This window comes from Dasypus novemcinctus, chromosome 12, assembly GCF_030445035.2.
Source record: "Dasypus novemcinctus isolate mDasNov1 chromosome 12, mDasNov1.1.hap2, whole genome shotgun sequence".
Lineage (NCBI taxonomy): Eukaryota > Metazoa > Chordata > Mammalia > Cingulata > Dasypodidae > Dasypus > Dasypus novemcinctus.
In genome coordinates, this window is record NC_080684.1 from 29,764,722 (window position 1) to 29,836,810 (window position 72,089).

The 72,089-nt window shown below is 36.4% G+C and overlaps 1 protein-coding gene and 1 long non-coding RNA gene across 2 annotated transcripts; one reads left to right on the forward strand and one right to left on the reverse strand.

Moving 5' to 3' along the window:
* Window positions 1–21,920: 21,920 nt before the first annotated feature.
* On the forward strand, window positions 21,921–24,374 carry LOC131280741 (uncharacterized). Its single transcript, XR_009188435.1, has 2 exons — window positions 21,921–23,046; window positions 23,919–24,374. It is a non-coding gene; the product is annotated as an uncharacterized lncRNA (long non-coding RNA).
* An 11,344-nt stretch (window positions 24,375–35,718) lies between these two features.
* LOC101420500 (olfactory receptor 6C65-like) lies at window positions 35,719–36,666 on the reverse strand. The gene has a single exon (XM_004459168.2). It carries the CDS (start codon window positions 36,664–36,666, stop codon window positions 35,719–35,721), a length of 948 nt encoding a protein of 315 aa, XP_004459225.2.
* Between the last annotated feature and the right edge of the window lie 35,423 nt (window positions 36,667–72,089).

Sequence of the window (72,089 nt, forward strand, 5' to 3'; positions counted from 1 at the left end):
TCTCTGTTCTTAAGACCCGCTTTCCCACATTGGGCAAAATCTTTAAACCACTTTTCTGGAAATGAGGGTAGGGAGAATGATCTACTTCTATTGGAGTGAGGCTGGTGCTTTCTAAGCAGTGTTGGGCTAGGATGGTGAACCCTGTTTCTCTAAGCTTTCCTTTGCAGCCTGGAAACTCCCCTCAAAAAGTGAGCAAGAGTGAAGGATTCTAATAAACCTGGGGTCATACCTGTGACCTACTAGTGAAGATTTGGTGGAGGTAGCAAGCCATTGACCTCTTGCGCTCATGTGTATTCAACATTTGCAACAAAGAGCTGATGGATTATGAGACCTGTTAGTGGCCTGCATTTCCTGTGGATATATCATAGCTATTAACTGAGGGCTGGGAAAGGAGGCAACCCTATCTTCTTCGTCATATCTGCAGTGAGCTTCAATCATGATGATGGGGGAGGAGGAAACTCTGAAAAAAAAAAGGATCAAGTGCCAGGGGCTCCCACTTCTTATAGAGGCTTAGTACATTTTTTGGAATAATATTTTCCCCTGTGCTATATATTTTAAGGCAAATATCAGGGAACTTACATGGCTTTTTTAAATTTCATCAGTTATAGTAGTTTTCCTGAGGAGTAGTTACATGGAGCTCCTTTCACTGTCATTCTACAACTGAAAGCCCCTGTCATTTGCATTTGATAATTTCGTATAGTTTCCATCACTCTGCTAAAATTACCCACCTAATCTTGTATGTACTCTACCTTTTCAGTTAGAGCCTTTAATATATTAAGCGTGATAACTTTAAATTCCTACTCTGCTAAATCCAAGATTCTTATCTGAATCTTATTCTGATTTTTGTTTTTCTCTTCAGACTGTGTTTTTCTTCCCATTTTTTTGGCTTATAATTTTTTGATGAATGTCAGGCCTGTTTTCAGCACAGTGCCTATACAGATAAATATTTTTATGCTTGGAGATAAGTGCGACTTTCTTTCCAATTGATCATTAGTGTGGTTGTTTTGTTTAACAGGTAGCCATTAAAAGGGTTTTGAAATTTCCTGTTGCTATGGTTGCCATCAGTTCCTCATAAACATCAAATTAGTCTAATGACAACTTTTATTTAAGGTGTTGGCTAATTTTATATTTTTAATATTTTGCTCTGTAGAGAGACTCTGTCTCTTCCATCTTTCCTGTTGTTAGTTTTCCTTACCACTTCTAAGAAGGATGGTGGGAGGTAGGAAGGGGAAATTCTCAGATGCTTAAGCCTCAATTTCAGGACTTTGACCTTGAGGATGTGACCTTCCAAAGTTCACCTTTTCCTCTCAGATCTAGCACTAGGCAGAGAATATATCCCAATTGCTCTCCCCTCTCACAGCTTAAATTTATTTCCACCAGTGTCCTAAGACTACACATTTTCCCATGAAAATAATCATTTTGTTTCATACAGGAGTTACAGTAGATGGGTCTAGAAAGAATTTGGAAGGTAGCTGCACTTTTGCTCTCCCAGCCAACATTCCATAAGAAGTTTAATTTCTCAGGTTTATTCCCTAATTTCCCTATGAGCTCCTGATGGAGTTTCTTGTGGAAAAGACTGGAAGTGTGTGTGAAATCCCTCATGTATATAACCCCAGGGGATTTACATTCTTAAATTCTATCCTTGCATCTCTCTGCCTCCTTAACATTGTGTTTTGTAATACAGAATGTTTCCATCAACCTAAAATATCCCTTGTGCTTCATCTATGTAACTATCCCCCCTCCCTATCCCCACTTCCCTATCCCCCTTCACCTATTCTCCCTATCCTCACTCTCTTGGAACCATTGTTTCAAAGAAACATTCTTTCTCCATTGAAATGCATGTGCTTCTTTAGCAAAGATCAGTTGGCTATGTGGAACAAAACCTGAATGAGTGCAGGAAGTATAGAAGGTACATGAAAAAGGAATTTTTGTAGTCAAAGTTTGATAAGATTTAATGGGTCTAGCTTCAAAGTTTTAAAAGACTCAATACTAAAAAGTATACTGGTGCCAAACTAAAATTTAGTTCTCTCTGTTAAAGTAACAATGTTCCTTAAATCATTAGTCTGTTTTCATAAAAGTTTATAAAAGTTTTCTACTAAATAACTACTATACAAAGCAGAAGATTGTTTTATCAAAATAGTTTCTTGTCCTTTAACCTTATTGTGTCCTTGGCTGTATAAGGAAAACAAGTCTTCTCACTCTTAAATAACATAACATTCAAACCTAGCAACTTCTAATATTTTGCTTTCTTAAAGTCAAATCTTGAAAGTATCTTTGTATTTCAAACTATTTCAAAAGATTAGTTCTTTCATCTCAAAAAAAAAAAGTCAAGTACTAAAAATAGTTAAGTTCATTTAACATGTTATAAGCTAAATGGAAAACTTTTAGAAAGTATATAAAAATTAAAAGGGTTTTCAAACCTTCTGTTATTCAAAGTTATGTAGGTCAAATGTTCATATAAATACAAAAAGACTTAAATTTCTAAGGATTTAAAAATGTTTCTGCATAATACTAAATAACAGTATAATGTTGTTAATCATAGTTTTAATTAATTTAAGGATGTTATCTATCACAGAAATAAGCTCCCCACTGAGAAATCAAGAGGCAGATGCTTTGATGTGGATCTAAATGGTTTATCTCATACCCTCTGAAGAAGCAGCCTTGTGGCCCTCAAAGGGCTTCTATGTGGTGATGCATAACTAGGACATTGGGTTCTTCTATAAAGTATTCTAACCCAGTTTATATGTTTATGCCATACAAAATTGTAAGGCCTCTTCTCATCTCTAGCCACAAATGGTGCTTACAGCAGTGAACATATTCATAAGGCTGTACAACAAGGGGATACATGTCTCTTGTCAGATTCTGTTGTGCATTTCAACCAAATTCCTAGTACCAGGCATGGTGCCGCTTCATTTGAGTTATTGACTAGAAGGGTCACTATGACCCTTAAAATGATAAAAGTATCTGCCCCATCTTCTGGGCATGCTCCAGAAGTAAATGAAAACATGCTTCTTCAGACTCCTACAACTCTGTCAGATGGTGATGGCTCTATATCCCTAGATCTACGATGAAAATTGCTGTCAGTCTGGCTTGGTCTTACATGCTAGAGGGTGCTACTATACATCAGGTTGGTGAAACATTAGAGCTTCCTTCCAAGGGCCAACAGCACTGCAGCATGCTGGCTGTGTGAAGGACATACTGAATGGAACAATAATTACCAGAGTGATGTGTAAACGTAAACAAACACAATTGGGATCATAGCCTGCTCCCAGGGAGAGACAACATGTATGGTATTGCAAACTTAGAGCTTGCCCACTTTGGTCCATTTCTTAAAACCTATAGGTCATTTTGCTTCCTGGAGAAAATCTCCCTCTCTGGGTACCCACTAAACATTTATGTTTACATCTTTAGACTAATCTTTCTGCTTCACATAAGCTCATCCAATGTCTCCCTCAACTGGGTTGCCACCTGACAGCTGCGCACAACCAAAGGGATTTTTGGTTATACAGATATGTTCCACCTCCAGTAGCTCCAGGGTTCCTTAGACTATTCTTCCCTTTTCTTTATCAAAAAATGGAATAATTTGTTAATAACTGTAAATTGTAACCATCCTTCTATGTGACAATTCCTAAAACCCTCGAAGTCCTGTAGTTACTCTGCTTCTGTTAAATATGTCTCTTCTATTGTCAGGAAACATGTCAATGAAACATACCCACCCCTTATATCAGTTTGGGATGGACTCATCTGGATGGTGGCAAAACATGGTGTCTTAGATGCACACGTAGGCTTTTGCAATAAAACAATTACTGTAGCCCTTGCCCACCAGAAGCAGTTGCTGAGGCATTCAAATGCCAGCCACTGGATGGCCTGAGATATCTTTTCAAGAAACAAAAGCTAAGTACCTAATGATACCACCTTCATGGCCTTTACCTGGTGGAACACCATTTTTCTGTTGCATCCTTCTTATATCCTGTATTATCATAATTGCTCTAACAACTCCCCCTTAGGTGGTTACAATTTGTTTAGTTACTAACATGACAATCCGGAAAACTCTTCTTTTAATTAATCTTCTTGCTACAAATCAGAACAAACCATTCCAAAACACCCTTTATTCCACCTTGCCCAGAGGGCTGCCACCCTGTTTAAACTAACCTTTTGCTGGGCCTGTACTCAGATGTCTATATCTCCACATATATGATGTTCTTTATCTTCAATTTATTTTAAAACAAAACATGACACTCTAGCTTAAAAATAAATAAATATTAAACCATTACTTTGACTGTGCCTGATTGATATGAATGTATACCAACATAATGCTAAAAGAAGCCACCTGCTTCATAATGATTAAAATATCCCTTCTTTAGAATAGCAGAAGAGAAAGGGAAACATTCTTTGCGTTATATTTTACAAAAAGAATGAAATCTGCAAATTCAAAGCAAGTATTATTCTTAAAAATTGCATTATTTTAAGAATAAGAGAAACATGAAATGAATAATTTGCAATCAACAGTATACAAGATGGTTTCTGAATCTATGAAATTAAAGCAAAGAGTAGTAAAAGTAAAACCATTCATTTTGAAAAGATACTGAAGAAAGGAAAAGCACAATTTCTTAAGTAAAAACAGTGGAGTCGGTGAACAATACAACATATGTTGCAGAAGGATAAATACATTATATTGCAGGAAGATTAAAGTATTAGGAAAATATTTGGGAAACCAGATTAAAAATTCAAATTTGGAGAAAAAAGAAAGGAAATAGTTGTATTGATATAATGTGGATAAAATATAGTCTCCAGAAACAGAAATTGTTCTAACACAGGGAAAAAAAGCACAAATAAATGAAGGAATGCACTCCAAAGATAAAAAACTTGAGTCTACTAATTAAAAGGCATTATCACATAGAAAGAGAAAATACTTTTCTAAATAAAAAGAAGTCTAAATCTTTCAGATATACTTTAAGAAAAACAAAAATTCCTTAAATTTGAAGTATACTTTATCTTTCAAAATGAGCTAACAACCCCAAGAGTGACGTAAAGTTCTGGAAAAATAGTTGTTTCAAGTAATGAAACCTGTATTTCCCACAAACCATAATTTATTTCCAAAATAACATGCATATCTGCAGTCAGGCCAGGACTCACTATATATCCACGCTTCTGTAAAAAACAACCAACAAAACAGAACAAATGTTCTTAACACTGAAAACATTCATATACAATCAATATAAGGACTTTAAAAGTGGAAAAACCATGATATAATTAATGTGTACCAAAAATGAGTAATAAACAAAGTAAATTTTTTTCAAAAAACTTATTTAATCTTATTGGAAAGATAAAAATTTGTATGACTTATTAATATGCATCAATAAAATTGTGATTTGTTAAAATGTTTTAAAAAATTAAAGGCAAATAGGCCTAAAACCGATTAAAGGACAGAATATTTCCAATTGAATTATAAAAGAAAAAGACCAAATCATATACTGTGTTCAAAAAGCATACTTTCAACCATAAAGACATAGATAAATTGAAAGTGGAATTTTAGAAAAATACATATGTCATGCAATCACTAAAGCTGTTATGGCTATATTATTATCAAACAGAGAAAAACTTGGAGAGGAAACATTACAAGACATAAAATGAAACATATCAAAAATATTGGATGTGTCAACTGTACAAGAATATTTTAAAATCCTGAATTTGTTTGCACCAAAAACCATAATTTCTAAACATGTAAAGTAAAAGTTGAAATAATTAAAATGTTCGTAGACATATTGACAACTTCAGAAGATTGAAGTAATCAAATGTGCCATGTGTCAGGTGAGCTCTGAATTTCAGCAGACTTGCAGCACCTACCCTCCAGTTCATTGTACTCACCTAGGACAGCTAACAAGTGGATGAAAATAGACAATGCCCATCCCATGAAATAGAGAGTGCTGCAACTGCAAGCAAGATAGTTCCATCCATCTACCCCATGGGATTTAAGCCTCCTCTCAATTAGAAGGAGAGTAGACATCACAATCCACAAATCCTTAAGACTGGATAATGAACAAAGAACTAAAGTAGACTTAGTATTATTCTACTATAGCCTTACTATTATTCTAGCAATGGAAGAATTCTTATCATTCATGTAAAGGCAGTGGCCACTAGAAGTTCTGAGCGATGGGAAAGGGAATAATAGATGTAATATGGGGGCATATCTGGGACATTGGTTTTGTCCTGAAGGACATTTCAGTGACAAATGGATATAGGTCAGTGTGCATTTTATCATAACCTACAAAAATGTGTGGGACAAAGTGTTAACTATTATGTAAACTGTAGTCTATGGTTAGAAGCAAAGCTTCATAATGGATTCATTAATAGTAACTGCAGTACCACATTAATGAAGAATGTTGTTTTGGTGGGAAAATGTGAGAAGGGAAGGGTGTGAAGCATATGGGAATCCATTATTTATGTAACATTTATGTAATCTAAAGTTCCTTTAAAAATAAAAAAAAATTCTTAAAAAATGAACAAATGATCAAATCATTAAGGAGATAGACTATTTGAACAACAAGATTAATCAACTGCTCAAACAATATTTTTAGAGGATACCAAATACAACTCTTGATTTACTATATCTTTCAAGTGGAGTATTTAATATATCAGATTTTATTCCAATTTTTAAATTAAATTTTAATAAACTTTAAATTGAAATCATATTGTATTTGTTTTTTGGACTATACATGAATTAAATTAGAACTCAATCACAGAAAAGATAAAAAAATCTCCAAGAATTTCAAAATTTAGTGAAGCACAAAAATAATACATCAGCTTTTAAAAAAAAGTAACATCATATTTTTGAGCAATGACAGATTTGTTGTAATGAGTGCACAAACTTCTGAAGGCATACTTATAAACTGGTCCACAGATAGCTCAAAACATGTTTATTGTCTGAATAGCTATTCACCAAACACCTTAAAGACTTGAATCATTTCACTGTTATTGAAAACAATTTTCCAATTATTTTTTCAAGGCTAGGTCATACATGGGAAGCAGACACTCAACCCATTGAGCTACATCCACTCTTTTCAATTTATACTATAATCAAAAGTTCTCCCATGAACATTTTTGTGCATACATTTTTCATTGCCATTTCTGATAGTATGTGTCAGAATTTAGGACCAAACTTTTACAAAATGATTGAGTCAAAAGAGCTGTACTTTTTGATACATTTAATGTATTTTGCAAAATTTCTATCATGAAATTTTGTTTAAATTTTCTCTCCATCAGTGTATGTGAATGCCTCTACCCACATCTTTCATACCACTAAGTATTCTTATGTTAATAACTTTGCTAATTTGACAATTTAAATATTATCAGGCTTAAGTTAAAGATGACATCCAAAAATAAAATTTTTAGTGTCTCCTAGTATATCAGGGGCCTGGTATATCAGCGTAATATGTTAGAGTCCCTAAAATCATAGTAATAGGGTGATTATGGGATAGATTGCCTCACTTGCATATTTCCATAAAATGATGGTCATGTAGATTGCCTACCATCTCCAGCCCTGAGCTCAGAGCATGTAGCTATTGTGCAATGTTTCCACATGCAAATATATCCTGTTTCAGGCAGGTTTTTGTAGACTAGGAAAGGCATCAGCACTCAACAAGTCCAGGTAGAAAATGCTTGAGCCAGTAGTTGATCTCTACTTTATCATAATACTTACGTGTACATACAGAGCTTAAAATGTTTAAGTTCTGAACAGCTATAATGCAAAGCTCATTTTGAACACAGATGCATTCTGTGATAATTCCAAAGAATCCATGCATTAGTAATATGAGGCTGAATGGAATCTCATATAAAGGCTACTCTAAACTGCCTAAAAAAACTTAAAGAAATCAGGTTGATTTCTTTAATCAAGTAGCTGGTCTGCCTACCAAAAATAACTCAAATCTTTCCAACAAGATAACTAAATCCAGGTACTCCACAATGTAAAACCATAATTTCTTGCAACCTATTGAAAATTACTAAATGTGGAAAAAAAAGAAAGGCAGGAAAATGTGAGCCATAACCAGGATAAAATCTAAAAGAAACTAAAAAATGACAAAGATAGTAGAATTAGAAAATCAGGACTTTAAATAGCCATAATAAATATTCAAATATAATTGAAGATTTAAGAGAAAACAGAAACCAAATTGAGAAAGAAACAAGGCAGAGTGGACATCACCATCCCAGAATCCTCAGGATTGGGGAATGAACATGGACTTGAGTAGACTTACAATTATTCTATTACAGACTTATTGTGATTCTAACAATGGAAGGAATTTTATCACTGATGTGGAGGAAAGGTCATTGGAGGTTCTGAGGGAAAGAGAGGGAAAATTGGAATAATTTAAGGGTATTTTGGAGGACTTAAAAAATTGTCCTCAATGACATTGCCATGACAGATACTGTCCATTATATATCTTGTAGTAACTTTCAAAAAGTGTGGGAGAGATTTTAAACTACAATGTAATCCATAATCCATAGTTAGTGGCAATGCTGCAATAAGTGCTCATCATTTGTAACAAATGAACCACACTAATGAAGGATGTTATTAATGTGGGAAAACATGGAAGTGCTAGGGAGCAGTACATATGGAAATCCCCTATACTTATTATGTAACATTTATTTAATCTAAGTTTCTCCAGTAGGTTACAGATGACTTCCTCAAAATTAAAGCCTTTTGCTCCTCAAAGGAGTTTGTCAGAAAAGTGAAAAGATAGCCTACACAATGGGTGAAAATATTTGGTAGCCATATATCTGATATGAGACATATCCTGCATATATAAAGAATACCTATATCTCAAAAATAAAAAGACAAACAACTCACTTAAGAAATGGGAAAAATATTTGAACAGACACTTCTCCAAGGAAGAAACACAAATGACTAAAAAGTACATGAAAAAATGCTCAAAATCACTAGTTATTAGGGAAATGCAAATCAAAACTACAATGAGATACCATCTTACTCCCATAAAACTGGCTGCTATCAAAAACACAGAATACTACAAGTGCTGGTGAGGATGTGGAGAAATGGGAACACTCATCTATTTCTGGTGGAAAGCAGAAGAATCCAGCCATTCTGGAGGACAGTTTGGCACTTTCTCAAAAACTAGCTATATATTTGCAATATGACCCAGCAACTCCACTGCTGGGTATATACCCAACAGAACCTAAAACAAGGGCACAAACTGATATAGCATACCAAAGTTCATAGCAGCACTTTTCACTATTGCCCAAAGCTGGAATCAACCCAAATGTCCATCAACAGATGAATGGATAAATAAAAGGTGGTGTATAAACATAATAGACTACTTCTCAGCTATAAGAACAAATACAATACAAATGTGTGATTACATGGATGAATCTTGAGAACCTTATGTTGAGTGAAGCAACACAGGCATTGAAGGACAAATACTACATGACCTCTCTGATATGAAATAAGTAAACCAAGCTGTCTCAGAGAGCTAGAGACCAGATGATAGGCTTAAAGGAATTTGGGAAGTAGAGGAAGGTTGCAAGCTGACACCTACATGGGTGAAATCTATGATAAGCAGGAGGTAAGTATTTGTACAGGGATGGGATAAAATGGGGCATAGGGATACTTTTGGGTGGGGTTTTGCAGGCTTGAAGGGGGCTAGGGATGGAAGGATGGGTCAGATGGCCCAAGAAATTGTGGGGAAGGGTGGGGGGAACATTTGAACATAGGAGATAGTCAGTTATATGGCTGAAACTGTAATGTTGAGAAAACATTTTAGAAAATATAACAAGGAAGGGTACCTGTTTAAGATGCTTAAGGGGGGGGCATCTGACACAAGGTAGGTTACTAGGGAGTGTGTGAGAACTCATTTTGTCATAGTGGGGTATATTATTGGGTGGAGATCCATAAAATGATAATGAAGATATACCTACAACCTGGGGAGGACTGAGGTTCTCTAATAGAGGGAATTGTATCTCTAGAGAGAATTGCCAGCTCCCAATGGGTTAGGGCAGTCAAGCATGTCAAGCCCTCAACATTGTTGCAAGTAGCTCTGAATATGTTCCTATAAGTAATGAAGAGAGATTGTCACTTTGGGCCCTGAGTGGGGGAAGAGGTATTGAATAAATGGAATCAGTGTAACTCTGGGGCAATGGAAGTGTTCCACAAGATCATGCAAAGATGGATATAGGGCATGCTAAATTACACCAAAAATCTATAGAAGTCTATAGGCTAAAATGTAAACCAAAATGTAAAACATGAGATAACTAAAAATTTAGAAAATTTCATAGTCTAAAATATAAACCATAATGTAAACCCAAATGGAACCATCTTTGAAAGCTATTGCTTCAATATGTGCACATCAGCTGCAGCAAATATAATATGAACATGTAAAATGATCATTGCTGGGGAAGGGACAAAGCGTTTGCTGTTGGATATGTGGGAGTACTATATATTGTATATATGAAGTAGTGAAACCTAAAACTTTTGTGAAGACAAATTTAATAATTAGAAAAAGAGAAAAAGAAAAAGGATGTAGACCCTGAGGAAGAGATGGAAGAAATTGCCTTGCCACTGTACATGCTGGGCAACACTTATTGCAGTGATGAAAGGCAAAACATCAAAGACAAAGCTTTTCCATTTTTTCATTTTTTGATGCCCCAGTTTATTTTTTACTTTATTTAATTTTTCTAAATTTGTATGTATTCTGTACCTTACCTTTAAACCCATCACTATATTACATTTTACTATTAATGGGACCTGGCAATATATTAGGCTTCATTTTTTAAGAAGTTTTGGACCACAGAGAGGTTCAACTATGGCAGGGGAGGAACACTGGTGTGGGGTGTTATTGATAGGGGGCACACGGTTGAGAGGATGTTCTCCAGGGCATGTATATAAGGTACAAAAAAATATTTTGATATTTTCATAGTGGTTACAGTTAAAAATGACTAGTGAGGGAGGGCAGAGTTACTAGATAGGGGGGCTCTATCACATTCCTCAATGGAACAGCAACAATCCCCCAAGTGCAACGGCAAAGACCAATGAAGAAGGATGGTCCAACAGTGAGGCCTTGACACTGATGACTATGTTTATGAGCCTGTGTGTGTGAAATATGAACTAGGCCTAGAGCCGCAGGGTGCCTAAGAGTTACCTCCTGAGAGCCTCCATGTTGCTCAAATGTGGGCACTCTCTAAGCCAAACTCAGCGTGTAAACGCATTACCTTCCCCCCAGAATGGGACATGACTCCCATGGATGTGCCTCCCTGGCACCAAGGGATTGCTACAAAGAACCAGCTGATGATGTAACTAGAAAAGATCTTGAATAAAAGGGTCAACTCAGACCAGCAGAATATCTCAGTCTACATTAATATCAGGTGTTAAAAACTGCTTTTGGCCTTGAATAAAAGGGGGAAATGGAAAGGACAAATGAGTTTACATGACTATGAGTCTCCAAAAAAGTGTCAGGAGGTCATCAGAGGGGTCTTGCTTACATATGACTCAGCAGGGTCCCAGAGACAGCCAAAGTAAATACAAGCTCAGGTACTGGTCCCCTGAGGACTACAGAGACCCATAGGTTCTATGGTCATAGCAGAAGGCTCTGGAGTTCAGTGCCATGCCAGTTGGCCCTACTTTGGGATTTGTTTCCCTGAGTGTGATGGAGTTGGACTCAGATGTGACCTTTCTACACATGTCTCTTCTGTTACTTTCACAGGACCTGTAGTTGGCACTGGGGTTGGTGTATACTCAGGTGCGGTCACCCCTCGGGCTGAAGTGTGGTTTGCTGGCCTGGCGGGGGAGCAGCCGTGGTAGGCCTAATTCCGCTGCCCCCATAATAGGGTGGTTGGTCGGGCCCACCGCCACCCCTGAAGGAAGCTCGGCATGGGTGCAGAGTGCCCTCGGGTCTCCCCTTCTTGGCAGCCATGCTTCCGCGGCCGCCCCTCCTCCCGGATGGCGCCACACGATGCCTGTGGGGCGGCACCCTTCTTCTTCTTTCTCCCTGCGCAGGCGCAGGGCGGAAAATTCCAGTCTGCCCTTTTCCCTCCCCCGACAGCAGCAACAGCCAGGCGTGGGCGGAAAAATCCAGTCTGCTCTCCACCCCAGCAACAGCAGCCACCAATCCCTAAACCCTGCCCCTTCCCCCAGCAACAGCGACAGCCAATCCCTAACCACCACCCCTCCCCCATCCAGTACCGCCCACTGACCTTTCTCAGGCAACCAATCAGAACAGGGCGTGGCTTTGACCAATCAGCCTTCCCCAGCCCCTATAAAACTGTTGCCTCTCCCTCAATAAAGTGGACTTGCGTGTTTACCTTGTCTCCACGGTAGTTCTTCTGCCGTGCGCCCTCCAGTCCTGAGAGCCCCCGACAAGGGCCTGGCCTCCCTTGTCCCCAGTTCGTCGCCTGCTTCTCCGGGCGACCCCTTCGTCGCCTGCTTCTCCGGGCGACCCCTTCGTCGCCGGCTTCGCCGGGCGACCCCGTCAGCCGAACCGCGCAACCCCTGTGAGACCGACCCCTCGTCTGCTGCCGGACCGAACGCTCATCCCAAGTGGGACCGACCCCTCATCCCAAGTGGGACCGACCCCTCGTCCTAAGCTGGACCGACACCTCATCCGCAGCCAGACCCCACCTCTACCGACCGAGCAAACCGCCGCAGCTGGCGCCCAACGTGGGGCAAAGCAACCCCACCTCAGCACAACGTGGCCAAGGCAACTCCACCACAGCCTCACTCCATAACCTGGCGCCCCCCCCCTCTCTTCTCACCTTGGGACTTCTCTCGTGCAACATTGCTGCTACCTGAGCCTTGGCTACCTCATATGATCCACGGCAGTCTGGGAGAATCACTGGATGGCTTTCTCCTTCCATGTCGCGGGGTTATACCGACCCGCTATGATTAAGAGGAGCCTTGGATTTCTCGGGAGCGCACGCTTGCACGTCTGAAGTAACCCTACCATAGCCCTACGCTCTCCTCTCTTCTCACCCCTATCTTTTCGCTCTGCATTGCTGCTCCTGAACCTTGGTGACCTCATACGATCCACGGCGGTCTGGGAGAATCGCTGGATGGCTTTCTCCTTCCATGTCGGGGGCTTATACTGACCTGCTATGATTAAGAGGCGCCAATAAAACTCTCAGGAGCGCGTGCCTGAGCACCTCCACCCCTGCCTTCACCTCTGCCTCCTCCCCTCCACGCTTGCTCCCCTTTGCCTTGTTCCACTGCTCGTTGTTCCGCCCTCCCCTTGTCGGGGCCTTCTCTCGGCCCGCGACCACCGTCGGAGCCCCACCGACTTTGACCCCTTGTCTCACTGCGCACCTCGGCTCCAATCGCCGCGCTCTCAAGGTAAGAGCCCCTTTTCTTATCGGCTCCAAAAGGCCATTAGCAATGGGTAACATCCTATCTGCTAAGCAAGCCCCGCAAGTTCGGGCCCTCGCCGGTCTCCTAGACACTCACCAGTGTAAGATCTCTTTGAAACAGCCCCAAGTCTTCTGTAACCACGGCCCCCCATGCCGCCATCACTCTCAAGCACCTCCAGCCCCACTAAATGGCCCGCAACCCGCTTTCCCCGGCCCACGGCCTGCTTTCTAGCATCTAATAACGTTTCTGCTTTTGCCTCCCCATACTTCTGCGGAGCTTCCTCCTGTCTCGACCTCACTCCTCTTCTCAGCCATCCAAAGCGTCCTTTCTCGTCCCCCGCCCCCCTCCTTTTTTCGCTTGAACCCCCATTGCATTGCAGATTAGGCCGCCTCATGTCGGCCTGCCCCATTAACATCGGCCTCTCTCGCGCCCGTGGAGACTTTGGCCTTCCTGTTGTCCTCGCCTACGTCTCCACCACTCCCGACGCTGCCGCCACCACCGTCGCTGGTGCCCTGACGCGACTTGTCCTCACCGCTGCGATCCTCCAGACGATCACACAGTCTGCCTCTGCCGCTCTTCGCCACCAAGAAGAGATCAACTACCTGTAACGCGCTGTCATCCTGGACTTTTAACAGCAGATGGACCTTATAGCTGCCGAGATCAACAAGAATTGGACATTGGCCACCCTTGCTTGCAACGGCAAGATACCGCCCCCTAAATTGTACATTTATATCCCCGTCATACTCACTTCCCTCTTCAGCCCCACTTCCCTCATTGCTTACTGCCTCTTGGGCCTCGGCTACTTGTTACTGCTGCCATCCTTGACCTTATTTGAAAAGAAGGGGGAAATGCGGTCACCCCTCGGGCTGAAGTGTGGTTTGCTGGCCTGGCGGGGGAGCAGCCGTGGTAGGCCTAATTCCACTGCCCCCATAATAGGGTGGTTGGTCAGGCCCACCGCCACCCCTGAAGGAAGCTTGGCATGGGTGCAGAGTGCCCTCGGGTCTCCCCTTCTCGGCAGCCATGCTTCCGCGGCCGCCCCTCCTCCCAGATGGCACCACACAATGCCTGTGGGGCGGCACCCTTCTTCTTCTTTCTCCCTGTGCAGGCACAGGGTGGAAAATTCCAGTCTGCCCTTTTCCCCTCCCCCGACAGCAGCAACAGCCAGGCGTGGGCGGAAAAATCCAGTCTGCCCTTTTCCCTCCCCCCGACAGCAGCAACAGCCAGGCGTGGGCGGGAAACTCAAGTCTGCCCTCCACCCCAGCAACAGTAGCCACCAATCCCTAAACCCTGCCCCTTCCCCCAGCAACAGCGACAGCCAATCCCTAACCACCACCCCTCCCCCATCCAGTACCGCCCACTGACCTTTCTCAGGCAACCAATCAGAACAGGGTGTGGCTTTGACCAATCAGCCTTCCCCAGCCCCTATAAAACTGTTGCCTCTCCCTCAATAAAGTGGACTTGCGTGTTTACCTTGTTTCCGTGGTAGTTCTTCTGCCGTGCCCCCTCCAGTCCTGAGAGCCCCCGACAAGGGCCTGGCCTCCCTTGTCCCCAGTTCATCGTCTGCTTCTCCGGGCGACCCCTTCATTGCCGGCTTCGCTGGGCGACCCCGTCAGCCGAACCGCGCAACCCCTGTGAGACCGACCCCTCGTCTGCTGCCGTACCGACCGCTCGTCCCAAGTGGGACCGACCCCTCGTCCCAAGTGGGACCGACCCCTCGTCCTAAGCTGGACCGACCCCTCGTCCGCAGCCAGACCCCACCTCTACCGACCGAGCAAACCGCCGCACTCAGGAGACCTTAATCTCTGGACTGTCCATGTGATATCCAGCCCCTAAGCCTCAGCAGACTTGCAACTCCTACCCTCTACTTTATTGGACTTACCCCGACCAGCTAGCAGGGAGGTGAAGAAGGTCACCCACCACACCAGGGAGACAGGAGTGCCTAAAACTGGAAGTGGGAGAATTGCATCATCAATGTGGAATCTAAGCCCCCTCTTGATATAGCCATCTCAGGGTCCACAGGGTGAAGGAATGAAGTATGGATTAGAGTGGACTTAATGATATTCTACTACAGAACTATGTGATGAGTAATGGAAGAAATTGTATCATTGATATGAAGAAAGTGACCATGGTACCTGCTGATGGTAGGGAGAGGGAAGAAGAGATATGATGTGGGGGCATTTTCAGGACGTGCAGTTGTCCTGGTTGGTGCAGGGACAGATGCTGGACGTTGTACGTCCTACCATGGTCCACTGTATGGACTGGGGGAGGGTGTAAACTACTGTGTAAACCATTGTCCATGTGGTGTAGCAGTGCTCCAAAATGTATTCACCAAATACAGTGGATGTCCCACAATGATGAAGGAGGTTGTTGATGTAGGAGAAGTGCGGTGAGAGGGTTGGGGGTATATGGAGACCTCATATTTTTTATGTGTAACATTTAATAAAAAAGAAAGAAAGAAAAAGAAAATAAAACAAAGCAAAGAACTCGAATAGGCATTTCTCCACAAAATATAGACAAATAGCTAAGAAGTACACGAAGAGATATATAACACCTTTGGGGAGAATCAAATCAAAACCACAGTGAGATAGCTCATTGTACCTACCATGATGGCTATAATTTTAAGAAAATGGAAATTAGCAAGTGTTGCATGAATGTACAGAAATTAGAACATTCGTGTTTTGCTGATGGGGATGTAAAATTACTCTGCTGCTTTGGGAAATAGTCTAGAATTTCATCACAATGTTATACATAGGATTACCATAGAACCCAGTAATTCTACTTGTAGTTGTATACACAAAATAATTTAATACAGTGACTCAAACAAATATATATACATGAATGACGACAGCAACACTATTTACAGTAGCTATATATACATACAATGGAATATTATTCACACTTAAAAAATACTGCTTCATGTTGCAACATGGATGAACTTCTAAAACCTTATGCTAAATGAATGATGTCAGACACAAAAGACCATGTATCATATGATATCATTTGATGAAATATCCAGTATAGGTAAACCCGTACATATAAAGGAAGACTGGTATTAGTCATGGACTGAGGATGGGTAAATGAGGAATAACTGCTTAATCAGTGCAGGTTTTCCTTTTGGGGTGGTGAAAATATTTCAGAACTGCATAGGTTTGATGGTTGTACAACATTAGAATATACTGCTTTGAAGAAGTGTATGTTCAAATCCCTTACCCATTTTTTAGATGGGTTGTTTGCTTTTTTATTTTTGAGATATAAGAGTACAGAGAGAGACTTGAATGAAAGGGTCAACTCAGATCGGCAGAATATCTCAGCCTACGTGTAGTATCATGTGTTAAAAACTGCCTTTTAGCCTTGAATAAAAGGGGGAATGACAAATGCGTTTATATGGTTAAGAGTCTTCAAAAAAGAGTTAGGAGGTCATCAGAAGGGTAGCACTTATTCACACCTCAGCAGGATCCCAGAGACATCCAAAGTAGATACAGCCACAGGTACTGGTACTCCTGAGGGCTACAGAGACAAACAGGTTCTATGGTCATGGCAAATGGCTCTGGAGTTCAGTGCCATGTCAGTGGCCCCTACTTTGGAATTTGTGTTCCTGAGTATGATGGAGTTGATCTCAGATGTGACCTTTCTACACATGCCTCTTCTGTCACTTTTACTGAACCTGTGGTTGGTGCTAGGGTTGGTGTATATTCAGAAGACTTTGATCTCTGGACTGGCCATGTGCCAGCTGGGCCCTGAACCTCAGCAGAGTTACAACTCCTACTCTCTGGTTCATTGGACTTACCCAGGTCAGCTAACAGGGAGATGAAGATGATCAACCACCACACCAGGAAATGGAGAGTGTCTACAACTACAAGCAGGAGAATTACATCCATCATCCATGTGGGATCTAAGCTCCCTTTTGATATAGAGGTGGAGTGGACATCACCATTCCAGGGTCCACAGGATGGAGGACTAGATTATGGATTAGAGTGGACTCCCTGATATTCTACTATAGAACTATGATGACTAGTAATGGAAGAAATTGTAGCACTGAAGTGGAAGATATGCCCATGGTAGTTGCTGAGGGCAGGGAGAGGGAAGAGGAGATGGGGGCATTTTCAGGACTTGGAGTTGTCCTAAATGATATTGCAGGAACAGATGTTGGACACTATATATCCTGTCATAACCCACTGAATGTACTGGGGAGAGTGTAAACTACAATGTAAACTATAGTCCATGTGGGGCAGCAGTGCTCCAAAGTATTCATCAAATGCAGTGAATGTGCCACAATGATGAAAGAGGTTGTTGATTCAGGAGGATGGGGGTGGGGGTGGGGGTGGGGGTATATTAGAATCTCATGTTTTTTAATGTAACATTTTTTGTCATGTATGTGTCTTCAAAAAATACATTTAAAAAATAATGGTGGTGGGTGGGAAGCATGGTATAAGGGAAATTCTTATGCTTTTTAATGTAACATTTTGTGATTTATTAACTTAAAAAAGATAATTAAAAATTAAATTAAATAAAAAAGTATATAATAATTGCACTGCTCACTTTAAAGTAGTTAATTTTATGTTATCTAATATTACCCTAACAAAAGTGCATCAATTAGCATAAAAAGAAAGTAAACCATGTCACATCATATACAAGAATTCCAAAAACAACACTAAAAGAAAATCATAAAAGAAGAGAAAATAAACATTATCCACAAAAAAATAGAAATAAATTATAATTAAAGCAGATTCACCCAAAAATATGCATGTGGGAAAGAAAGGCATGTTGTTTCCATGGAAGCAAGTTACTTCCTTGACCATTGAGTCAAACTGTCCCTTGTGATTATCGGTGTGGATCACAATCTTGGCAGGGAAAACACACCTGCAGGCAGAATAATAACATATAGAACAGAACGACCTGAGTAACAAGATTTATGAGTATAGTTACTGATTTTTATAATAATAGTTTCAGTAAAGTTTGTTGGTGTTCATCAATCACTAGTTAATATAGAATGAGGTAAGGGTAATAGGTAACTTGATTTTATGCTGAATGTCACGTATGTTAGGGGTATATATACAAGCCCCTCGGCTCAATAAAGTTGTCTGATGGGCTTGAGAAATCAATGCTCTCAGATCCCCTGAACTCAGTCTCTCTTGGTCTTTCATTCCCGATACCCTCGGGTCACCGACTCCATCAGATGGCGCCAAACGTGGGGCCTGAGGCAGAGGATTCATCAAGACACAGCAGCGTAGAATCTTTCACCTCTGGATCGGGAACAGGGAAAGCTGAAAAGCCTTTTTAAGGTAAGGACCGTCGAAATTAGTTAACCCAGGTAGATTGCTGCTTCATATTACTAAGTTTTGCTTTCCACTAGCATCAGGGTATGGGTAATCAGCCAGGACCCTTGGAAGAATATTCACAAGTTTTAAAAATGCTTTTACATACGGTTGGTGTCAGAGTAAAAACAGCAGATTTACTTGAGTTTTTTGCCTTAATTCAGAAACATTGTTACTGGTTTCAGCCTCAGGGGCTTAATGTTTTAAATTTGAAACAGTGGAAATGTGTAATGAAAGCTTTATGAAGAGTATATCAAAGAGGAGAATCCATTCCTTTATCTGTGTGGGCTTTGTGCCAGCAAATTGCTTCTGCCTTAGATCCTTTACTGTCTGAAGAAGGAAAGATGAAATTACTATATTTTCTAGGCCCATAAGTAAATTTGAAATGAAAGAAAGTAAATTGGAACAAGAACAGGAGGTTGAGGCAAAGGGGAACCATCACGTTTTCTTTTTTCCTCATCCTGATATTAACCCTTTCATCTATAAAAGCTCAGTGAAGTGTCCTAATGAAATATCTTCTGTGTATCCAGTACAACCCTCTGCACCTACTGAATTACCTTCTGTTACTAAGCCTAAATTAGAAATGTTTTCATATGTTGCCAATGCTTTGCCTTATGTTAAACAATTATTATCTGCTTTCCCTGTAACATTACATGCGACACCATCAGATAAAAAGAATCTGCAAGGGGGTGTCAAGTTTCATCCTGAGCCAAAAACTTTTAAACTATTGAAAGATTTAAAACGGGCAAAGATACTAAATAATGTCCTTGTTAGTGAAATCAGGCTTGTAAGAAAACTCTCTTTTAAAGTCTTAACTAAGATAAGGGAACTATTCTGGCAGCAACTCTGCAACCCCCCTGCTATCTACATGACAATGTAGCTGTGGGCTAGTGTGGGTTAATAGAGTTAAGCCACTGAAAAAAGAGAAAAACATGGCAACATTGGTGTTCTGTTTTATTTCCATGCTAATTCTAATTGGGCTTATTTAACCAAGATAATAAAATTAGTACAAAATTATTATCAAGGTTTAAAAAGGAATTTTCAGTTTTAAATCAATAGTTTACTCCTGAACTTCAAGTCTCAGTATAGTCTTACAGAGTAATAATCCAAAACTGTGTGTTAATGGTCTGTCTAAACTGCTAAATTAGAGTTTTAACTACATTTATGCTGCTCAAGTTATCTTAACTGATTGCTGATAACTAATAAAAATGTTTCCAAGCACAAGCTTGAATGTTACAGGCAACATGGATTCCAGAAGAAATCTTAAGAAGTGATATTTAAAATGTGACATAATGGAGAGCTTAAAAGCAGCTCTACCAAGAAAGTAAGAATTATGAGTTAATTGTAAACTGTATGTTTCTGTTACTGTGTTGTGATTGTTCTGTGTTTGTTCGTTCAATGTCAGTGTGTATTTTGATACTTCTGGATGGTAATATAAATTAATAAAAATGTATAAAAGAGCTCTATTCAAATGGCCAAAAATTAAATAAACACTTATATTAATACATAAGTTTAAATGTTAATAAGATCTCTACAATGATAAAAATTGTGAGTCTTGATTAACAAAATTACTATAAGTCTTTTTATAACAAGTTGTTCTTGCCTAGATTGAAATGAATAGCTTATTTTTCTTCACAGGATAATATGAAGGATGTAAAACTTAAATGAATATTAAAAAGGTTAAAAGTTTGTGAGAATGCTAACTGAAATTTAATAAGTTTTTGCAAAAAAGTGTGTTTTGCCCTAAAGTAGGATGGCTAATTTTCAAAAACTCTTGGAACTTAAATGCATGTGGCAAGTTATAGAAAGTATTGTAGTAACTTAAAAAAAAAAAAGTGTTCTGTAAAAATAAAATTTGTCCTAAAATAATATAATTATAGTCTATATGGTTATAAATAATTATAAAAAGTCTTATGAAGCATTGTTTAAATTAAAGTGTTTAAGTGACTAATTCCAAAGGTCATTACTAAACAAACCTGAATTATAATAATAATAATAATAAAAGGTAATTTTATAACAGAAAAGCTTGGCTGCAGCCAGCCTCCTTTGACAACTTGCTTCTAGGAAACTGTTTCTGATATTGCATGCTACTAAGTATTTAAAGTAAACAAAAGTTTATTATTTTAACAAGCTTGTTAAGTGTTGTGGTATTATGTTATAAGATGTTTGCTTGATAACTTCGTATATGGGCTATTTGAAATGTGTTTTCATTATTAAGGAAACAGGAAATGATTTTGTCCTAAGATAAAATGATCGGTTATTAAGAAAGAGTATAATATGGAACAAAACCTGAGTGAATACTAAAAGTGCAGAAGGTTCGTAGAAAAGAAATTTTTATAATTAAAGTTAAATAAAATTTGATGGGTCTATCTATAAAATTTTAAAAGATTTAATATCAAGTTACTAATGCAAAGTTAAAATTTTGTTCTTTCTCAAAGCCTCCCAAATCATTAATCTGTTTTGGCAAAAGTTTTTATCCTCAATAATCAGTATACAAAGACAGTCTGTTTTATCAAAATAGCTTCTTGTACTTTAACCTCATCATTTCCTCAGTGTTCCAAAAGGGAAAAGTTTTATCTCTTTTAAAGGAACATAATGTTCAAAACTGCTTTCTCAAAATCAAATCCTGAAAAGTAGGCTTTCATCCCAAACTAATTATAAAAGATATGTTCTTTTACCTTGAAAGAAAAATTATAAGTTAAATAAAAGGTGTTTTAAAGTGTTATAAAATTAACAAGTTTTTTCTTTCCTTTATTTAACCCTCTGTTAATTAAGGTTGTATGAGTAAAAGATTTCTATAAATGCTTAAAAGTGTATAAAGTTACCAATATTTCAGCATAATATTAAAAAGAAAAGTAAGATGTAGTGAATTATGGTTTTAATTATTATAAGAGTGTGTGTCACAGAAACAACCTCTTATCATAGATTAAAGTAACAACACTGTAGTATGCAGCAATCCCAAACACTGATAGTTGGTTGCAAAAAGTTAATGTCCAGCTGTGTTGCTATCACTTTGTTTTAAAACTTGCTAAAACTTTCTTTAGTGTCTTCTTAGACAAATCAAGCCAGCTACATTCCTCTATCTGTAAAAAACCCAACAATAAACTTTTGCAGTGCTTTTCAGGGCTATGTGCATAGCCAAACTATCTTGTACAGTATTTACTGATAGTAATAGTAATAAAAAAGCATCCTATGTTACTTCTCGAAAAGAACAGGCTTGGCAGACTCCATTCATGTCTGCTTAGCATACTAAACTTGCTGCCATCATTAAAGTGTTAACAATATTTAAGGAACCTTTGAATATTGTCTCTGATTCTGAATATGTATGCCTTACTGTTAAGCATATTGAAACGGCTCATATCTTTGTTACTGATGAATTATCTCAACTTTTTGCTGATTTGTAACATCTGATTAGATTAAGACAGCATCCTGTTTACTTTACACATATACGTTCTCATACCTTTTTGCCTGGTCCTATGACAGCAAGTAATGCTCAAGCTGATTTATTAGTGGGGTGTTTACAAAGTGCTCATGATTACCATGCTTTAACTCACATTAATGTTAAAGGCCTGCGAAATAAATATCAAAAGTTAACAAGACTACAAGCACAGGAAATTATTCGTACTTGTCCCAGCTGTGGACCACTAACAGCAGTGCCTTTTCAGGCTGGAACTAATCCCAGAAGCCTGACTCCTAATCAATTATGGCAGATGGATGTTACTCACATTCCATCCTTTGGTAAACTACAATATGTTCATATTTGTATTGACACTTTTTCTCATTTCATGTGGGCTACTGCTCAAAGTGGGGAACGGTTTCATCATGTTCGCTCACATCTCTGGTCTGCTTTTGCTGTAATGGGATGCCCTCTAAAAATTAAAACTGATAATGGACCCCTTAAATTAGTAAATCCTTTGCTTTCTTTTGTAGGAAATATGCTATTGAACATGTTACTGGCATTCCCCATAATCCTACAGGTCAAGCTATTGTTGAAAGATACCATCATACTCCCAAGACTATGCTTTTAAAACAAGAAGGGGGAGATGATGGTATGATATCACCTAAAGATCAATTGGCTAAAGCTTTATTTACCTTAAATTTTCTTAACATTTATGATTCTGTGACACCGGCTGAGTGTCATTTTGGACATTCTCAAACATCCACAGAAACTGCAGAATCTGAGAATCAACCAGTATTTTGGAAAGACGTTTTGAGTAATGAATGGAAGAAAGGCAGGATTAAAGTATGGGGGCGAGGTTATGCTCTTATCATTTCAGAAAATGGAGAAGAAATCTGGCTTTCGGCAAAAAGGATTAAACCTAGGATTGAAGAAGTGTAGTCTTCTACACATATGGATCCTACTGAGAGTGAGTGAAACTGGCAATGGTAATTACACATATTGGGCTTATATCCCTAATCCCCCATTACTTCGAGTGTCGTTAACCTGGAAAGATCCTTCTTTTCCTATTTATTTGAATAAAACTCATACATTTCCTGGACCCGTGGATGATAGACTACCACTTAAGTCACAAGAAGAAGGACAAAGGATTTATAATCTCCTTCTTCCATTTGATTTCCAACCTCTTTGCACTGGCAATCGCCCACCATGTATGGCTGTGAAAAATAGAACTATGATCAATTTTAGCCATAATAATACTAAATCTTTGGCAACTTTATTCCCATCCTATCAACACCAAGAATATAAGTATCCAAGTTATAGTTGTCCTAAGAAGAATGCTGGTGATATGCAAAGATGGTATGAATGCCATATGGGAAGAGGATCTGTCGTTTCTAATGATTCCTATGGAATGGTTTGGGAAAGTGCCCCTATGGGGAATCCCAACAAATATAAGGGCAGATTTATTTGGTATGGTTTAAATAGCAAAGGACAGAAAGTTAGTAATATACAATATCCTTTCCATGAATCTTTGTTTCTTGATGAAAAAATAATTTTTACTAAAAATAATAGTGATTGGAAAAATATAGGGAAATGGGTTCCTTTTCCATGGTCCAATAGCACTGGAGTCCATGATCAAAAACAAATATGGAAAGTCTTCTTAGGAGTGGCATCTACTTCTGAATGGAAAGGTAATAAAATTATGGGTGGACAATATTTACATTTGGATCAAATTCATCATTTTTAATCATGTGTCAGAGATCCATACGTGTTTGTGGTAGGGAAGGCTACCACAACTGAAAATGCTTTGTTCTATAAGGATGGCATTTTGTATACTTGCTTGTCTGAGAATATTTTACAGAATGGAGATATTATCACCATGGCTCACCGAAGACAAGGAATGTGGATCCCGGTGAAAATGAATCGGATGTGGCAGTCATCTCCTGAAAGTCATCTTCTTTTCCACCTGGCTAAAGGACTGTTGAAATGATCTAAGAGATTTTTGGGACTTCTCATAGCTGGCATTCTTGGCCTCATTAGTGTCATCACTGCTGCTGCCACTGCTGCTGTTGCATTGCATGAGACGGTGCAAACACAGCAATACGTGCATGATTGGCACAAGAATGCAAGTGACTTATGGCATAGTCAGGAGCATATTGATGAAGGACTTAATGACAGAGTTAGTGATTTGGAATCTGCTGTTTTACACTTAGGAGACCAAGTTTATAATATGAATTTGTTAAGAGGATTGAAATGTGATTGGAATGAAAGTAATTTTTGTATTACTCCTTTGGATTATAACATTTCTATGTTTCAATGGAATAAGATCAGAAATCATTTGTTAGGACACAAAGGAAATATGTTATTAGAAATTGAGGAATTGCAGAAAAAGATTTTAGAAATGTCTCATAATCAGATATATGTAGATAATGATAAGGGCATCTTTAATGATTTGATTTCACATTTAAATAAGTTTAATCCTGTTGATTGGTGGAAATCTCAGCATTTCTTATTTGCCTTAGGAATAGGGATATGTGTATTAATCCTGTTGCTCATGGTTGTCGCTTGCCTCGGTAAAGGTGTTTGCCAGAGATTGCACCGTGTGGACAAAATGGGACAGGCTAATAACTTAGTACTTGCTAAAACACTACAAGAGTACCCCGAAGTCAGTGAGCTTGGCTGGTAGTCAATGATGGGTAAGACCCCCTGGGGGGCAACCTAAGACAGGCACAGTCACCCTGACTAAAACAAAAAGGGGGAAATGTGGGAAACAAAGGCATGTTGTTTCCATGGAAGCAAGTTACTTCCTTGACCATTGAGTCAAACTGTCCCTTGTGATTATCAGTGTGGATCACAATCTTGGCAGGGAAAACACACCTGCAGGCAGAATAATAACATATAGAACAGAACAACCTGAGTAACAAGATTTATGAGTATAGTTACTGATTTTTATAATAATAGTTTCAGTAAAGTTTGTTGGTGTTCATCAATCACTAGTTAATATAGAATGAGGTAAGGGTAATAGGTAACTTGATTTTATGCTGAATGTCACGTATCTTAGGGGTATATATACTAGCACCTTGACTCAATAAAGTTGTCTGATGAACTTGAGAAATCAATGCTCTCAGATCCCCTGAACCCAATCTCTCTTGGTCTTTCATTCCCGATACCCTTGGGTCACCGACTCCATCATATGTAGGTTAAAATGCAATAAAATAACATCTTTAAAATACTGAATTTTTCAAGGTAAATTTTATAATTACTGAAAGTAGCATTCAGTGATAAAAATAAAAATGTTTCACAGTTTTTAAAAACTTGAAATTTGTAGTCACCAAACTGGCATTAGAAGACCTCCAAGAAGAAGTAAAATGGTACCATATAGAAACCAGGAACTGTACAAAGGAGTGAATGATGCCAAAAATAGTATTAATAAATAGGTGAGTAATGCCATTGAATAGGGGTTTCTCATTAAGAAACTGGTACAGCTAATTTTGTTTCTTTAACATGATCATGGATTGTCTTGAATAATTGAATCAATGGACATGTTTAAGTGTAAGAAGGACAAATCACAAAATAGATCAATTTTAATGCACAGGACTTTTGGCATTGCTGGTTCAAAAGATTTTTTTGGTTATGCTTAGCAGAAGTTAAATTTCTTTTGGACTACAGACCAAAAGTCCACGGGATTTTCACTTATGAAATAATAGTTCTAAAAATTCCCTAGAGTCTAGTTCTCTTTATATTCTTTTTTAAAAGAAGTTTTAGATTACATACATGGAAGGAATTCTGACTTTTTCACTGTAACTAGGTTTAGTTTTATGGAAAAAAATATTTGTACATTCTCTATATATTTTTCTTCCCCCCTCTTTTTTTTTTTTTTGCATTCTTTAGTTACCTTTATTCTATTTCTTGAATCCATTTAATTTTTCCAGTATTTTTAATTTTTTTATTTTTAAAGAAGCTTTAAATTACATAAATATTACATCAAAAATATAGGGGATCCCCATAAATCACATCCTCTCACCCTCCCACATTTTACACCATTAAAAATATCTTTCATTAGTTAAGTACACTGGTTATGATTGATGGACACATATTGAAGCTTTGCTAATAAACATGATCTATAGTTTACATTATAGTTTACACTTCACACTGCAAAATGTTGTAGGTTTTGACAAAATATATACTGGCCTATATCCATCATTGCAATATTATACAGCACAATTCCATATCCAAGAATGCTCCAAATTACACTTATTCTTTCTTCTCCCTCCTCTCAAAACTTCTGGTGGTCACTACCTTTATATCAATGATACAAGTTAATTCAGTGTTACAATAATTAAGTCTATTTTAGTCCATAGTTGCACTCTCCCTTATGTTTGTTAATTCCTCAATCCTCTAGCATATATAAAGAAATCCTACATCTCAGAACTAAAAAGATAAACAAACCATTTAAAAAATGAGCAAGTGATTTGAATAGATACCTCTCCAAAGAAGAAATACAACGAGCTATAAAAGCACTTAAAAAGATAATCAAAATCTCTAGCTATTAGGGAAATGAAAATCATAACTACAATGAGGGGAGTGGATATAGTTCAAGTGATTGATCACCTGTATCCCAGATACAAGGTCCTGGATTCAATCCCCAATGCCTCCTAAAAACAAACAAATAAATGAAATAAACAGCTCTCATTGGGAGCAGATGAGCAGATGCAGTTCAGTGGCTGAGTGCCTGCTTCCCGTGAATAAGGTCCTGAATTCAGTCCCTGGCACCTCTTAAAAAAAAAAACAAAACAAAAAAAAACTACAATGAGATATAAGCTGATACCTATGAAATTGGTGGATTTTTAAGAAAAGAAAAGCAGAGAACTACAAAAGTTGGTGAGGATGTGGAGGAAAGAGAACACTCATCCACTGCTGGTAGGAATGAGAATGGTGAAGCCATTGTGGAGGACAGTTTGGCAGTTCCTCAGGAAGCTAATTACAGGACTGCCATATGATCCAGGAAACCCAGTGCTGGGTATAAACCCAGAAGAACTAAATGAAGGGACGTGAAGAGATATACGCACACACCAATGTTTATAGCAGCATTATTCACTATTGTCAAAAAATGAAATCAACTCAAATGCTCATCAACAGAAGAATGGTTAAGCAAATTGTGGTATATACATACAATGGAATATTACTCAGTTGTAAGAAGGAATACAGTACTAACACAGGAAAACATGGATGAATCTGGAAGACCTTATGTTACATGAAGTAAGTCAGGCACTAAAGGACAAATATTACATGACCTCAATGATATGAATTAGGTAAATTGAGCAGACTCTCAGGACTAGAGACTGAAAGATAAGTTTACAGGAGACAGAAATGAAGTACAGGGTGGTGAGGTGATGGTCAGTATGGGCGAAATCTATGATAAGGTGGAAGGAGATCATTGGCAGTGAATGGGGGTGATAGTGGTGCAGTGATGTGATTGGGTATGACTTAAATGTGACAGGGAATAGGGTAAGTGAATTGGTTTGACTAACCATGGAAATGTGGGGAGGCCTGTGGGAACAAACAGATGAATTCTGGACATTTGTAGTTCTTTGATTAAAATTGTAAATGTGGGAATGTTCTTTTGGCAAATATAGGAGAGGAAGGTTAATGGTGCAGGGCGTTGGGCATGAGGGTATATGCAAGATAGGGTGCATCTGGGCATGTTTCTGTGGAATATTAAAGTGTTCAGTGTGTCATAGTCTGTAATTTCAGTGAGTGGAGACCACCACAATAAACAAGAAAATATTAAACTCCCATCCTGGGGAGTCCTGCAATAGTCTTAATTAGAGAGTAGGAATCTCTTAAGATTCTAATCTTGAATCTAATAAAAGAAAACATAGCAGTATATCAAGCACACAATGTTACTGCGTATAACTATGAACCTTATTCTTACAAAATCAAAATAAGTGGTTATCATAGGTTTCAAAGGGAGTGAAGGAAAGAACAGAATAGATTACACATAGGGCATTTTTAGTGCATTGGAATTGTTCTTGCATGATCTTGTAATTTTATTTTGTCAAAACGTATAAAGGTGTGTGATTCAAAATGTAAACCATAATGTAAACCACTGACCATGTTTAGCAGCAATGCTTCAATATTTATACATCAATTGTAACAAATGTACCATACTCATGTAAAATGTTAATAATAGAGAAGAGTGAGAGACGGGGAGGGTTTGGCTCTCTGGGAATCCCCTATATTTTCTGTAACTTTTCTGTAACTTAAAGCCTCTTTGAAGATAAAGCAAAAAAAAATAAGACCCTGCGGGAACATATGGAAGAAATTGTCATTGTATTAAATGATAACAGATCTTATGGTGATGAAAGACACAATTAAAAACTTATATTTTATTTGTTACTTTAATTATCATTATTTTATTTTCTTATTTTTATTTGTTTATTTTTTTTTTTTGCTTTGCTTTGGGGGGAGATTTTGGATCTCAAAAGTGTCACAACTATGGCAAGGGATAATCACTGGTGTGGGGTGTCAACGATGGTGAAATGCATAGGGAATGGTGCACCTGGGCATGCCTCTATGGCTTATGAATATATTCAAGAGGTCATGGGTCATTCTCTAGGTGGGTTGACATCCACATGATAACTAAAGAAAATTGAATTCCCATCCTGTAAAATCCTGCTACCTTCTCTAACAGCAGCAAGAGTCCTTCAAGTGCATGGGCAGTACCTACCTAAGGAGAACAGACCATTGTGCTAGGTCCTTAATATTGATAGTTGTATCTTTTTTCCTCATTCTTAGAAATTTAAGTTTAGACCAGTAGTTTATATGACCTAAGAGTTACGTCCTGAAAGCCTCCTAGTTGCTCAAATGAGACCTCTTTCTAAATCAAACTCAGCATATAATCTCACTACCTTTCCCCTGGCAAGATATATGACTCCCAGAGATGACCCTCCCTGGCACTGAGACATTATAACCAAGTACCAACTGGCAATGCATTTGGAAAAAGACCTTGACCAAAAGGAGGAAATGTTAAATACAACTGAGTTTTTATAGCTGAGGGATTTCAAAGTGAGTCGGGAGGTCATTCCAGAGGTTACACTTACGCATGGCTCAGTAGGATCTCATTGACTGCCACAGAACAGTGCCTCGAAAAGGGCCCTTCTGAGGGCCCGAGAGACATCTAGACAGTATGGGCAGGGCTGGCAATCTCAGGAATTCAGCACCCTCTAAGTGAGCCTAACTTTGTAGTACATATATCTCGTCAATGTAACAGAGTTAGACTCATTTATAATTTGCCTAAACATGGCTCTACTGTCCCTTTCATTTGAACCTATAATTAGCACTATATGCATTAAACATGTCTCAGAGATGTAATCTCTGGTCTGTTAACATGCTGGTAGAGCCTGAATCTCAGCAGATTTGCAACTCCTCTCTCCAGTTCATTGGACTTGCCCAGGACAACAAACAAAGGGATGATGATGGACAATGCCCATCCCAAAAAACAAAGAGCATTTACAGCTGAATGCAAGACGGTTCCATCCATCTGTCTCATAAAACTAACCCCCTTTCGGTCAGAAATAGAGTGGGCATCACCATCCCAAAATCTTTATATTTTTAAAAACATATTCACTGTTAAGAAAAAAGACAGGGTAGAAACTAATCCTCCAGGTTAATGTCAATTTTTCGTTGTACAATGTTAATTCATTCCCTTAAACCTCACCTCACAGGTTCCTGGTTGGTCTGTCTTGTATATCAATGGGACTATACATGACTCTGGACTAATTACAGAACATGGGAAATAAAACTCTTGTGATATTCCTGTAATTCGCATCAAGAAAACATTACAAATAAATAACTTCATATTATCCAACGGAATTCCCAGGGACACATTTTCCGGGCTTGCAAATTCATGGCAAAATAAGTCTCCTGGAAGTCACTGTCACCATGCTTTTCAGATGTTTAAGAAAGATTGTTGAAGAGAATAGTCTCCTGAAGAGCACATACACAGTTTACTGGAGAGGATAGTAGCATTTCTCCCTTTCACTTAGAGAAAAGTTTGGATGCATGCTTCCAAACAAATGTAAAATGATAGCTGGAGCTCCTGGAAAACCACTTAGAGAAACCTGGGGTGAGATGATTAATTTTATGTGTAACTTGACTATACTATGGTAACCAGTGTTTGGTCAAACACTAATCTAGATGTTTCTGTAAAACTTTTTTGTAGATGTGATTAAAGTGATTTTAAGTAAAGGATAATATATATGATAATGTGAATGGGTCTCATCTAATCCGTTGAAGGCTCTAATTAAAATCTTAGGTTACTGAAAATGGCAATGTGAGACACTCCCAAGATCCATTCCTCCACAGAAGCTTTTAACAATAAACAAGAACTAGAAGAATCATGTTAAATAGCTAAAGGTTTAAAATAATATGGATAACACTAAATCAAGAAAAAGGCAACTTAAAATGGGAAGATCTCCTAATGCCCTTGCTGATCCCTCACCCATCCTCTCAGAAGTTCAGTACAGAGCTGAACCATGCTCAAGTGCAGGCCATTGTTCCAGTTCTAGAGGGAGCAGAGGAACACTCATGCACATACTGGACATATGCATGTATGTTCAAAATCAGGATAGAAGCATATGGATCTGAATATGGGATGAATCAGAGGCTCACTATCCAGAACTTGTCCCGGGTGCCCAACAGAATTGTCCTACAGCCTTCTCTCAAATAACTAAATTCCAGATGTGTGTCAGCAGTAAGACATACAATAAACAGCCCACACTATGAAGAGTTGCTATTTTCTAAGAAAATTAGCGGAGGTTGCGCGCAGGTCCCTTCTGTCAGCACCCTTCAGAGGGCCAGACCATAGGGAGCTGAGGGTGGATGGCAGTGACCTGATCGTGTAAGTCCTAAAAGGGCCGCCTTGGGGGATGGGCGGGGGCTCCTGACCAGGCCGACACATAACTGTGAAAATAGAAAAATTCATAGGGTCACATGTCATTTCCTGGAAAAGATGCATACACAGAAGAGATGAGGGAAAACCTTATGTGTCTACTTAGGACAGTTATCTAAACTCTTTATTAGGACAGCTAAGCTCTGAAGGAGACAACTCATGAAAGCAAATCTGCTAAAACTGAAAAAGATGCTTTATTTTTCCTTTTGAATTTTTATTAGTTCCTGGAATTCAAGAAAAATTTGTCATGGCATTAGGTGGATAAAAGCTTGTGGAACAGACAAATTAATGCTAAATTCCAGATATGAAAATATCAAATTTTCCAGTTTTCTGGGTGAAAAATATGTAGAGACACATGCTGGCCCATTTATGAATATTGTGTGAGCAACAAATAAAATTATTGATACAAACCAAGTTTGCAAAAGAAGACTACAAAATAGACAAACAGGAAGTGATAGCTCATGCAGAGGAGTAGATTAAAGCATCAGAAAACATCAATGAGGAGGAGTAGAACTGGGACATACCAGACAGATTTTTTTTAAAATGTTCTAACTATAGTCAAAATGCTAAAAGAAATATGGACAAAGACTAACAGACATCATGAAAGCAACAGATGAGCAAAAGAGAATGTCAAAAAGAGATAGAAATCTTAAAGTGGAATCAAACAGAACTGAAGACCACAATAAAGAATATTTTGAAAAATTCCCTAGAGGAATTCAAAGCAAATTAGAATTGGCACAGCAAAGAATCAGGGAGCTTGAAGAAAAGACTATTGAAATCAGCCAGTCTAAGGATAAGGAAAAAAAAAAAAACAACTAAGAATGGGAGAGTTCTGGGAAAAAGGCATTAGATAGGAAGAGCCTCACTCTCTTAGAAAAACAATGGAGGAAGAGCAAAAAGCTGTCCAAGGGGCAGCTTTAAAGATTTGCAGGCAAGGCAGGTTGCACATCATCTAGGAAGACAGTAGTGTTGCATCAATTTTAGGTACTCTGATTTTAATAAATAATTATACTTCAGTTATGGAAAAGAATATTCTTGTTAGGAAACATACTCTGAGTTATTTAGGGATAAAGAGGTAAGAGGTCTTAACTTACTAAAAATGTATTATAAAATATGCATATTTATGTATATGTGTATATAAATATAGAGAGAGAGGATGATGGAAATCATAAAAAATATAAACAGTAATTACTCTATATGAAAGGCACATGGAATTCCTTTTATAGAGTCCCTTGTACTGCTTTTAGAACATTTCTTTAAGTCTGAAAGTATAAAAATGTTAAAATAAGACAGACTTGGGATAAAACAAGCATTCTTAAATTATTCATCCTTGTAGATTTACCTTACTAATGCCCTCCTGATGAATTATGGCCTGTAATAAAATTACCAAGACCTTTCATTATTTCTTATGAATTGTTGACTGCAAATAACCAAAAGCTACTAAATTTCCAAGGAATCAAATCATTAAGAGTTTCTAAAATTCATGTTCATGAACAAATTAGGATAAGTGGAGTTTATCGATGTCTAAAATATATTTTATTAAAAGGATACTACACATACATGGAACCATTTCACATTTCTACTCAAACATTATCACAAATTTAGGAAAAGATGCTTTGTTGTAAAATCAGTTGTATGATCATATGTTGACTGAAGTTTTCACTTGCTGTTATTTTCTTTTTTATGCAGAATTATTGTTAGATAAAATCGATTCTTATTAATTTTTCCCTTTTGAAAAGAATTGCTTGTAGTGATGATTTTTTTTGTGAAATTCTTTTAAGTAAGACTTCCAGATGTAGACATATAACTGTATTGCAACTGAAATATGAATCTTCTATATTTCTATTCCTAAAGTAATGCTGCTATCTAAGAAAAAGTAAGGGATGCACATATTCTTCCTTCCAATTTTTATGAACCTTTAGCATCATAATGAGGGCTTTCCAACATTAGAAACGTCATCAAAGTGTGCTGTGGTTTATTTATAAGAGAAAATATCAGAAATGCCCATAAACTGGTGAATGGATAAACAAAACTTTGTCTATCCATACAATAGGATATATTTCTTAGATGCAAAAGGAATTAATTATTGAAACATTCCATGATGTGGATAAACATATAAACATATAAAAATAGTATGCTATTTGCAAGAAACTAGATAAAAGGTCACTTATTCTGTGGTTCCATTTATATGAAATGTCCCAAAATAGGCAAAACTGTAGAGACAGAAAGGATATCAGTGTATTACTAGTTACCCGGAGGAAATGGATAGGGACTGCTTATTGGAGACGGGTTTCTTTGGAGGTTAATGAAAATGTTCTGGAATTAGATAGTAGTGATAGTTGCACAACCTTATGAAAGTACTAATAACCACTAAAGAGTGCACTGTAAAATAATTAAAATGATGAATTTTATGTGATGGGAATTTTAACTCAAAAAATGTAGTTCCATGAAAGTGTACAAAAATGGTAAACTGGTTGGGAGATCTAACAGATTTCAGAATCCTTAATTCATGATTCTCGGATTTCTTTGTTGAAAACTTTGTCTTCTTGGGAGCGAAGATGTAAAAGTGAGATAAATGATAATGTTTTGATCTACAAGGATAGCGCCAACATAGCTGACATTTTTGGCGAGAACAATTTACAGTTGAGGATAATCACGGGAAACCAATGACTATGCCAGGTCATCCTTCAGTCACTGTGACAGCTCTTATTCCAGGGACACAGGGAACTGTTCACTGCACATAGGGGTCAGAAAAACCAAGTGCTGGCATCTAAAGTGATAGATTACCCTGTGACTGATAAGCAAGCCACAAAGCAGTCAGAGTTGAGGCTTTTAGAGATAAACTGATGGAAGCAGAGGACAGTTGAATCTAGAACGCATGTGGAAAAGGTGAACAAACAAGAATCATATAAAGCCACTGTGAATTGAATCCTGTCTTTCCCAAAGACATGTTCAATTCCTAATTCCTGGCCTTTGGCTGTGAACTCATTTGTAAAAGGACCTCCATGGATCCTATTTGATGATACCAAATTGCATCAGGGTGGGCCTTGATTCAAAAAGGCTTATGTGCTCATAAGCAGAGAATACTGGACACTGTTGGTCAGAAGGAAACACTTAAAGAGATGTCATCCCCCTCCAATACAGATGTCAGCGTCACCAACAAAAGCACAACTCACACAGGCTCTGATGGAGAGACATTCTAATCCCATAGGGAAGAGACAGAGCAAGGTCACCATCACTAGTGTGGTCTGTTCCCCAAATTCAGTGGGTCTCAGTCCATTGGTGGCTGTTCTATGCTCAGCACACTTCTGTTGTGTTCTTAGGCTGCAGTGGAGGAACCCCGCTCCCTTCCTGCCAGGGACAGGTATACCATGAGAGTGCCCACCAGAGCCAATTATTTTCAGTGAATGTTTACTTATCCTTGGGGTAATAAGGACAGGATTTACTCACAGTCTTTTATTTCCTAAAGTTTTGCATTCTATCCCACCAGACTGAGACACCTGGTCCTGAGCAGAAATCTGTGTGTTCTAGAGAAAAGTGACAGGCTGTGATAGGACTGCCCAAAACCATAACATGGAAGGAGAAAACAGAAGGAGAACGTCTCACAATATAACAAGGCATAAAACAAAATATAACTAACAGTAAATGCAATAACAGTAGACTTAAGGCTAAATAGAAGATTTTCAAAGTGGAACTGAAAAATAACTTAATCAAATGCTGCTTTAAGAAATACACCTTAGGTAGAAAGACACAGAAATGCTCAAATATTTTAGTAATATTAAAATGAAAAGCCACACAAAGCAATTTATTGTTCACTTTATATCAATTACTATGGGATATCATCCAATAGAGTTATTCGAAGGTGTCATTTGATAATAAATTGTTCTGCATTTAATTTGGGCAGATGCTTTTTTTTTTTTTTCCCCCCGTTTGGGAGATCTTAAATCTTTCATGGAACAGCAGTTGTGAAAAGTTGATTTACTGAAAAATGTATTAAAGTCTCCAGGTGGGATTGTGCATTTGTCTATTTTTCTTATTATTCTTGCCTATCTTTGCCTTATATATATTAGTGTTTAACTACAAGGAATATACACATCTTAGATTTGATCAATAGAATACACAGTAAGTGTAAAGTGAAATCAGAGTTCTTTGCAATAAATAAAAATCATGATGCACCATTTTTTGGTCTCAAAATTAGGGCCAATTCCTCTCTTTAATTGTGGGTTGCTATGCATTTTACTTTAGGTTAATTTATTTTCAGGTAGAATCTGATTTTTGCTAATGTTTGCTACATATGATCTTAAAGGAAGAATTTGATTTCTTCCATTTTCACAGTCACACCTCACAATCTTCTTATCCTGATATGTGCAAAATAGATGAACATTCAGACTTTTTAGAGAAAAGGAAAAAAGATTACACAAAGAAATAAGTTTGAATATAGAAAAATACAATAAAAAGAACCTTATAACAACTGATGTCTGTGAACATTCTATTTAAATTAACCCCCTCCCCCCCGCCGCCGTTTTCCTTAGACTATTTCCTTATTTTCACAGCTCTAATTCAGTATTAGGTTATTTACATAGTAATAATGCTTGATCTTCAAAAGTAATTCTACCATGGCAGGAACATTTGTTCTCTTGTGTACACCTAACACTTAGAACAATAGTTGGTGTTTATTTGTAGTTTATTTTTGGTTTTGGGTATAGACTTAACATAAATTAGTGTTTCTCTGATGAAAACATTTTTTGATCAAGTCTTTAAGGGCTTGTTTCACCTGCTGGTTCCTTAAGGAGTAAATGAAGGGATTCAGCATGGGAGCAATGGAGGTGTTAAGTACTGCTACACCCTTGCTAAAAGCGACCCCTTCTTTTGCTGAAGTTTTGACATACATGAAAATGCAACTCCCATATGAAATGGAAACAACGATCATATGCGAGGAACAAGTGGAAAAGGCCTTTTTCCTTTGCTGAGCAGAAGGAAACTTCAGAATTGTTCTAAGGATGAGTGCGTAGGAGATAATCACCAAGGTCAAAGTTACCAGGAGTGTGAATATAGCTAGGAAAAATGCCATGAGCTCTAGGAATGTTGTGTCTGTGCAAGAAATCAGCAGCAAAGGAGAAGAGTCACAAGCGAAATGGTCAATAATGCTAGAGTCGCAGAAATCCAGTTGGAGACCCAAAATCACTGGAGGAAAGATAACAAGGAAACCAGCTAACCAGGAGCTGATTACAAGCCTGTTGCAGACTTTGTTGCTCATTATACTGGTGTAATGCAGAGGTTTGCAGATAGCCACATAGCGATCATAGGGCATAACAGCCAGAAGAAAAAATTCTGTTGCTCCCAGAAGGATTAAAAAAAATACTTGTGTCAGGCAAGCATTATAGGAAATGGTTATGTCTCCAGTAATAATGCTGATCAGAAATCTAGGAATACAGGCTGTTGTGTATGAAATTTCTAACAGTGAAAAATTCCTGAGGAAGAAATACATGGGAGTTTTCAGAGAAGCATTTGTCAGTGTTAACATGATGATGGTTGTGTTTCCAATTAGACTTAGTAAGTACATGAAGAACATAAAGAAGGATATCACAATTTGTAAGTCTGGGTCATCCGTAAGTCCCAGAAGAATAAATTCTGTAACTGATGTCTTATTTTGCATGTTAAGCTCTGAATTCTGGAAAATCTGTAGGTACAAATAAGAGCAGATGACAATTCATCATATAATTTCAAATATCTTTCACAAGTGCTTATATTCTGCACCAACAACCAAAAATGTGCTTTTAACAAAAAAAATTGGCAAAATAGGTATTCCTCACAATTATAATAAGTTGTCAGAATTTATTTAGTAGTAAAAGATTGTTTTTATTACTTCAAAAATATAGATTTTTAATCTCAGCTTTGTTAATCACCTAGTATACATTTTTTATTATACTTAACTCACAATTGTCTATAATTTTATAGCTATAAAAATGGGTAACATTGATAAATATTTAGCTTACTTCATTGTGATCTTGGGAAGATTAAGCAAATTCTTTAAATACATAGTATTTTGCTAACTTTAATCACCATAAACTACTAGATGTTAATTTTGTCATTGGAAAATACATTTTTGAGTAACAAGGCAATTGTTACCCTAATGATACTTGGCATCTCTCGATAGTAAAAAAGAAATAAAAAAATTAAAAAAACAAAATGCTACTTAAGACAAATGTAATAAACTACACACCTTTTTGTCTTTATGCAAATTTGAACCTATTAGCTCCCTCTGAGTAATATTGATACACAACAATCCCAATCATTATGGAAAACAAAGACTTGGAGGGGAGCCAGTGTAGCTCAAGAGGTTGAGCACACACAGTCCTGGATTCAATCCTCAGGCCTGGTAACTAAAAAAACAACAAGAACAACAAAGCCATGGAGATAAAGTTCCAATTGGGTTTCTCAATAATGATGATTGGAGATGAATCCAATTAAGAATAAACATTATTTCATAAAGGTTTATGGCATTCTTATTTAAGCTCTGCTATCAAAAATAATAATATGATAAAGTTATATTTTATACAGTGTAGTTTCCAATAATATGACAGAAAAAATACATATGTTACATGTAAGACAATAATAGTAATGATATATAATTTATTATTATTACTATAGTAAAATATCCATAGATCCCTGATCCCATGTTCACCAAACCTCAGGGTATGGTCACACTATCTGAACTTGGGTAAGACACATGAGCACTCTGTACCTTAATTTCCTCATGTGTAGAATGAGTCATTTAATAGGACATACCCAGATAGCGCAGCATCAATGTCTGCCATTTCCACTGTTTCACATAGACTCAAGCTCAATTTTATCTCATGAATGGAAGACTGAATGAATAACTGAATAAATTATGCCCAGTCCAGAGTAAGACTGCCCTCAAGGTATTACATTACAAGGTAGCAATTTCTAGCAAACAGGTTCTACAAAGAACACGTAGAGAAAGTGGCTGTTCTGCCACTTTGGGGCTAAGTCCCAATATGGATGAACATCAACCAGACTTTAGGTTGAGGACATGGAGAAAACACTTACCCAGTGTTAAGGAAACTAATACAGAAATTTTACAGGATTTAGAATATCAGACATTATAGTCCATTATTCTCACATTTACACACGGTAATTTTAAAAGAAAGACAGAAGGACAAGCCAGATTTATCTTGTATTTCCTTTCTCATATTTTGTGGCTTAGTGCAGTTCACATTTGATTGCTCTTTTTCAAAACCCATCCATTTCCCAATCCCAGGCCAGGATGCATAGGAGGGGAAAATTCAATTGGCATTCTTCCAAAAATATTTTTGCTGGAATTGAAGTGTTTTGCATCTTGCGACTCTTTTAAATATTGCTGAGTGATATAGGCTTCCAAAATATCTTTTTCTCCAAAAGAAAGATTCACATGTGCTTTTGAATATGATACAGGAGGTGATATTTTTTGCAGAAAACATAGCTATCCCTCTGGAGACATAAAAATCAATGAATCTATAGTGCAATTATTTTGCAACACTTTTTAATTGGACTTCCTTAGGAGCCATTAGTGGAGTGTTGGAGGAATATAGATTCTAATTATAATGCCAGACTTCCAGAAATCGAAGGAAGACTGATGAAATAATAATCCCCTGCTTGCATATTATCCTTCTCATTATGACTTTAAATCAAGAGAGATTAACTTTGTCCTCTGTTCTATCTCAATGAAAAAACATGCACTAAGAGGCCTAGAAAAAAATCCAGTTTAGGTGATTCTATAATTCCACAGGCTAAAGATAAAGAACTTTTATGAATTGATATAAAAAATTATTATACATTTCTTAAAATAAAGAGTTAATAGCTTTGAATTTAGAAAAAAATAGTTAAAATGTGTGATCCGGTATTGGATATTTTTAGGGTGAAACCTTAGGTTTGGTCACGCCCATATTTGTTTCCAGGCTTTGATATAAGGTATATAGAAAATATATAGAATTCTAATGTATATAATGTAACATATCTGTACCTGTCACATAAAAGTCCTATTTGTATCACTGTGTTAAAGAAAGTTAAAAATAAAACAAAAATCATATTATGAAGTATAAGGGGAAAATACACCTTAAAAGTAAATATGGACATTGTGATAGATAGAAGTACTTTAACAATCTTTCATCAATTGCAACAAAGGTAACTAATGTTAACAAAATAGTACAATTATTTTAAAGTGCTATGATCAATAATGACAAGTTTTACAAACCAAACAAGGTTTGGTGGTGAGGTGGTATACAGGAATCCTATATTTTATGTGTATTGTTAGTAAACTCACAATTTCTCTGATAAAAAAATCATATTGTGAACTGAAGGATTATATTAGTTTTTCCTATGATGTGAGCTCAATTTCAATATCTCTACCCACTTAAAAATTAGTAAAATATCCAAAAATTTAGGATGCTTTTAGGCAGAACAGTGGAAGTAGGGATGGTGAGATGTGGTCCAATTCGAAATATACTTTGAAGGCTCCACAACATTGGTAATCGAATACATGTGGAGTGTAAAAGGAAGAAAGGATGACTTTGTGGTGTTTGGCCCTGGTATTTGAAAGAAGGGAGTGTTGGATTTAATTTAGTCAAGTACACCGTCATATGTACAGGTTTGGAGGTTTGGAGTTCACAGGATATGTATGAACTAGAAATAAAAATTTGGAAATTATCTCATAGATGGGGGTTTTTGTTTTGTATTTTTAAGATTTATTTATTTATTTCTCTCTCCTCCCCTCTCCCCCCCCCCCCCCCCCCGGGTTGTCTGTTCTCTGTGCCTATTTGCTGCACCTTCTTTGTCCACTTCTGTTGTTGTCAGCGGCACGGGAATCTGTGTTTCTTTTTGTTGCATCATCTTGTTGTGTCAGTTCTCTGTGTGTGCAGCACCATTCCTGGGCAGGCTGCACTTTCTTTCACACTGGTGGCTCTCTTCAGGGGACACCCCTGTGTGGCACGGCACTCCTTGCGTGCATCAGCACTGCCCATGGGCCAGCTCCACACAGGTCAAAGAGGCCTGGGGTTTGAACTTCGGACCTCCCATGTGGTAGATGGACGCCCTAATCACTGGGCCAAGTCTGCTGCCATAGATGTGGTTTTAAAACATGAGGCTGGATGAGAACATACTGAGAATAAGAAAAGAAAGAAAAGATAACAGATCCAAAGGTTGCTGCTTGGGCCAATTCTGCATGTGGGATTTAAGAAATGAGGAGGGAGCAGTAAAAAGCTGAAAAAGCTCACAGTGAGGTAGGAGGGAGGAACACCAGGTGAGTGTGGGATCAAGGACATCAAGTGGAGAAAGGATTACTGGCAGATGAAGGGCTGTTGGTGCTCTCTGGTCCTTGACTGAAAATAGAAAATCTGTCACAGAAGGAGATGAAATTTTGGTATGCCTCAAGCCCTTTCTGTACTTAATTTTCCAAATGCAGTGTCTAGCAACTGTTCAGAGATATGAAAAGAATAAGGAAAAAATGGAAATACAGAAACAAACCAACAATGTACAAAATTGGAACTAACTATAAAAAATTATGTGTATATGTTCAAGGACAAAAGCAAATCTAACTTCTCTATAATCTCTTTCTCAAAGTAAATCACTGATGGGTTAAGAATCATGCTTGATTTCCTTTCTTACCAACCCTTTTACAACTGTCCTTTCCTCACAATATGAAAGAAAAGCCCACTTCTCACCTGTCTTCAGTTTATGTTTTACACATTGATCTAAGGTGTTAAACCCTACGTAGCATACTATTCTGAATGACATTGCAATGACAGATACAGGTCATTTTATATCCAACCATAACCTACAAAATTGAGTGTGAGAGAGTGTAAACTACTATGAAAATATAAGTCATCCTTAGTGGCAATGCTCCAAATGTGTTAATCAATTGCAATGAATATACTACACTAAGGAAAGAAGGTGTTAATGTGGGGAAAGTTTGGAGGTGTAGGGAGTGGGGCATATGGAAAAACCTTATATTTTTATGTGTAAAATTTTGAGTAATTTCAGTATCTTTAAAAAGTTTTAAAAATATATTTTTAAAAAATCTTGCACCAGACAATGAGACAATATGCAAAAAAAAAAAATGAGACTATTTGAAATAATGATGAGAATTGGCTCACTCTTTATAAGGCACCATAGCCAACTCCACTTTTCCTTTTCAAAGTTGCATTTCCTATGCAATTTTACTTTTTATTTTTGTATTTTTTCATGGAAAAGCGATCCCATGTTATAAAATATAAAACTTAAGTTGTAAACAAGCAACATGTGTTGCATACATTGTTGCTTATTAGTAATGTAAAGGCATTGATAAATGGTATAGAACTTCAAATGGAAGGTGCAGCTGGGAGCTCTAGCAAGTTACTTAATAATAAAAGCCTGGTCTGCCATCAAAAATTTGGAAACATTACCTTTCTGCATTGGGCTAAGGGCCCTCATCTGACCGTGGATTATTTCTTCTATTCCATGAGTTTAGTTTGTAGCTAAAGGATGCATGTGAGTAAAAGTCCACTTTGATGCTCTCACTGGCTACAAACAGGAGTCTAAGGCCATCAGTCAAGGGACTATTTTAACTCTGAGAACAAAGTAGTGCTTGCTCATTTCCTTGTTGTCATTCTCAGAGTTTGTTTTTTAAATAAATTGATTAATTGAATAGCATGTAGAATAAGAATAAATGTGTATTTAGAAAAGGACTTTTAATTTTCATGGTTTTCTCTTCCAGTGATCAGCTTTGAATCATGTCTCTGCTTTATCCTAATATGTAACCTATATATAAAGAGTGGTCTTATGTCATAACTGACACTTGGCTTAATTGAACACATGGTAACTGAATAAGTCTAGTGACACTCTCTGTTCAGTAAAATCTCTCAACTACATCTTGCTCTTTCTCTAAATTTCCATGCTATACAGATATTATTTCTGCATATATCTTGGTATCCCCCAGTTTCCCTTTATCTGAACCAAGGAAAAGTCACCCTAGAAGGAGTGGGGTTTCTTCCATTTAACCCTAGAGTCAGCCATGTGTCCATAAATAATGAACTGTGACAGCATTATGTTGTTTTCCTTTATTTCCTGGCTTTTTACCTTAGGAAATTTCAATCACTCAGAAAAGTTGAAACAATAGTAAACAAATAAGTACATGCCCTTTTCTTAGATTTCCAAAATTTCTTAAAGAGCACCTCCTCCAAATAGACTGTATATTGTTTTTTACTGAACAATTTACGAGTAAGTAGCAGATCATGACATTTAACCACCTCAGCACATTCACCCAGGAGTAAGCTCATTCTCCTACTTAACGACAATAGCATTATCATACTCAACAAACTGTTATGATATTGTAATTGTATAAATAGTGTAGTTGCCATGACTGAAGAAAATCAAGCAAATTTTAAGTTCCTATCTTTTCTTTAAAATAATACATCATAGAAAAATATTAAGATATTGCATAAAATTCTTTTGAGATTAGCATACGTTTCTATTTCCACAATAAAAGATCCAGTAAGTATTAAGTATAATCCATTTTCAATAATTCAAGAACTCTAATCATTTTCTTCATTTTCAACTTGAAGAACGACTTATCTTTCTAAGTTGTAGGAAAACAGGAACGATAACACCAACAAGTTGGTTGAGAAGAATTTTGAAGACTGTTTGTTTGCTTCAAAAATATTAGCTGTATATATTCTTACAACTTTTATAAAGAAATACTTTCAAATATTTTGAAAACTGTATCACAAATTTTCACATTTATATAAATTAAATGAACATTTATTCTGAATAATTACTTGTTTTCATATTTTAGATATAGATGGGAAACATTTGAAAGAGAGGCAGTTATTTTTAATTAAACAATTTGCAAACCTGTTTCAGTTTCCTGTGGATTAATATAATGCTATTCAATTATGTCCCAATAATGGTCTTCATAGAATATTCTTTCATTTTATATTTATATTTCATCCAAGATTCATTAAATTATTATGCTCTGATAAATAGAAGTTACACTGCCTTTTTTTTCACTTAATATTGTTATTTTTTAAGAGTCCAATGTAGAAGATTCGTAAAGTATGTAGTTTCTTCTTCTATGTTTTCTCACAATTAACTTCAGATTAATTATATTTGGGAAAATACAATATCCCTCCTATTCTATTGCCTCCTTCTCAGTTCCTCACATCAAGATTCATAAAGTGTCAGTGATTCCCAGTATTTGTGATACTGAATTTGATTATTTGTTAATTAGGGCTTCCAGACTTCTCCACAGCAAAAATACTCTATTCACTTTGCAGGAATGGTGATGCTATGAGACTGTGAATATTCTGTTTCCTGAAATAATTCCCTAATTTATTTTAATGTCCATTTTTGATCCTTTTATTGAATACCCATACACTGTTCTCCTTTTGATAGATTCATATATAGAGCAAAAATCTTTCAAAAGGAGTTACCTCGACATATATGCATTGACTGTGATCCAAATTAATGTAGTTGCCAGTGTCTCAATGATTGTTTGAAATGGGTAGTTTTATAATATCACAAACATAAAGGTGCATTATACCATCATGCATGAAATAATAAATTTATTTTTAATTAAATAGTAAAGACAAACCTTATCAAATGTGTGATTTCCCAATTTTTTTTCCATTTTCTTAGACATCTTTTTACTTTCATAATGAAGTCCTTTGATGCACAAAAGTTTTTAAATTTTAAGAGTTCCATTTGTCTATTTTTTTTCTTTTGCTACTTGTGCTTCAGATGTAAAGTCTAAGAAACCATTGCCTAACACAAATTCCTGAAGATACATACCATTTATCTTCTAGAAGTTTTAGAGGTTGGTTCCTATATTAATTCTGAGTGATTTCAAATTTATTTCTATATAAAGTTTGAGGTATGCTCCTTATTAATTTTGTTGATAAGGACATTCATTTTTCCAGCAACATTTCTTGAAGAGATTATTACTCTTGCTTTCTTAATTGAGTGAGCTTGACATCCTCATCAAAAAACAGTTGGCTCTAGATACATTAAGGGTTTATTTCTGAAATCTCAATTCAAATATATTGGTCTATAGACTGACTCGTTTGTCAGAACCATACTCTCTTGACCACTGGAGGTTTGTAATAAATTTTATGATTAGTAAGTATGAGTTCTCCAACTTCTTCAAGATGGCTTTGACTATTCAGGTCTCCTTTATACTTCCATATAAATTTGAAGATTTACTATACCATTTCTGCAAAGAAGGCTGTTGGAATTTTCATTGGGATTGCATTGACTCTGTAAATTGCTTTGTTTAGAATTGAAATCTTAACAATATTTAGTCTTCCAACCCATCATAATGGAATGTCTTTTCATTAATTTTGGTCTTCTTTAATTTCTTTTAACAAAGTTGTGTAATTTTCTGTGTACAAGTTCTCTACATCCTTGTTTGTATTTATTCCTGCATATTTTAGATGCTTCTGTAAATGGAATTTTTTCTTGATTTCTTCTTCAGATTGGACACTGCTAGTGTATAGAAATAGTACTGATACTTGCATGTTGAACTTGTACATCACCGCTATGCTGAATTCATTTATTAGTTCCAGTGTTCTGTTGTGAATTTTTCAGGATTTCCTATATATGGATCATGTCATCTGCAAAGAGGGAAAAATTTGCCACATCCTTTCCACTTTTACTGCCTTTTATTTCCTTTTCATGGCTAATTGCTCTGGTTAGAACATCCAGTTCAAGGTTGAATAATTGTTATGGCCATCCTTGTCTTGTTCCTGATTTTAGAGGAAACATTTTCAGTATTTAAGTAGGAAGTTAACAGTTTATTTTCAAATATGGCCTTTAAGATGTTAAGGAAGTTTCTTTCTATTCCTATTTTTCTAAGTGTTTTATCAAAATGGTGTGCTGGATTTTCTCTAACACCTTTCTTGCATAAATTGCAATTCTGTTAATATGGAAAAAACAAAAAAACAAAACAACTCAATTTAAAAAAGGGCAAAAGATTTGAATAGACATTTCTACAGAGAAGACATACAGAAAAAAGCACATGAAAAGACGTTTGACATTGTTAGCCTTTAGAGAAATGCAAATCAAAACCACAATGAGTTACAATTTCAGTCCCAGTAAAAAAGCTACTATTTAAAAAAGAGAAAAAGGAAACTTACTAGTTTTGTTGAGGATGTGGAGAAATAGGAACAATCGTTCATTGCTGATGGTAATATATAATGTTGCAACAGCTGTGGAAAAGTTTCATGATTCCTCAGAAGACTGATTTTAAAATTACCATGTGACCTGAAATTATCTCTTCTAAGTCTAAATTCAAAAGAACTGAAAGCAAGAACTTGAGCAGACATTTATAGACTGCTGTTCATAGCGATATCATTCATATTTGTCAAAAGATGGAAGCAACCTTAGTGTTCAGTAACCAATGAAAGGATAAACAAGTTTTGGCAGATACATGCAATGGATTATTATTTACCCGTAAATAGAAATCAAATTCCGATATATGCGACAGCATGGATGCATCTTGAAGACACCATGTTGAGTGAAATAAGCCAGACACAGGAGAAAAAAAAGTATAATCTCACTGATTTGAAATATTAGCATAAGAAAATTCACAGAGTCAGAGACTAGATTACGAGTTACTAGGTATCCGTGTAGGGATAGGGAATAAAGAGCTAATGCTAGATTGTATAATATTTCTAATTGTGGTGATGAAAACATTTTGTAATGTATGAATGTTGAGGTTGATAACAAATGTTGTAACAATGTTGAGGATGGTATCAAAATTTTGTGAACCTAAGTAACATTTTTGAATTGTATATATAAATGTAGTTAAAGAGGAAATTTTAAGTTGTATTTATCTTACTAGAATAAAATTTTTAAATAATAATGAAAGGTATTGTACAACACAAACATGGAATCAAAATATAAACTATGGACAATAGTCACTAATTCAGTTATAAAAAATATGATTTCCCAGTTGTAATAAATATACCATACTAATGCAATGTGTTAAAGAATGGAAGTGGTAGGTTTATGGGAACTATGTATTTTATGTGAATCTTCTCTAATCCTACAACTTCTTTAATAAATCATAATAAATGAAAAAAGGAAATATCACCTGGTATTTAGTAGGCTCTTTTGAAGATTTTTTTCATCTTCCCTCTTTCTCCTTAGGGACACTATCTCCTTTGGCTTTTCCCTTAGAGAAGCATTCATTCATTTTAAGCAATTGAAAACTAGTAATTATTTCCCAAGTGTCAAAGTAATAATTTTGGCTATGATAACTTTTGTGAAGATCTGCTGGGTGAAGTAATAGGTACACATATTTATATTATTATTTAAAACAGGAGTCATAAATAATTTGGTAGTAAAAACAGGAGTTTTTAGAAATATTTATTTTCCAAAGCATAGATACTACCGTATGTTTAGATATATATAATAGTAATGTAATAGTAAAGAGAAAAACATCACTAAAACATTCATACTTTAGTTCTCTATTTTGAATTAAACTGAGATATCCTTTTATATTAATTTTCCTGCTAACAAATTAAATATTGTTTTATAATTTGTATGTTCGATATTCATTATGGTTGATTCTTGGTTATGTTCTCTAGAGGAAAAAATATTACCATCATATAATGCAAGAGGTTAGTACATAGTGCTGTTACTTTTCTTTTAAAATTATAGAAAAATTGCAAATACCAGGTAAGTTTAAAGAAAAAATAAGAATGAATTAAAGATTAAATTTTATTATTTCTATTCAAGTAAAATATTAAAATCATTTATCATTTTCTGTTTTATGAATCTAAAAATACAAGAGTATAATGCTTGTACACTTGCACCTTCATTTCTAATACTTCAGCGGTTTAAACTAGATGTGGCACTATGTAAATGTGGAGGGAATTCAATTACATACTCCTCTCTAGAAAATGAGTGTCTACACATCTCTAAATGTTATACATAACAAGGTAAAAAGATATATTTCCTGAGAGTTGGCTTTTCCTTTAAAATATGTGTTTGAAAATATAAAATATTACTCCTTGGAAGTGCTAATTCTGATCGGCACATGTGAACAATGACAACATGTCATTGAGAACTGTTGATTCCCAAGTTTGCACTGCTTGCAGAATTAATTGTGATTTTAGAATTACAAATTACTCTGATATCCACAATAAAACTACAAACTTGTTCAATATATTTTTCAGAATAAGGTAGAGATAAGAGCAAGGACGTATTAGGAAAAGAAACAATACCAAATCAAGATGAGATCAAGGAATAAAAGATTTGATTTATCTGTGATTCTTTTAGGTATACCCTTTCCACCAAATACTTGGAAATTATTCCTTGAAGAATTAGTAGAGGAGGAGGCAAAATATAGTAAGAGGTATTAAATGAGCAAACAATTATTTACTAAAGAAATGCAATGTTTTAATCTAAATAATGAAGGTTCCTGAATTCATATCACAGACAAAGATATAATCATATAGACAGAAAAAATACAGAACATTCACTGTTTTTCAAAAAAATAGAAAACCTTCAAAACACGCAGTGAATGGAAAATTTAAAAGATGGAAAGAAATGGATTTTAAATATTTGAATTTAAAAGAAAGAAAGCATTATTTATGATGTAATCCAGTTTTTTTTTCATTTTTTATTTTCAATATTTTGAAATAGTTTACTTTCCAAATTGGCAAGGTTTGCTCAAATTATGAGGACAATGATCTGCTGATGACATAAAGATCAATCAACTGCATCACTAAATTTTCAAGTTAATATGACTCTAAAATATCAAACCAATCAGTTTTCTCAAATCACTAAGTTTTTGCTATTATTCATTTCTTTTTGATAGAATATTAAGGATGACTTCATTTTATTAACTATATAAATGCATTATTATTTAATATCACTGAAAGAATATATTTAATCATCATTACTTTTATCTACATTTGTAGAAATCATACTTATGTACATATATTTAGACATTTGTAAAAATAGAAACAATTTATAGATACTGCTTTGGATTTTATATCTAAAATATGTTTAGAAGGTGTTAAAAAATGTTGTGATGTGTACATTACATGTAACATGGAAATTTAATTTTTTGAGAAAGATGAAATTTATTATTTTAAATTCTAACTGGTCCCTCTTTTGAAAAGACTAGTGTATATTTACAGCTATGTTTTATCTGTTCACTTTTCTGAATTGCTTATTGTTGTAATTGTTTAAATTTATTACTTTGGCTGTTCCAGGGGTTAAATCAGATCTGTAGAAAATGAATCTATGTTACATACCATTCAAACAATGTTTGATTTTTATAAGGTATCTATATAAACATGTTTAATTGCTGAAGCAGTTTGATACGTTTATGAATTCCAAAAATAGATATTGGATTATGCTTGTAATCAGGTCTTACCTGGGCATGACTGAGTTATGACTAGGGCATGGTGTCCCCACCCCTTGGTGGGTGGGGACTCACAGATAAAAGGCATGGGAAAGAACAGAGTTGAGGGTTTCTGATGTTGGAGTTTGATGCTGAAGTCTTAAGCTGGACAGAGATAGCCGTTCACCTGATAGTCTACAACTGACCTTGTTGAAGAAACAGAGGAGCTGAGCCCAGAGGAACCCAGAAAGCTTGAACCCTTACAGCTGCCAGCAGCCATCTTGCTCCAACACATGGAAATATACTTTGGTGAGGGAAGTAACTTATGCTTTATGGCTTGGTATCTGTAAGCTTCTACCCCAAATAAATACACTTCATAGCACCCAGCAGATTTCTGGTATTTTGCATCAGCACTCCTTTGGCTGACTAATACAATTGGCTAGAGATTTGATAATAATGCTGAATAATAGTGAGTGAAGGTCAGCATCTTTGTATAGTTTGAACGTTAGTGAAAAACTGCAAGGATTTAGTCAATCAATTATTAATGAATGTTCACATAATCATGCCTTTCTTAGAAACCTTAACATTGCTTAATTAAGGAATATATACTGAATGATAAATTATAAAGTGACATTTTATAAAATATTGCTTTTCCCATTGAAACTATTAATAGGATAAAATAAAGTAGATCATTACTAATTCTCTATCATTGAGTCATTTAAGTGAAAAATAAAACGATCTGCAACACACATTATTGTAGTGATAGCAACATTATAATTTCTCATATAAAGTTGATATGGAAATACATTGATACATGTTTTAGTATAGTAAAATTGATTCTTCTGGTAGATGTAGTTACTGAAAATATTTAGGCAGCCATGAGGAGAATTTCCTAGCTTTATTATTAGCAGTTCATTTGGAACATGATGGAATAGAGGAGAGTATGGGCCATGATGTGAACCAATGTATATGAGGTGCAGAGGTGCCCAAAGATGTACTTACCAAATCCAATGGATGTGTCATGATGATGGGAACGAGTGTTGTTGGGGGGGGGGAGTGGGGGGGTGGGGGGGTGGGGTTGAATGGGACCTCACATATATATTTTTAATGTAATATTATTACAAAGTCAATAAAAAATAAAAAAATTAAAAAAAAAAGACTATATAGAGGCTATCAATATATGTTGCATTAATACATAGTCTACAGTTTAGAAATTAATTGTAGGCCTTAGTTTACCAAATGGCAATATTTTATCTTAATGAAATTAATACTTTAAAATTGGCGGATTGTGTTTAAATCCTGAATCAAGCTCTTTTATCTAATTTATTGAACAGGTGACTAAATCTGGAATGAGTAACAATTAACAGGAAGTTTACAAATAAGGGGTATGATCAACTAACATGGGTTTTAGAGGTCAAATTCTAAATTGAATTGAGGTACACAGTTCATTTAAGTTCATAGTTAAAAGTTTTTCTGTTGCACAGGCCTTGATCATATCATCAAATACCATGGACTGTTGAAGTATAAGTGTGTGTATTTCTGAATATAGGTTTTTTAAAAAAATTTTCCTCTAGATAAGCTACTCGTGTAGTTTCTGATTTTGTAGGCTTTTATTTCTAGAATTTAAATGAAATCACAAAAGTGAAATGAAGAACCATTCCAAGCAGGTAGAGTTTATCCTACTGAGACTGACAGATAACTCTCAATTATAGATGGTAATTTTCTTATTTCTATTTCTAAATTACTGTTGAGCATAACAGGGAACTTAGCCATCATTTGCCTTCACTCTGCTGGATTCCCATCTAAAGACCCCAATGTATTTCTTCCTTCATAATTTTTCTTTCCTGGAAATCTCACTCACAACTGTTTGCATCCCCAGATTCCTAGTCACCATTGTGACCAGGGAAAGGATCATTTCCTATGGTGGTTGTATGTCTCAGGTGTTTTTTTAATATCTTCCTGGGAGGTACAGAAATTTTCCTTCTGGCTGCTATGTCCTATGACTGCTATGTTGCCATCTTCAGACCTTTGCATTATGCCTCCATCACGAGCAGAAAACTTTGTCACCAGCTTGTTCTCAGCTCCTTGGTGACTGGTTTCCTTTTCAGTTTCCCTCCACTGATTTTGGATCTTAACCTGGATTTCTGTGCTTCATATATCATTTTGATCATTTCATTTGTGATGTTTCTCCTATCCTACAGCTTTCATGCTCAGACACACATATACTAGAATTTATGGCTTTTTTTAATTAGCTGTGATGACCCTTACTGTTATATTGGCATTAGTAATTCTATCTTACTTCAATATCATCAAGACAAATTTCAAATTCCCTTCACCTCAACCAACGAAAAAAACATTTTCCATCTGCTTGCCTCATATGATTGTTGTCTCTATCACATATGGAAGTTATATTTTCATCTACTTAAAGCCATCAGCTTTACTTAGAGAGTTACTCTAAGTAAAGGGTAGCTGTGCTCAATACCTCAGGTGCACCTTTGCTGAATCCATTCATTTATACTTTGAGGAACCAGCAAGTTCAAAAAGGCTCGCAAATTGTAAAATTCAAAAGATATTTTTTCTTCAGAAAAATAAGACTATTTCTTTAAATAGCTAACATGAAGTCATATATAAATTGAACAAATTTAATCTGAAACTTCAAGTTGAATAATTCATATATAATAAACTTCAGTTCTCACTTTAGTCACCCTGAGTTTAGAAACTGTTTCCACTCTATCCATTCTGAATTTAAATTTGTTATTCAATATGAAAGAATTCTGTGTTAGAAATTAAAAATTACAAAATTTCTTCTTCTATGGAAGATGTTTTAGGTTAAAATTAATAAAGGGTTTTGATTGTATAATAGAAGATAAATCTTTGGTGAGCACAGAAATTTTAAATAAATAATTTAAATAATTGTATGTCCTATTATTTAAAGCCATATTCTTGAAAAATATTGAATAAATTTAATTTTTTCATCATTACACATGCTTAAAATCTTCCAAGAAAACTTACTCTTTAAAAGAATAATGTAGAGGTTAATTTTAGAGTGATTATTTATAATGACAATAAGCAACAAAAGGAAACAATTTTTTAACATGAAACAATTATTTAATTTGCATAAATTTATTTTAGTATTTGTATTGGCCATACTTTCATAATTGAAGTAGAAAATATATTCTAATTTAATACCCCTGTAGCTGATTTTACAAACGTTTACTTTTTCAAAAACACATAAAGCAAGTTTAATTTCTGGGATTGCCAAAGAATATATTGAGCAAATGATAATATATGATGAATTTTATGACTGTCTTAAAATTATCAGTTTTTCGCTATGTATAATTTTTAAATGGCAAATTGTATTGAGCATCAGTGTCTTTTAATTTAAATAAATGGCTGATTTAAATGTAAAAATATGATTCATTTCTTCTAAAGAAATGGTATGAAGTTACCTATTTTGCTTTTTATTCCCAATTGTCAGTAATTATAACACAGATTCTACAACATTTTATTTGTCCTGTTTAATGTGTAGTTATGGTCTTATACTAACTGATTTAGTAAAGCAATGCTGATTAAGCTATCAACAAAAGAATATTTTCCGTTTTGGTTTGTGGTATTAGTTTTTGGTTGTTTGTTTATCATTACAGATAGCATAAACTTATGCAGTAAATATGCTTGATAATATTAATTTTTGTCTATAGGTGAACTCTGTTCATCAAGAAAATTACAAGAAATGAAGGATTCTCAGGAATATAAATGCAAAGTTAGAAGGAAATAATATTTCTCAAACTAAAACAATGGTTGTTCCTGCCTTCTGCCTAGAATAACTTGAGAACCTAAATATATATGTTAATGTACTAGATAAGCCTACAGTATATTTCATTATCTCTATAGCTTTATTGAATAAGAAGTAAAGTGAAATGCTCTATCCCCCAACATCACCTCTGAGGTAGATAGTGTTTTCCTAGTTGACTGCAGTACACTAATTTCTCCCATCCAAAATAAATTTACAATATGATATTGACACTTCATTTAAGAAGAGGTGGGGTCAAAGATTCATTCTCTGGTCTAGAGTGTATAGATGTCCCTAGAGTCCTTGAGAGCCCAGGTATTTGAGGAAATGTTTAGTGTGGCAGTCAACGAGATCCTATGTATAAGCATAACCTCTGGAATGACCTCCCGAATCACTTTGATATCTCTTAGCCATTTAAAAAACTCATTTGGGTATGGATATCCACTTGTAGTCACACAATGAATGCGAAGGTGTTGGACTCCATTTTGGAGTCCTGCTACATTCTCAAAGAGGGGTGGGTGTCTCTCAAGAGCATAGGCAGTGCCTAATAGAGGAAGACAATACTGCATGCCAAGTCCTCAATGTTGTTGAAGTAACTATGAATCTTGTTCTTCAAGGAGTGGAAGTTGGTGGTTGCCATGGGTACCGAGGGGAAGGAAAGGAAGAAGAGAATAGATGGAACATGGGTTTTTGAGAGCATTGGGATTGTTCTACATGGTCTTGCAATGATGGATAGAGGTCATGTTAAATTTCATCAAAATTTATAGAAGTATATGGTTCAAAATGTAAACCATAATGAACATCACTGGCCATGGTTAGTAGCAATGCTTCAATATTGGTACACCAATTATAACAAATGTATGATCCACATGTAAAATGTTATTAATAAGGGAAAGGGAAACAGAGAGAAGATGTTGGGTGTATGGGAATCCCGTATATTCTGTACATGTTTTTCTGTTACCTAAAGCTTTTTTGAAGATAACATGAAAAAAAAAATAAGACCCTGGGGAAATAAATGAAAGAAAATGTCACTGTACATACAAGACAACAGATCTTACAGAGATGAAAGACATAATGGCAAAATTTCTTTAAAGTTTAATTATTTTATTTCAAAAATTTTTAGTATTTATTTGTTATTTTTAAAACTATCATTATTATTTCATTTCCTCATTAATTTTATTATTTTGTTGGCTTCGTTTTTGAAGAGGTTTTAGAACACAGTAAGTTTACAACTATGGCGGGGAAGGATAGTTGGTGCAGTGTGTCAGTGATGGGGGTTGCATGGGAGGAGGTTCACCTGGGCATACATGTAATGCATATGAATGAGCTCAAGTGCCCATCAGGCATTATCGTGGTGGGTGGAGATCCACACAATAACCAAAAGAATGTCAAATTCCCATCCTGAGGAGCTCCGACCCATTCTCAAATGGGACAGCAAGAACAGGGACAGTGATTAGCAAAGGAGGATGGACCTTTGACAGACTCTTGATATTGATGACTGACTTAAAAACCTTTTCTTTTGAAATTGAAATTTAGACTAGTATTATAAGATGTCTTACAGTCACCTCCTGAGAGTCTCCTTGTTGCTAAAATGTGGCCCCTTTCTAAGCAAAACTCATCATATAAATGCATTACATTTCCTCCAGCATGGGACATAATTCCCAATGAATGAGCCTCCCTGGTTATGAAGGATTACTACCAAGCACCAACTAGAAATGCAACTGGAAAAACGACCTTGACCAAAAGGGGGAAAAAGACTTGACCAAAAGACAAATGAGTTTATATGGCTAAGAGACTTTAAAGCTTATGCATACCTAAGCAGGATGTCATTTGACTGCCACAGTAAATATTGCCTCAAATAGTTGGGATCCTGAGGGCTCTGGAAACATCCAGACACTATATGCAGAGCTGAAAGCTTAGGAAGATGGCACCCTATCAGTGAGCCCTACTTTGGAGTTTATGCTCTCCAGTGTGACGGAGTTGGACTCAGTTGTAGATTCCCTACACATGGCTCTTCTATCCCTTCTGTCTGAACCTATAGTTAGTACTAGAGTTGATAGATGCATGCCTAAGAGACATAAATCTTTGGTCTGTCCAAGTGCTAGTTGGGCCCTGAATCTCAACAGAGTTGCAACACCTATTCTGCAGTTTATTGAACTCAGACAACTAAAAAGGAGATTATGGATAATGATGATTCTAAGGAAAAGAGAAAGTCTACAACTGCAAGCAAGATAGTCCCATTCATCTGCTACATGGTATATAAACCCCCTCTCAATTAGAGGCAGGGTGGGCATCTCCATCGCAGAATCCTCAGGATTGGTGACTAGAGTAGACTACTAACTGTTATTCTACCATAGACTTATTGTGACGCTATCAATGGAAAAACTTTTATCATTGATGTGGAGGTCGTGGCCACCAGAGGTTCTGAGGGATGGGAGAGAGAAAAACAGGTGTAACATGGAAGATTTAATTCTCTAGGACATATATTTAATGAGTATATTATTAATTATAGGTTCAAATAAAAAGGACAAAAGAGTCATGTGTAGACAAATTGTAAATGAGTCTAAATCTGTTTCATTGTGCATCATATATTCCGAAGTAAGACCCACTGACAGGGTGCTAATTCGTGAGATTGTTTGCCTTCTCTATACTGCCTAGAAATCTCAAAAGCCCCACTGTTTGAGGCACTTCTTACTGTGACAGAGAATGAGATCCTGCCGAGATGTGCATGAGTGTAACCTCTGGAATGACCACCTGATATACTTTCAAATCTCTTATGTAAAATCTCAAACGTATTTAATATTTTCAATTTATCGTCAAAGTCTTTTTCCAAATACATTGCTAGATGGCACTTGGTAACCATATATATATATGTATGTATGTATGTATGTATGTATGTATGTATGTATGTATTTATAATAGGGGATTGACACATGTTACCCCAAAAGACATATTCAAATCCTAACCTCTGGACCAAGTGGTTGTGAAACTCTTATGTAAATAGGACTTTTGAAGATTCTATTCATTAGAGGCCCAATCAAATCAAGATTGGCTTTAAGATATAAAACTGGTGCCCTTAAAGGCAAAAGAAATATGGACACAGAATAGATACCACAAGAGGCAACAGCAACAGACAGATCACCATGTCACAGGGCAGAGATTAATTACAAGATGCTACTACCAAAATGCTACAGACATAGGATACAACATGGCTTGCAAATACATTGATTTTGGAATTCTATTTTCCAAACTGTGAGGTATTGATGTCCTGTTGGTTAAGCCAATCTGTCTGCAGCATGTGTCATGGCATCCCTCATAATCTAAGTCAATATAACAATAATATTGTAATAATTCTACACCAATGTCAAAGAAGGTTACATAGCAATGTTAGGGAACAATAATGGAGGTGTTTGGGATTTTTCCTTCTGAAGTAATGAAAACCTTCTGAAATGGACTGAACTGATGACAGCACATATCTGTGATGAAATTAAGAACCACTGAGGGTACACTTTGAATGGATTGTACTAGGCAGGGGACTGTATAACACAGTGAACCCCATCATGAATGATGGACTATGGTTAACAGTATAAATATTTCCCTCATGAACTATAACACATAAGCAATACTAATACATGGTATTAATACTAGGATGGTGTGTGGAAATATACCAAATATAAGATATGGACTATAGATAACAGTGATATTATGATGATGTTCTTTTTTAAATTGCAACAATGTATCACAACAATGTAAGGTGGTCGTGGTGAGACAATGTATGGGAATCCTGTGTGGCAGCATAAGTGTTTTGTAAACTCACAACTTATAAAATTAAAAAAAAAATCAGTATACCATAAAGATGAGGGTCTATTTCTGAACTCTTACTTTGATCCCACTGATTAATGTACCTATCTTTATGCCAATCCCATGCTGTTCTGACCAATGCTTCTTTATAGCATGTTTTATGGTCAGGAAGTATGAGTTCTCCAACTTTGTTCTTCTTTTGTAGATATTGTTTGGTTGTTAGGGGCCCCCTTTCCCTTCCAAGTAAATTTGGTAATTAGCTTTTCATTTTTTTTTGTAATTAAAGTTAATAGATCACAAGGAATGTTACATTAAAAAACATAAAAAAAATAAGAAACATAAGCGGTTCCCATATAACCCAGTCCCCACTCCACACCACATCATTTTTGTAAATTGAATTTTTTGAAAATACATACGTCACAAAAAAAATGTTACACTAAAAAATATGAGGTTCCTTTATACCCCCACCCCCCTTCACTCCACTCCTCCCACACAAACAACCTCCCTCATCATTGTGGCACACTCATCACACTCAGTGAACATACAGATAATAGTTTACCCTGTAGTTCGCACCCTCCCCCAGTACATTCAGTGGGTTATGGCAGGATATATATGGTCCATCATCTGACTCTGCAATGTCATTTAGGACAATTCAAAATTCGAAAAATATCCCCATATCACATCTCTTCTACCCTCTCCCTGTTCTCAGCAAATACTGTGGCCACTTTCTCCAACTCAATGCTAAAATTTCTTCTATTACTCATCACAATATTTTTATAGTAGAATATCAGTAAGTCCACTCTAGTCCATACTTTATTCCTCCATTCTGTGGGCCCTGGGATGGCAATGTCCTCTCCACCTCTAGATCAAGAGAGGGCTTAGATTCCACACGGATGATGGATGTGATTCCTCTATTTACACTTGTAGGCACCCTTGATTTCCTGGTGTGGTGGTTGACCTTCTTCACCTCCCTATTAGCTGACCTGGGTAAGACCACCAAACCAGAGAGTAGGAGTCACCACTTGGCTGAGGCTCAAGACCCAGCTGGCACATGGGCAGTCCAGAGATTCAAGTCTCCTGAGTATGCACCATCCCTAGCACCAAACACAGGTTCAGGAAAAGTAACAGAGGAGGCATGTATAGAAAAGTTACATCTGAGTCCAGCTCCATCACACTCAGGAGCACCAATTCCAAAGCAGGGCCCTCTGACAAAGCACAGAGCACCAAATCCATCTGCCATGACTATGTACTCTGTGGATCTCCATAGCCTTCAGGAGAACCAGTACCTAGGGTTGTATCTACTTTGGCTTTTTCTGGGGTCCTGCTGAGGTGTGCGTAAGCACAACCTCTCTGATGACCTCTCGACTCTTAGCCACATCAACTAATTTGACTTTGCTATTTCCCCCTTTTATTCTAGGTCAAAGAGTAGTTTTTAACACTTGATCCAACATGTAGGCTGAAGTATTCTGCTGGTCTAAGTTGTTGTCTAAGAGTTAGTCCTGAGACCCGGCATGTTGCACAAAGGTGGCCACTCTCTAAGCCAAACTCAGTATGTAAATGCATTACCTTTCCCCCAAAGTGAGACATGACTCCTGGGGATGAGCCTCCCTAGCACCGAAGGATTACTACCAATTACTAACTGGAGAAGCAACTAGAAAGATGTCAAATAAAAGGGTAATTAATTTTTTTATCTGTGTTAAGTAAGTTGTAATTTTGATTGGTATTGCATTGAATCTACAAGGTAATTTGGGTAGAATGGATACCTTAATGATATTATTCCATTCAAGGAACATAGAATGTCCTTTAGCTGTTTAAGTTTTGTTTTTAAATTTCTGTAAGCACTTTTTTGTAGTTTCCTGAGTACAGGTCCATTACATCCCTGGTTAATTAATTATTAGATATCTGATTCTCAATTTTTGTTATTGTAATTGGAAATTTTTCTTGATTTCCTCCTTGGATTTTTCATTACTAGTATATAAAATACACTGATATTTGAATGTTTGTTTTGTAACCTGGAAATTTGCAGAACTTTTCATTATTTCTAGAAGCTTTGTTATAGATACTTAAGGATTTTCTAAATATAGGATCATGTCATCTAAAAATTATGTGAGTTCTGCTTATTCTTCACCAATTTGGATGCCTTTTTTTTCTTCCCTATGTACAATGTTGGCTGTTGGTGTTTTATATATGCCCTGTATCATGTTAAGTAGCTTTCTTTAACTTTTTAAATGGAATCTTTTGACATTTATTGAGACTTTTTTTGTGGCCTAGTATATGGTATTTTTTTAAATAATTAAATTTTTAAGTAAACTTTAGACTACAGAAATGTTACATAGCAAATATAAGGAATTCCCATATGCCCTACCCTCTCCTTCTCCCACACCTTCCCACATTAACAACATCCTTCATTAATGTGGTTCATTTGTTACATATTGAAGCACTGACACCAACCATGGAGTATAGTTTACATTATAGTTTACACTCTGTCCTGCATGATTTTGTAGGTTATGACAAAATATATAATGGCCTGGGTTTTGTCAAATGCATTTTCTGTGTCAATCTAGATGCTTTTCTGTGTAATTTAACATGATTCCTTGAATTTGTTAAGGAGATATATTACATTATTTGATTTTCTTTTGTTGAACCACCTTGTATACCAAGAATAAAACCCATTTGATTGTGGTGTGTAATTCTTTTAACATGCTGTTACTGTTGGATTCAATTTGTAAGTTGTTTTTTTTTTTTGTAAATGTTTGCATCTCTATTTGGTAGAGAGATTGGTCTATAGTTTTCTATTCTTGTAGTATCTTTATCTGCCTTTGATTAGGGTAATGCGACTTCATAAAATAAGTTGAGTAATTTTCCTTCCTCTTCAAATTTTTGGAATAGTTTAAGCAGAATTGCTTGGTAGAATTCAATTGTGAAGCCATCTGGGCTTTCATTTTGGGGACAGTCTTGATAACTGACTCAATCTGTTTACTTGTGATTGGTTTGTTAAGGTCTTGTATTTCTTTAAAGTCAGTCTAGGTTTCTGTGTGTTTCCAGGAATTTGTCCATTTCATCTATGTTGTCTAAGTTGCTGACATAAAACTTTTAATAATATCCTTTCATGATCATTTTATTTCTACGATGTTAGGAGTAATGCCCTCCCTTTTATTTCTGATTTTATTTATTTGCCTTGTCTCTCTTTTTTCTTTGTTAGTCCAGCTAAGGGTTTATCAATTCATTGATCTTCTCAAAGTACCATCTTTTGGTTTTGCTGATTCTATTGATTTTTGTTCTACATTTAATTTATTTCTCCTTCAAGCTTTGTTATTTCTTTCTTTCTGCTTAATTTTGTTTTAGTCTGTTGTTTTCTTTTTCTAGTTCCTCCAGGTGTTCAGTTAGGTCTTGATCATAGCTTTGTTTGTTTTTGGTATGGGCTTTTAGGGCTATAAATTTCCATCTTAACCCTGCTTTTGCTGCATAAGTCTTAAGTGGGGTTCTTGTTTTCATTTGTCTTAACCTATTTATTAATTTCTCTTGAATTTTTTTCTTTGACACACTGATTGTTTTAGACTGTGTTGCTTAGCTTCCAAATATTTGTGAATTTTCCCCTTTCCCACATAGTATTATTTCCAGCTTCATTCCATTATGACCAGAAAAGGTGTTTTGTGTAATTTCAATCCTGTTATATTTCTTAAGACCTGCCTTGTGACCTAACAAGTAGTCTCTTCTGGAAAAAGATCCATGAGTACTTAAGAAGACTATATAACCTGCTGATTAGGGTGTAATGCTCTGTGTATGGCTGTTAGGTCTAGCTCCTTTATCAAATTATTAAAGTTCTCTATTTTCCTTATGGACCTTCTGTCTAGGTTTTCTACGCCTTGATGTCAGTGTTGTACTGAAGTCTCCAACTATTATTGTAGAGACATGCATTTCTCCTTTCATTTTTGCCAGAATTTGTCTCATTTTAGGGGGCATACCCTGGTTAGGTGCACAGATATTTATAATTGCTGCTTATTCCTGGTGTATTGCCCTTTTATTAATATATGATGAATGTCTGTCACCTTTATAGCATTTTTGCATTTAAAGTCTGTTTTGTCTGATATTGGTATAGCTATCTTTGGTCTTTGATGACTATTTGCATAAAATATCTTTTTCCAATCTTTCACTGTCAGCCTCTTTGTACACTCAGATCTAAGGTGAATCTATTGTAGACAGGGTATGGATGGCTTACAATTTTGCTTTGATTTTATCCATTCTGTCAGCCTGTCACTTTTGGGGAATTAAATCCATTAACATTCAATTCTGGCGGCGGACTTGGCCCAGTGGTTAGGGCATCTGTCTACCACATGGGAGGTCCGCAGTTCAAATCCCGGGCCTCCTTGACCCTTGTGGAGCTGGCCCATGTGTAGTGCTGATGCACTCAAGGAGTGCTGTGCCACGCAGTGGTGTCCCCCGCATAGGGGAGCCCCATGCACAAGGAGTGAACCCTGTAAGGAGAGCCACCCAATGCAAAAGAAAGTGCAGCCTGCCCAGAAATGGCACTGCACACACGGAGAGCTGACACACAAGAAGACGCAACAAAAAAAGAAACACAGATTCCCATGCCACTGACAACAACAGAAGCAGACAAAGAAGACGCAGCAAATAGATACAGAGAATATACAACCGGGGTGGAGGGGAAGGGGGAAGAAATAAATAAAAAATAAATCTTAAAAAAAAAACCAAACAAACATTCGATTCTATTACTGTAAATGCATTATGTACTTTTACCATTTTATCCTTTGGCTTTCATGTGTCATAACTTATTTATGTCTGCCCTTTTACCCTATTGGGTACACTTGCTCACAATCTTCATTTCTACAACCTCCTCCAAGCTTCTTTTTTTCTCTTTTATTTTCAGGTGATAGATCTCCCTTTAGTGATTCTTGGAGAGCTGGTCTCATATCGATGAACTCTCTAGTTTCTCCAAAATCTTCAAGATTAGGGAGTAAACTCACCCTCATTTTTGAAGGACAATTTCTTTGCTGGCAGTATTTCTCTTTCAGTATCTTCAGTATACCATTTCACTGTCTTCTCATCTCTATTATTTTTGATGAGAACTCTGTACCAAGTCATACTATAATCCCTTGTATGGGAAGTACCACTTTTCTCATGCTGTTTTCAGAATTCTCCCTTTATTTTTGGCATTTGAACTTCTGAATTGCGTTCATGTCTACTATGTAAGTCTTTTTAGGTTTATTCTGTTTGTAGTACATCATGCTTCTTGGATAAGTACATTCTTGTCTTTCATGAAAGTTGGGAATTTTTCAACTATTATTTCCTCAAACAGTATTTTTTTCCCTTTTTCTTTTTCCTCCTTCTGGAACTCCCATGTTATATTTATTGGTGCACTTCATGCTATCATTAGTTTCCCTGAGTTTCTGCTCATATTCTTTAATCTATCTGTTCTTCTGACTTTTCAATTTAACCTCTTTTATCTCAAATTTTTTGTGCTCAGCCATTGTCTTCTTAAGGTCCTTTATTTCTTTAACCATATTTTCCTTCAACCCCTCGAATTGATTCAGGAGATTTGCATGAACATCATTGATTAATTGTTTCAAATCTTGTGGCTCTTCTGGTGTTTTGATTTGTTCCTTTGTCTGGGCCATTATTTCCTCTCTCTCAGTATGGCTTGTGAGTTTTTGCTGATGTCTAATCATCTGGTTATGGTGGTGAGTTTACTCTCATGATCAGTGTGTCTTTCTTGCATAGTGATTTAGCATTGAGTAGTTTTGTGATAGGACTCTTCTTTGACTCCTAGTCTAATTTATTCTAGATCTTTAAGGCCTGAGCCTAAGAACTGTTGTTCTGGACAGTTTCTGCCTGTCCTCTTACTATTTTTCTGAGAGAAACTTGAGTCCTGTAACTCTCTAACCTTCGATCTTCTAATATTTGTGCATCTTAATGTTTATTTGTCTCCTTTATCACTATAAAATTTCACTACTCACTTCTAGTAATACTTCTTGTCTTAAGATCACATTGGTTTGATATTCACATAGCCACTTCATTTTCCATTATTAAGTTTTGCTCTTGGATATAATTTTGTATCCCATCACGTGTGTTATTATATATTTTTTTTCTCATGTAATGATAAAAGCTTAAAACTGATTAGATGGAAGACTAATGCAGCATCTTCATCATGTAGTGGATTAGCTTCAGATTTTGTAAGGATTATTCTACTTAGTTGTTTCATTATTCCTAAGGAATAATTATCTGTGGTTTCAACAGAAAGACTAGGCTATTTACCAAGCTTCTTTAACATGACAGGACTTAAAATCCAACTTTGTTTCCCTAGTATTGGACATCTGATAAAATCTCTGTTTATATCTGAGGCCTTGCACCTACTCTATTCTCTATTTTTTGTCTTTGTTTTTGGTGTTTTCTTCCTTGTATGTGCAAATTGAGAGTTAATGATTTGAAGGAAATTTGTGTGTTGATTTTGGGGGTCACAAATTTAAGTCTCCTATCTCTCTGGTGTTGTTCCCATTTTTCTCATACCTCTGGGAACCTCAAATTCTAAAATCTATTTCTTCATTTAGTTAAGATTGTTCCATTTGGCTTGTGCCACGTTTTTGAGCTCCTCTGTGAAATGAGAAGTGCCTCTGGATCAATCATTAGTATGGATAAATATGGGTGCATCTGGAATATTTCAAAGATTCTCAAAAAGCATTTTCCTTCCAATTTCTGCCAGTTTGTACTTCAGATAGCTGTAGGTATTTTTTCCTAGTTTTACTATTGTGATCAATGAGAAGGTTAGTCCATATTGTCAACAAGAAAGTCCAATAAAGCTACATTTACATTTTTGAAATTGATAAATGTGCTTACAATTAGTAAAAAATAATGGAGACATTTCATATGTTCTGCGTGTTCCTGATACTTGGCTAATGTGTATTTAGATTTAGTGTTATTGCTATATCAACTAAATAGGAGAGAAAATAAGTTATAAAGAATATACCAATTGTTTGTATATTATATGCATTTTGAGTCAAGGGAGCAGTGAACGGATTCATTTTCTATTTAGTATGAGAAGTGGATTGTATGTATTTCAAATGTCCCCAGGGACATAGGGAACCATTGCAGTTTCCATTTGGTGTTCTTGGTTGCTGGCTTATAAGTTTCCTCAGTACAAACACTTGTATTAAGATTTTTTTTTCTTTTTTTCTTTTATTTCTATCTCTTTTACTCCCTCTACCTATGACTTTCACCTCTAGTTTAAATGAATGTGACTTTTCACCCCAGGTAAAGTTATCAATGCTTCTAATATTAAATATTAATTATTCCTTTTGCATATATTTGTGGTTATTCCATATAAACTCACTTATAAAGAAGACTGTAGTAAAATGCGATTTGACTCGAGTTTCTTTTTTCTTCATTTTTATATCTGCTTCAATTTTACACATTGATATCCTAAGCTTTTACTTGTTTTAATGTATAATTTTTATAGTATATTATTTAAATTAGCAATTAATTTTAAAAGCATTTAATTCTGTTCTGCAAAATATAATGTATAAGAGTTGCATTCACTTAATAACAGATTCTTAGATTAAATGTGCACTACTAAATGGCATGCAATTACTTTGGCCTTCATTAAAGAATATTTCAAAGATTTTCTTCTTCAGGTTTCCAGACTCATATATTTCTTATAGTGATTTCAATACAAGAGAGCTCTATGGTGAATGCTCCATGAGGTCGTGTTGCTATTAAATATGCTTCAAAATTGGCAGGATGAAGATAAATACAATTTTATATCATTCTCTTTATCAAAACATAAAATCTTAAATATGATAGGATAGAATTAATTATGGTACTCAGCATCAGTAACATTAATTACAATGTTTGGTAGACTTTTTCTTCTACAATGTCAATAAAGTAATTAAATAATAGCAAGATATCAAGTAATACATTGATAAACTATGAGTGCATTATTGCAAGCAGATAAAGATTTACTGCCTTGCCAGTTCATATACTGCAATTACAGGGTTTCTCTTCACTCCTCCCTGTCAACATTAAGCTGCTGCCTGAAGGACAGTGTATTGTAATGAATGGAATATGACCTGAAATCACAATTCATTCTCCTTCATTTTCCATCTATGATAAGTTACTCATTTACTCAATGTTCTTATCTCTGCATTTTTACACAACTAAATTATATTCATGGGATAGGTAAAAGTATTAATAATGTTTGAAAAGAGTGGACACATCATTGGTAGTTCAAAAATGGATTTATTTTCAAAATGCTGCCAAGAGCAAATAATTTTTAAAAGTATCCAATGGCTATTTAAAAACCCACTAAAAATTTGACTTAAATATTTCCTGAATTGTAATTTGATTTCAGAAGTTATCTTTGTTGTTGCTGTCTTTTCCTCTGGTAGCCTATAGAATACTTATTTACTTACAGAGATTATAATTAATGAGGGGAGGTGTTATGAGTGGAGGTTTATTAATTTTTACATTGATATATAATGCTCATTGCCTAAAAATATATGCTTTTCATTTAGGAATATTTTATTCAGCTGTTCCATTGATCAAAATTCCAAAACTTATTCCTGTTTGTAGTTCTTTATTTTTTACTTTTTCTGCAGGTTGGATAACCTTGTTATCTTATTTCTTTCAATTAGCCTTGAGTTTTCTAATTTTATCAAAACTTGAAATTTGGAGTTCCTTCCAATCTACTCTAATGCATCTATTCTGATTTAATAACCCATAAAAACTTAATTTACATTTTAAATTTGTTTGAAATTAAATATTTGCATTTTAAGTAGTTTTCTTGTGTAATATAAAAAAATGGCTATACATCTTATCAAGGATTGGGAAGATGTTCCTATTTCTTCAATTCTGAATATTCTCAAATTCCTGTTGATATCACCTTTTTTTTTTTGTAAAAATTTATTTTATTTACTGATTTCTCTCTCCCCTCATTGTTTTGTACACATTGTCTGCTCTCTGTGTATTCTTCTGTGTCTACTTGTCTTCTCTTTAGGCATCATCAGGGGTTGATCCTGGGACCTGGAATAGGAGAGAGGTGCTCAATCTCTTGCACAAACTCAGCTCCCTGGTCTCTTATTGTCTCTCCTCTGTGGCTCTTTTTGTTGCATCAACTTGCTGCATTAGCTCCCTGTGGGGACCAATACTCCTGCACAGGCTAGCAGTGTGCACAGGCCAGCTTGCCCCAGGAATCAAACCCTGGACCTCCAATATTGTAGATGGGAGGATAATCGCTAAAGAGACACCCATTACCTGATATCTCCTTTTGCATGTTGCTCTTATCTAAATTGTCCCAGAATGAATGCCATTTTTTGGGTAACTTTTGAAATTATATATTTGTTGTTGCTGTTGTATTTTTTATTTTGATTCTTGGATTTAAGATATTAATTTTGATAACTGTTTCAGAGGAAGAAACTAGAGCTATTACTGTATAATTTACCTTGAATATAATTTGTACACTTTTAAATATTATTGCTTCCCTCCCTTCCATAGAGCATTGACAAAAAGACTAGAAGTTGTGATTTGATTTAATTTCTTAAAAATGTATTTTATTCTTTCACAATAAAGGAAAGCACTCTGTGTACACTTAGTTTTAAATGAGTGATTTAATTAAGGTTACAGGAGAATACAATATTAAAAATCTTTGAGAACGCTCACATTTCTCCAAGAAGCTCTCTTTCCCATGGTTTAAAGCTTCCTGGGTTTATTGAAACTGGTTAAAATTTGAGTTTTTATTTCAAGTATGTGTTCTTTCCAGGTGAAAACTTCTTTTGGTTTATTTTGAGTGTAAGAAAAAGGGGAAATTTTACTTTTTCAAGTTAATAATTAAGTTCAGTCTATGATGAAGTCTTTGATTATTAGACAGTAATATCACTGATAAGTTTTAAATTGTCAGGAATTAAGTATAAACACCAGTACGGTACTCTTAGTTATCATAAATCCAATTGTCTTGAGATAAATGACTCACGTTGGTGCAATGTTTGATGTTCAAAATGAGATGCTTCAAAAATAAAAAATGTTATGTCCACTCCAGCTCTGTATTGAGAGGGGGCTTAGATTTCACATGGATGATGGATGCAAATCTCCTCTTTGCAGTTGTAGGCATTCTTGGCTCTCTGGTGTGGTGATTGACTCTCTTCACCTCCCTGTTAGCTGGCCGGGGTAAGTCCAATAAACCAGAGGATAGGAGTTGCAAGTCTGCTGAGGCTCAGTGCCTGGCAGTCACATGTACAGTCCAGAGATTCAAGTCTCCTGGGTATACACCAACCCCAGCACCAGCCACAAGTCCAGTAAAAGCAACAGAAGAGGCATGTGTAGAAAGGTCATATCTGAGTCCAACTTCATCACACTGAGGTAGCTGCTGAGGGTAGGAAGAGGGAAGAAGAGATATGATGTGGGGGCATTTTCAGGATGTGGAGTTGTCCTGGGTGGTACTACAGGGACAGATGCTGGACATTATGTGTCCTGCCATGGCCCACTGCATGGACTGGGGGAGAGTGTAAACTACAATGTAAACCATTATCCATGTGGTACTGCAGCACTCCAAAATGTATTCACCAAATGTAATGAACGTCCCAAGATGATGAAAGAGTTTGTTGATGTGAGAGGAGTGAGGTGAAGGGGGTGGGGGGTATATGGGGACCTCACATTTTTTTAATGTAACATTTAAAAAATAGAGAAAAATAAATAAATAAAAATTTAAAAATGTAAATCAAAAAGAAATCTTTGAGAAATTTAATAAAACTAAATCTAGACAGGAAACAAAGAAATGAGGCAAAGGGCAAAGTAAGCGACTTACTACTTTCATTTTACTTTGAATCAACACATTTTCTACTTCTTTGAGAGAAATGTCATCCTCTTCATGGTGTGATCAAAAATGGTTGACTTGCTTGTTTCTCATGGTGTAAATGAAGGAGATCAACATGGGAACAACAGAAGTAGTGAGCATTGAAAAGCCTTTATTTATGGCCACCTCTTCCTCTACTGAAGGATTGGCGTAGATGAAGATGCAGCTTCCATAGGTGAGGGAAACCACAATTATGTGAGATAAGCAAGTAGAAAAGGCTTTTTTTCTTTCCTGGGCCGAGGGGAATCTCAGAACTGTCCTGATGATGTATGTGTAGGACAGAACCACACATACCAGGGTGATGATAAGTACAAAGACAGCCATGAGGATAACCATCTGTTCTATTAACCATGTATCTGTGCATCAGATCTTTAGGAGTGGACCTGCATCACAGATAAAATGATCAATGGCACTGGAGTCACAAAATTCTAACTGGAGCCCCAAGCTGAGGGGTGGGACAGTGATCTCAAGCCAGCCACCCAACAGCCAATGATTAATAAAATACAGACCCTGCTGCTCATGATGGTCATGTAATGGAGGGGTTTACAGATGGCCACGTAGCGGTCATAGGACATGACTGCCAGGAGAAAAACTCTGTTGCTCCAAAAAGAATAATAAAAGATATTTGACTTATACAAGCATTGTAGGTGATGGTATTGTTGTGTACAGGAATCCAGGAATACAGACAGTAGTGAATGAGACTTCTAAGAAGGAGAAATTTCTGAGGGAAAAGTACATAGGAGTTTTAAGGTGGGGATCCAGCAATGTGAGGGTGATAATAGTCAGGTTGCCTGTTAATGTCATCATGTAAGTGAGAAATAGAAAGACAAAAAGAACTTGCAGTTGAGGATCTTCTGTCAGTCTCAGCAGGATGAAGGCTGTAATTGCAGTTTGGTTTCCCATCTCCGCTTTTTAACATCTGCACCAAAGCTGTATATTTAAAATATATGTGTATATATGTGTGTGTGTGTGTGTGTGTGCGTGTGTATATCTCGAAATGTTTTCATGGGGAGGTAGATATTTAAACTCTATAGCATAAAGCCCTGTATATTAAAGCCAAACAAGCTGCCATAAATGAGTTTCTCCCTGTACAACGTAACCAATCTTGCCACTCTTCCAGTAGTCTTCCTTCGTTTTACATGTGATATGGGCAGTGGAGACTGTCTGAAATATTTATGTTATTCTGAATTAATGCCACTTTTTCTAATATCATCTTTTGGCCCTAAAAATTTAAAAATATAGATTAACCCTTATAATCCTTACATTCATTAGATTGACACATGGGTTAGAAAAAAACCATGCCATTTGATTACTACTTAAGAGTTTTTGTGTGTTTTTTTTTGGCCTTGGATATAGGATATATGCAGATAATTAAGAACATAAATTCTCTCTGTTGTTATTATAATATCAAAGAGTGGCTTTAAAAGTTTGATTCATTTGCCCTGGAAAATGAACCAAGAAAATGAGAACAAAACACAGCACAGGGGCCTGATTCTTCCTCTGTCTCTTTATGCATCTCTATTTATAATCCTTAAAACTTATTTCCAACACTATAGTACAGGTAGATGATTTCTTATTCAAGTATTTTAAATATAGGGTGAGAAAATGTGTTCAAGGCATTTACAAAAGTGAATATTCTCATATATTTTAGTGTTATGTTTCAGTTCATTGAATTTTCATTCATTTCAAGTTAATTGACTGATTTTTTCCCTCAAAGTCACTAAAATTAAAAGACTTTTAATATCACTAAATTTACTTTTCCAAGCTATGTCTATTTCTCACTTCCAAACTCTACTACTTTCCCAAAATCCATAAGGACTTGTTAATTTGAAACCAATGGCACATTTTAATTTTTATCATCCTCACAATTTTTTGCTTCCTCACAAATTTTTTCCTTAAAGTTTAGTCATTCTTCAAATGGTTTTCATGCCATCATTTTGAATTTTATACAAACCATAGAGCTCTCTTTTCACTGTCCTACACAGGCTCTTCTTTTTCAGCCCATCTATGAAATATTGGCACTTCCCAGTTCTATCTTCAGAGCTCTTCCTTCTTGTTTTCTGTTTTTTGTTCTTATGCAATACCGTTTAGAGATGATTTCACCCAGTCAAATGAATCAGATCATCATTATACAACTGATTACAAAGCCCGGATATTTCCCCCATGAATCCATTGCTCAATGGACAGAACCAGTTAGCTGTTTCACAGACCCTTCACATTCTACATTCTGAAAGTGAAACTATGTCCCTTTAAGCCTTCTCCTCTTCCAGTATTAACTATTTCTTGTTAAAGATTAATCTTTTTGAGTGTGACATTCATGGATAAGATCTTCTGTGACTTGCACACCACATTCTTTGCCTTTCCTCCCCATATTTTAAGTTGTACTAAAACTATCTACTTATAGTTCTTCATATTTCCTACATGCTGACCCCTCTGCACAGGCTAATCCTCCCATCCTTCTTTGACTTTTTAATGCCTCTTAGTCCTTCAAGATTCTCCTTAAGTATCAATTATTCAGAGAGTCTTCATTTTCCCACCCAGACTAGGTGAGATTATGCTCCTTCCTGTGTTTTGTTCCAAGTACCTGTTCCTGACCATATCTTAGACTGGATTGCATAGTGTTTCAAATGTTCGATGTGCTTATATTTTCCTCTATGTTTCTGCAACCTCCAAAGTAGAAGTTAAGCTTTATATGTTCTTACACTGCCTTATGTCTGACATGTATGGAATACTTAATAAATGTAAGCAGAAGAAATGGAAGAGTTGTCTGTAGATCTAGACTAATCTGTATTCTTTAATTCTTTTCTGGTCAATAAGTTCAAAGTTCTTGTTTCATGTCAGTTTCATACTGTCATTTTGAATGTATTCTTACATAAGAGGCCTGAATATTCCCAATTCTAAACTTTGTAAATGTTCCTTTTCTAGTATAGCCTCTTTCTCTTCTATGCGTTAGCCCTCTTCTTATCCTTAGCATTATAATTTCCCATCTGCTGTTGTCGTTTGTTTCTATTGCTCTCTTTTAGATCTCTTACTGGTTTTCAGGGTTATTTTTTTCCTTTTGTCCAGACATTGCTACCCAGATACCATTTTCTCAAATCTACTGTTGTTTTATTTTCTCTTTTCCTTTCTTTTCCAAGCTAAAATCACCTACTATGTTTGCAAAGATTCATTTATCTTCTAAAAGAGACAGTTGAGTGTGGCGTTTTTGTGACCAGCATCCCCACCACAGACCCCAACATCCTGCCTCTTATAACAGATACTGATGTTTTTCATTTAAGGAGTTAATCTGTAACATTTACATTAAAACCAGCAGAAATACACAATGTAGAGAGAGACATTTCAGAAGTTCAAGAATATTCTAACAATCTTAGTCCTTTTGGGTCTTCAGGTTCACTAGAAAATAAACTCTACGAACATGAACACAGCTGTGGACTTGGCTCAGTGGATAGGGCATCCGTCTACCACATGGAAGGTCCATGGTTCAAACCCTGGCCCTCCTTGACCCATGTGGAGCTGGCCCATGCGCAGTGCTGATTCGCGCAAGGAGTGCCCTGCCACGCAGGGGTGTCCCCCGCTTAGGGGAGCCCCACGGGCAATCATTGCGCCCCGTAAGGAGAGCCGCCCAGCGCGAAAGAAAGTGCAGCCTGACCAGGAATGGCACCGCCCACACGGAGAGCTGACACAACAAGATGATGCAACAAAAAGAAATACAGATTCCCCTGCCATTGACAACAACAGAAGCGGACCAAGACGGCATAGCAAAATAGACACAGAGAACAGACAACTGAGGTGGAAGGTGGGGGGAGGGGAGAGAAATAAATAAATTAATTAATTTTAAAAAAAAGAACATGAACATTGTTCTGGTTATATAATTTTTGGCTACAGAGGGGGGTCACTGTTGTGGGCCCTGGGAGAGCAGCGGCAATCCTCCAGGTGCAACGGCAAGAACCAGGAAGGAAGGAGGGCCCAACAGTGGGCTCTTGATACTAATGGCTACACTTTTGAGCCTATACACCTGCAATAAGAACAAGGCCTAGAGTAGCATTGTGCCTGGGGGTTTCCTCCTGACAGCCTTCATGTTACTCAAATGTGGCCACTCTCACAGCCAAACTCAGCGTGTAGATGCGATGCATTCCCCCCAGCGTGGGACACGACACCTGGGGATGAGCCTCCCTGGCACCGAGGGATCACTACCACATACCAGCTGAAGAAGCAACTAGAAAATGACCTTGAATTAAAGATTCAATGCGGAACAGCAGAATATACCTGTCTACATATAATAACATGACTTCGGGAAGCGGTTTGACCTAATGTAAGGGGGAAATGGAAAGGAGAAATGAGATTATAAGGCTGTGAGTCTCTAAAAAAGAGTCTGGAGGTTGTCAGAAGGAATATCCCTATGTACAACTGAACAGAGTCTAAGAGACAGATAAGGTAGATACAACCCCAGGTATTGGTTCTTTTGAGGGATAAAGAGACCCATGGGTTCTATGGTCATGGCAGAAGGGGTTCACTGCCATGACAGATGGCCCTTCTTTGGAGCTGGTGTTTCTGCGTGATGGAATTGGACTCAGAGGAGATCTCTTTTCACAAGACTTGCATGCTACTTTATTGGAATTGTAGTTGGTGCTGAGTTTAAGATATATATAGGGGATTTGAATCTCTGGACTGATAATATGACACCCAGGCCCAGAGCCTCAACAGACTTCAGCCCCTACACTTTGATTTATTGGACTTACTCCACTCAGCTAACATGGAGTTGAAGAAGGTCAACCACCACAACATGGAGCCTAGAGTGTCTACAACTAGAAGCGGGAGGAGTGCATCCAGTACCCATGTGGAATCTAAGCCCTCACTTGACATAGGTGTGCAATGGACACAACCAATCCAATGTCCACAGAGAAAATGTGGAATGGGTGTGGGAACGGTAGCCATGGGGGCTGCTGGGTGTGGGGAACGGGAGGAAGAGATGAGATGTGGAGGCGTTTTCGGGACGTGGAGTTGTCCTGGATAGTGCTTCACGGACAATTACGGGACACTGTAGATCCCCCCAGGGCCCACTGGATGAAACGTGAGAGAGTCTGGGCTATGATGTGGACCATTGACTATGGGGTGCAGTGATGCTCAGAGATGAACTTACCAGGTGCAATGGATGTGTCATGATGATGGGAGAGAGTGTTGCTGTGGGGGGAGTGGGGGGCGGGGGCGGTGGGGTTGAATGGGACCTCATTTTTTTTTAATGTA

Coding starts and splice junctions, on each gene's coding strand:
- LOC101420500 (XM_004459168.2), bottom strand. CDS start 36,666: ATGCAAAATAAGACATCAGTTACAGAATTTATTCTTCTGGGACTTACG.